This window comes from Nicotiana tabacum, chromosome 17 (assembly GCF_000715075.1).
Source record: "Nicotiana tabacum cultivar K326 chromosome 17, ASM71507v2, whole genome shotgun sequence".
NCBI classification, from domain to species: Eukaryota; Viridiplantae; Streptophyta; class Magnoliopsida; order Solanales; family Solanaceae; genus Nicotiana; species Nicotiana tabacum.
In genome coordinates, this window is record NC_134096.1 from 66,211,101 (window position 1) to 66,283,189 (window position 72,089).

A 72,089-nucleotide genomic window follows, 5' to 3' on the forward strand; every position below is an offset into this window, starting at 1 on the left:
TACTAAATAAACTCATATTGTAAAGTTAAAATGATAAAATCTATAGTAAAATACTCCAAAATATAGAAACCTTCCAAAATAGGCAAAGAAAAACGGCTACAGGACTTGCTGATATCAAAAGTTAACCTAATTTTTTGAAACCCGTCTATTTATACAAGGCTGGAAATTTTGGACAAAAATACCCTTCAGGAGGTTCTGCGGCCGCACAATTCCATATACGATCCGTTGAATTCTTCATCTTGCAGAAGTTGGAGATTCTACGGCCGCACAATTCTTAACTGCGGCCGCGAGGCAATGTTTCTGCGGTCCGCAGATTTATCACTGCGGCCACAATATGGTCTTCTGCGGCCGCAAGGTACTTCTTCTGCGGTCGCATAATTCTTGTGCGATCTGCAAGTTTTGAGGGACTTGGACTTTGGAAATTTGCACATCCTCTGAAGTTGATCTCCGGCTCGTCATTTGCGGCCGCACAATTCCTGTGCGGTCCGCAGTTTGCTAGAAAGCCTGCTGGAATTTTCTTCATTGTTTGCGGCCGCAGATGGAATTCTACGGTCCGCACTTTGTGAGCTTCTGTGCCTTTTATTGCCTTGTGTTTAGATCACTCCTTTTTGAGTCGGATTCCATCTCGGGAGTCCAACTTCCAATATTCTTATAATTTTGCACATTTTATCAGTTTCGAAAACACCATTCAATGCTTTTAGACTAAAACAAAAGTTAAAAGGTGCCAATAAGTAGTCAAAATCTCCACTTATCAAGCTTGCTTTCCAAGAAACGAGGGGACTATCTGTATACGGGTAAAAAAGCCGAGCTCATGATACACTCCGGACTCCAACAGGATAAAACGAGCTCGAGATATGATTGCGAAGGATCGGAATCGAAGCAAGGGTCTCATCAAGTCAGAGTTCGGGGGACGATCGTTTGCCCTCGAGAATATCGGGGTCATAATTCGAGATCGATCCAAATACTGAGAGACTTCGGAGAAGATTGTGTGACAATCAAGCACGACCAACAGAAGGTTGTAATATCCGCGACCGACCGGATATCATGGCGCAGTTCTCGGCACGTATCGATTTAGAACCATCAATCAGTTAAACAGAAGATTTTTTACTTTTTATAGAGTTGTACTTAGAGTAGGATTCCCCTACTATATAAAGGGGAGGGGGTCTGATAATTCTTTAAACACTTGATAACACGCATTCCAAGGCAATATACTATTATTTTCACTGTTATTCTAAATTTTTTCTTTCATTCATCAATATTGCCCACTGTGAGCATGGATCGAGGGTGAATATTTCAATAAAGCTGGAATCATCCTCCTTGCGTGGTTTAAATTTACTGTATTTCTATTTGTTCATTCTAACCCAATTTATCGTTTTGTATAAAATTAATCCGCGTATCTTTAAAACCACTTACAAATTTAAATGTTACCGATTTTGAGGGTAAACATATACTTTTAAAAAATAATAGTTGTAAAAAAATTATTTCATTCTCCGAACAATATAATGATCTTTTTCAAGCAGAGAGATTTTTTGGCAATTATTTTGATCTATTAACATGTACTCGTAAGAGAATATACGGAAAATCATTCACATGTTTATGTCTTGACCGAATAAATAATTCAACTTTAATACCGTAAAGTTAATGTCAATTCAAAGCGCCAAATTGGTGCTCGCTTCTGTTCACAATAAGTGATTTTTTTGTCTTTTTTTTGTGGTCCAAAATTAATAATTTTTTCAGATTTCAAGAATGAATTAATTAATTTTTTCCTAAACTGCCCTTGGAATAAATAGTGTTAGAGTATGTGTTAGGAGTGTTTATGTGAAAAGATAGTAAATGTTAATATGATCAATTTTATTGCTAATTAATGTTAAAAGGTAAATTTCTTAATCTGTGTGAAAACAACCAAAAAATCACTTATTGTGGACCGGAGGGAGTAGTGTCAGTAACTAATTAACTTTTAAATGATTTAAGGAAAAACATGGTGTTTTATTAGTTAACATCATACTATTATTTTTTCTTCCTTATCTCAAGGGCAGCTTGAGAGTAGATGAAGTTTTTTAAAAAATATTTAAAAAAAGAATTTTAAATATGAAATTTAAGGTACTTTGATCACGTCATTATAACTCTATGTAGACAAGGAAGTCATACAGCTTAACAATGATAGTGAATAAAGTAAATAATCAAACCAATTACGGTGCGTAGTTGATGTTTGGACTTTGAAAAGATCTAGAGAGATGTTCTTGACAAATATTATGAAAAGCAATTTATTTGTTTTTGGATGACCAATTTTGAAGAAGAGCTTCTAGAAAATACTTTCATGTGGATTAGTTATTCTTTTCAATTATGGAAAACTTAGCTCGAATCCTTACTTTACAGATATGTCAACATTCAGATTATTAATTTAATCTACGCTATCGTGAAAAATAAAACAAAGGTAATAATTGTGAGAAAGAATAGGTGAGAATCAAAAGGGAAAAGAAACTTGAAAATGGTATCAAAGTGCTTTTAAAAAAGAATTGATTTATTGGAGAAGCAAGTCTTGTTTGTTTTGAGTTAATTTGGAAAACTTCTGTTTGAACTCTATTCCTTAGTTGAGTATAGAACGGGTTACTTACAAGAGTTCAATTGCATAAAATATAAGAAAGTCTCAGGTTAAATAAAACAAACTAAGACTTTTAAACTCATATATATATATATATATATATATATATATAATTTCTAATAAAAACACATAAATAAACACCCATGATGTCCACAATGTCACATCTCCTTTTTGCCCACAAAAAATATATGTGTTATTGGATTGTTGTAGATGGTGGGTTAAAGAGTTTCTCCAATTAAAGTGACAAACTTGAATATGGATTATTTTATTTACAGAGTCGCCACTGGGAATTGATTTTTTGGGTGTTCCAAGTCACCTTTTATTTGAATCTTTAGTCAAAGAAAAGTTTGACTCTATTATTATTGGTCTGCTAAAACAAAGTCCGGATAAGGAATTCTGTTGACCGGGAAGAAGGTGTAAGGCATTCCCCGAGTCCCGTGGTTTTAGCACGGTCGCTTTATTGACTTAACTTGGCTTGAATATCTGAATTATTACATGTTTTAGAACCTTTTATATATTATCGCTTTTATACCGCTTTTATTATTTATGGAATTTGTTTGAACAAGTCGCGATGTCGCGCACTCGTTTGTTTTTGTGCACATTGCGAATTGCGTCATGTGAAACGTACCCGCGATTTAAAACATGTTTATTTTATTATTATTTTAAAGTTGGGGTCAAGTCCCGTATATGTGCACTTGAAATTTGGGTTACGTATCATGACTATGCCACGAGAACCGTACCCATAGTCACGATAATTTATTGTTAATCGCGCCTATAAGCATACTAGCGATGTTTATTCATGAATATTTTCCTAAGCTACTTTAATATTGACCGTGAGGCTCTTGTTTCATGGATATAACATTGTGGAAATATATATAGAGTTTCAACGATATTTAATCCACAGAGTAGTTAAGGACATCTTATGTAGTTACAAAAATTGGACAAATCGGTTTAGGAAACGGGCCAGCATGGATCGACTTATTTGAGCCCATTATTGTTCTAAAGAAATCTGATTTTAAGCCCCCATCTATTCCAAATTAAAGGCAGTCCACTATCTAATAAGTTACCATAGGCCTAAAGTTCTATCAACTAAATATCTCAATAGCACATGGTCCAACGTTTCAAAATCAGAAGGGTTAGAAACAAATATTCTTAAGCTACTAGATAATCATGCTCATACTCATCAATTTAAACACATAAAATAATCATTCCAAACTCAAAACCAATCATGGTATCCACCAAACCAGCAAATTCAAACAATATAAAATTTATAAGAAAAGATATAATTAACAAAGTGAAGAGAGAGCCTTTATTGTTGAAAAGTATTCTCCAAAACTTGTACAAAGGCAACAAAAACTTCTAACTGATTGAACATGGTAAGACTCAACGTCGACTGCCAAAGCCTCAATGACGACCTCGAAACTGGTCGAACTCAACTAACTGAACCTTGGACAAACATTATCGTGTTTCAGTGATTTTGGAGTGAGCTTTATGGATTCTTTGAGCTGCTTTTCGACAGTGTTTCATTGGATTTTTCATGCTGGTTTTGGGACAGACTCGAGGTTGTTTGGTGGTGAATGTTTGGCTGCTTTTGGGTGGTATTTAAAGGTTCTTTTTTTGGGAGGTGAACTGCTGCATTTTTTACAACGCTTTGGGGTTGAAAATGAGGTGCTTTGCTGGTGGTTTTTGACAGTTTTTTCAGCTGATTCGCAGCTTATTTTGCTGCTCTCTTGGGCTGGATTTTGCAGCTCTATTCGGCTGGATTTTACAGCTAATTTGGGGCTGTTATGGGACAGAATTTTGATAGTGTTCAATCGGTTTTTGGTGCTGATTTTTCGGGACAGATTCGAGGTCGTTTTTGCAGCGGTTCGCAGCTGTTTTTGCTGCCCGTTTGGGGTGGGATTTGAGTTGGTTTTAGGGAGCAATTTTAGTTGTGTTTTGGCTGATTTTTTGGTCGGTTTGAGAGCTATTTTTGCTTCCTTTTTTTAGCAAAAAATAGGGGCTGGTTTTGTGGGTCCCTTTTTTTTTTTTTTTTGCTCCCCACAATAGAGGGAAGAAGATGGTATTTTATGGGTGATATTTTTGCCCCCTCACGTGAAGAAAGAAAATGGAAATATGTGGGGTGTTGTGTATGGGGGACAAAGCATGTGGGACAAGTATGGTGGAGTGGGGACAAAGAGTAGGGACACGCGTGGGAAGTTGGGAGTCGGAAATATTCAAGCACGGTAAAAAATTAGGTGCTCACAACATGCCCCTCTTTGCTTGAAAATATTAAAAAATTTCAGGCAAAGATAAAGTGAGCCGTGTGACTGAGTTTTTGACCATATCGTTATTCAAAAGAGGAAGAAAATAAAAGAAAAAGGTGCAACCGAGTCCTGGTTTCGGACAGCCTACATATCTCGGGTTATAAGGGAATCAGATCGCGTGTAGTTCAAGAAGAATGATGGAGTGATGAGTTTGAAAGTCGAGCTAGGTTCCGTCGTGGCTCCGGTCTGTGGCCCTGTTATTACATCAAAATCTAAAGGAACTAAACAAGCCTATCAGCTATAAGTTACAAGATTCCTATTTATAAGTCTTCTGAACCTTGATCTTGAGTCTTGACTGGTTATTCATGCAAACTCTGATCTGAACCTTGATGCTTGCTAGCTACAGGTGCTAGTTCATTCTTCTTCAGCTTTTCAAATCAAGAGGGGACATGCAGAGCTTGTGACTTCAGCCACGTCTTGAGCAGTTCACATCTTTCATCTGCATTTTGGATTCACTTCTTTTTTCAGCAGTTCACATCTTTCATCTGCAATTTGGATTCCCTTCTTTTTTCTTTTCTTTTCTTTATTCTGGATTGAGACTCCTTCTTTTAATCATCTCGAACCCTGTGCCTCGAGGTAAAACCTGCTCAGACACCAAAATAAAATAAACGAACTAAATTTATCTGCCCCAGTTTTTACTAGGAAAATTTTGTGAGTTATTGTTACAAAATTCTAAACTACTTCTTTATTGAAAACAAATAAAAAAAATAGTAATGTTGTACCATGAAAAGGTCATGATGATTTTTTTTTCTTATTGTCCTAAAAGAATGTCTCAACTAAGGATTTGTATACCTTATGTTGGGAAAATGTGGTCAGAGAATGGGATACCCTATATTGGCAATGATACCAGGGAGTGATGTATCCTGCATTTAAAATGAAATCAACTAGGGAGTGGTGTACCCTATATTGGAGAACACAGCTAGGGATTGGTGTACCCTATACTGGTAAGGAGATTATGGATTGGTGTACCCTATGCTGGTAAGGAAATATAATCAGGGGATTGGTGTACCCTGTATTACTGAGAAGAAAATATAAACAGAGGTTGGTACCCTATATTACTGAAAAGAAAATGTAACCAGGGATTAGTGTCCTGTATTACTGAAAAGGAAATGTAACCAGGGGGTTGGCGCCCTGTATTACTGAAAAGGAAATGTAACCAGGGGTTAGCGCCCTGTATTACTGAAAAGGAAATGTAACCAGGGGTTGGCACCCTGTATTACTGGAAAAGGAAATATAACCAGGGGTTGGCGCCCTGTATTACTGAAAAAATGCTGAATCTCCGGGGTGAAAAGGGTCTACCTGGGTTAAACCACGAAAAGCAAACCTGGGCGAAGTGTACTTCTACTCGGAATATGAGCTGTATCCCCCTAGGCGAAAAGTTTCTACCCGGGTTAAACTACGTAAAACAACCTGAGCGAAGAGTACTTCTACCCGGAATTATGAGCTGGATCCCCCTAGGTGAAAATAATCTACCTGGGTTAAGCTACATAAAATAGCCTGGGCGAAGAGTACTTCTACCCGAAAATATGAGTTGGATCCCCCTAGGCGACAATGTTCTACCTGGGTTAAGCTACGAAAGACAGCTTGGGCGAAAAGTACTTCTATCCGAAACTATGAGCTGGATCCCCCTAGGCAAAAATGTTCTACCTAGGTTAAGCTACGAAAGACAGCCTGGGAAAAAAGTACTTCTACCCGAAACTATGAGCTGGATCCCCCTAGGCTAAAAGGTTCTACCTGGGTTAAGCTGCGTGAAATAACCTGAGCGAAGAGTACTTCTACCCGGAACTATGAGCTAGATCCCCCTAGGCAAAAATGTTCTACCTGGGTTAAGCTACCTAAAACAGCATGGGCGAAGAGTACTTCTACTCGGAACTATGAGCTGGATCCCTCTAGGCGAAAATGTTCTACCAGGGTTAAGCTACATAAAACATCATGAGTGAAAAGTACTTCTACCCGGAACTATGAGCTGGATCCCCCTAAGCGAAAATGCTCTACCTGGGTTAAGCTACGTAAAATATCCAGAGTGAAAAGTACTTCTACCCAGAACTATGAGCTGGATCCCCCTAGGCGAAAAGGCTCTACCTGGGTTAAGCTACGTAAAATACCCTGAGCGAAGAGTACTTCTACCCGAAACTATGAGTTGTATCCCCCTAGGCGAAAAAGATTCTACCTGGGTTAAGCTACCTAAAACAGCCTGGGCGAAAAGTACTTCTACCCGGAACTATAAGCTGGATCCCCCTAGGCGAAAAGGTTCTACCTGGGTTAAGCTACAAAAACCAATCCTGGGCGAATAGTATATCTACCCGGAACTATGAGTTGCATCCCCCTAGGCGAAAAAGGTTCTACCTGGGTTAAGCTATAAAAACCAATCCTGGGCGAATAGTATTTCTACCCGGAACTATGAGTTGCATCCTCCTAGGCGAAAAAGGTTCTACCTGGGTTAAGCTACCTAAAACAGCCTGGGAGAAAAGTACTTCTACCCGGAACTATGAGCTGGATCCCCCTAGGCGAAAAGGTTCTACCTGGGTTAAGCTACAAAAACCAATCCTAGGCGAATAGTATTTCTACCCGAAAACTATAAGCTGGATCCCCCTAGGCGAAAAGGTTCTACCTGGGTTAAGCTATGAAAAACAGCTTGGGCGAAGAGCACTTCTACCTGGAACTATGAGCTGCATCCCCCTAGGCGAAAAAGGTTCTACCTGGGTAAAGCTACGAAAAACAGCATGGGCAAATAGTACTTCTACCCGGAACTATGAGCTGGATCCCCCTAGGTGAAAAGGTTCTACTTGAGTTAAGCTACTGTAAAATAATTTGGGCGAAGAGTACTTCTACCCGGACCTATGAGCTGGATCCCCCTAGGTGAAAAGGTTTTGCCTGGGTTAAGCTATGAAAATGAGAGGTATGGACAGTAGTGATGCATGCTGAAGATTTTAAGGAGCTTACATTTGGTGACATTCGTCCTTTGAGAGCCTCCATTCTGCACTGCTTTGTTCCTGCTTCAAACAAAGAAAATTTGTGAGTTTTTAAAGTGGTGATCGGTTTGTGGCCTTGATGCACTGAGTTTGAGTTCACGGACACCCCGTTGTCGAAGAACTGATTCTATCAGAGTGGTACCGAGATGCTCGGATACTTTGTATCGTTTTCTGGAGACTTTGTCTTTCTAACGTCTCCCCTGGCTGTTTCATACCCGGATGTCCATGGTACCGTTGACCCTTGTATCTAAGGCAAAGCAATTTTTCTTTAAAATCAAACTTAGTTGTCTTGCACTCAGAACCAGTTTGTGTCTGTAGTGCTTATCAACTTTTCCCATGAAGCAAGTCTTGCTTAGGCGACCTTTTCAGTTTCTTTGAGACACTTTGTCTGCCTTATCAAAAGAGATCACAGATGGATTCCTGCCTTCGTCAATGCCTTATATGCTCCAAATTGTGCTCGGTATTACGGGAAAACTGAAGACAGTTTTGCAGCCACTTTTGCTTTGCTTTTGATGCAAGATTAGACCGAAAGAGAATCTAAGAAAAATTATGGAAAAGAATAGAAGAGCAATTGAAAGTGAAAAAGGAATTGTGTCTAAATTAAAGGTGTCCCTTTTGGGGAGAGAAATAAGGAGATTTATCTGGAGATATGTGCCGACTTCAATGAATTATAACGTGCATTTTGGACTGGACACCTGATATGTCTGAGCTATCTAATTCTCAAAATACATCGCAAATATTCATCTTGAAACTGTTTTGGTTGTGCTCATGTCGGAGCATCGAAGACATCGAAGACCCTCATTCGGCTAGTAACGCCCTTTGTGGGTTTTCGCTAACTGACCTCTCTCATTTCTCTAATCACTGTTGCCTTATGGTGCCCATCTGGTTTTCACCAATAAGATTCTTGCATTTCTCTGCTCACTATTACCTTACAGTGCTCATACGGGTTTTCACCGATAAGACTCTCTCATTTCTTCTTTTCTTTTCTTTTCTTTTCTTTTTATTTTATTTTATGCGGAAGGTTGACCAATGCCCCTAGCATGGGGACTTCAAGTATTCTCAAAGATCGATCAGAAATTCTTAACAGGAAAAGGTGAAAAGAACCTTGAACTGAATTACAACTTTTGGAACTGTTTCTACGGGAAAACCGTAAGATAAAAACAAACTTCTGCCCCAGTTTTGGAGTATTGAGAATATGGATTTTTGTTGCGATGAGACCGAACCCAGGGTAAGGCTGCCTACGTATCCTTTTGGAATCAGTTCGGACGTAGTTCAATGACTCAAAAAATTTATTGTTTGACTTTATTGTTTGACTCAAAAACTTATCCTTGGAAAACAAGGAAGAAAAATACAGCTTAAAAAGGGGTAACAAAAGGGTGACACTTGCTTGAAATAGCGAGAAATGGTAGCCTTCGTCATCTCGATCTAAGAAAATCATGCGTGAAAGTTCCACAGTGGGTATATATCAGACATAATATCTTATGACTGCATCTACATTAATAGTCATGTCTGGTACCCGTCCATCTTTATCTACCAAGTGCAAGGCCCTTTTTGGTAACACTTTCTTGATGATGTAGGGTCCTTTCCATTTTGGGGCAAACATTCCTTTAGCTTCTACTTGGTGTGGAAGAACGCATTTCATAACGAGTTGGCCTACCTCGAAATGCCTTGGACGCACTTTCTTATTGTAAGCGCGCGCCATTCTTTGCTGGTATAACTGGCCATAACACACTGTTGCTAGCCGTTTTTCATCAATCAGCATTAGTTGTTCTAATTGGGTATTTACCCATTCTGTATCTTCAATCTCCGACTCCACAATAATTCGAAGAGAGGGAATTTCAACTTCAGCCGGTATTACAGCTTTCGTCCCATATACCAATAGATAAGGAGTTGCACCAACAGATGTGCGAGTAGTCATGCGGTATCCCAAAAGAGCAAAAGGCAACTTTTTATGCCATTGTCTCGAACCTTGGATCATTTTCCTAAGAATCTTCTTGATGTTCTTGTTCGCCGCTTCAACGGCTCCATTGGCTTTTGGCCGGTAAGGGGTAGAATGGCGATGCATAATTTTAAATTGCTCGCATACCTCCTTCATCAAATGACTATTGAGATTGGCTGCATTGTCAGTGATAATGGTATTTGGGATACCAAAGCGGCAGATGATGTTGGAATGAACAAAGTCTACCACTGCTTTCTTGGTGACTGCTTTGAAAGTGACGGCCTCCACCCACTTGGTGAAGTAATCAATTGCAACCAAAATGAATCTATGCCCATTTGAAGCCTTTGGCTCAATTGGCCCAATAACATCCATTCCCCAAGCAACGGAAGGCGAAGGAGAGGACATGGGATGCAACTCTGAAGGTGGCGAGTGAATCAGGTCACCATGAATCTGGCATTGGTGACACTTGCGAACAAAACTGAAGCAATCTCGCTCCATTGTAAGCCAATAATACCCTGCCCGCAGAATCTTCTTCGCCAAAACATATCCATTCATGTGAGGTCCGCATACCCCCGAATGCACTTCACTCATGATCCGCTCAGCTTCTGTGGCATCTACGCATCTCAACAAGTTCAAATCTGGGGTCCTTTTGCACAAAATTTCCCCATTCAGGAAGAAACTGTTGGCGAGCCTCCTTATAGTTCTTTTTCTATCTCCCTTGGCATGCTCTAGGTATTCTCTCATTTTCAGGAATCGTTTTATATCATGATAACATGGTTCACCATCTGGTTCTGTCTCAATTGTATTGCAATAACCGTGTTGATTCCGAACTTGGATTTCTAGTGGATCGATATGGGTGTTTCCCGGATAAGGGAGCATCGAGGCTAAAGTAGCCAAAGCATCGGCTAGCTCGTTGTGAAACCTGGGAATGTACCTGAACTCGATGGATTTGAATCTTTTGCTCAAATCTTGTACACATTGTCTGTATGGAATAAGCTTGATGTCTCGAGTCTCCCATTCGCCTTGGGCTTGCCGGATAAGCAAGTCAGAATCTCCCATAACCAATAGTTCATGCACATCCAAATCGAGGTCCATTTTCAAACCCATGGTACAGGCTTCGTATTCTACCGTATTATTGGTACAGAAGAACCGAAGCCGGGCTGTTGCAGGGTAATACTGTCTAATAGGTGAGATGAGGATTGCCCCGATCCCAACTCCTTTGATATTGACAGCTCCATCAAAATACATTTTCCATAGAGGGTTGTCGTCTGGAACTACTTCCTCTATTGAGTTGACCTCTTCGTCTGGGAAGTATGTGGTAAGTGGCTTGTACTCATCATCAACTGGATTCTCTGCCAAATGATCAGCCAAAGTCTGTGCTTTCATTGCAGTGCGAGTGATATAGACGATGTCGAACTCTGTGAGCAGGATTTACCATTTTGGGAGCCTGCCGGTGGGCATTGGCTTTTGGAAGATATACTTCAGAGGATCCATTCTGGATATGAGGTAAGTAGTATAGGCCAAAAGATAATGTCTCAACTTCTGAGCAACCCAAGTCAAGGTACAACATGTCCTTTCTAAAAGGGTGTACTTAACCTCATAATTGGTGAACTTCTTGCTCAAATAATATACTGCTTGTTCCCTTTTGCCTGTCGCATCATGTTGCCCCAGAACGCATCTAAAGGAATTATCCATCACCGATAGATATAAAAACAAAGGCCTACCAGGTTCAGGTGGGACCTGTACAAGGGGTTTTGATAGATAATCTTTGATCCTGTCAAAAGCATTTTGGCAATCGTCCGTCCACTTGATTGCAGCATCCTTTTTCAGCAACTTAAAGATGGGCTCGCACGTGGTTGTGAGCTGAGCAATGAACCTACTGATGTAGTTCAACCTTCCGAGCAAACTCATGACCTCCTTTTTGTTCTTCGGGGGTGGCAGATCTCGAATGGACTTTATCTTAGATGGATCCAATTCGATGCCTCTCCGACTGACTATAAAACCGAGGAGTTTCCCAGATGGAACCCCAAACGCACATTTGGCTGGATTGAGCTTAAGGTCATACCTTCGAAGCCGTTTGAAGAACTTTTCCAAATCATTCACGTGGTCAGCCTGTGTCTTTGATTTTATGATGACATCATCGACATATACTTCAATCTCTTTGTGCATCATGTCGTGAAAAATGGTGGTCATGGCCCTCATGTAAGTTGCCCCTGCATTCTTTAAACCGAATGGCATGACCCTGTAACAATAGGTACCCCACGGAGTGGTGAAAGTGGTCTTTTCTGCATCACCCTCATCCATTAGAATCTGGTGGTACCCAGCATAGCAATACACGAACGACTGTATCTCATGCTTTGCATAATTATCTACAAGAATATGGATGTTTGGCAAAGGAAAATTATCCTTCGGACTTGCTTTGTTCAGGTCTCTGTAGTCAACACAGACTCTAGTTTTTCCATCTTTCTTTGGCACGGGCACAACATTTTCCACCCAGATGGTGTATCGTACGACTCTGACAACATTGGTGCTCAATTGCTTTATTATTTCCTCTTTGATTTTATCACTCATGTCCGTTTTAAATTTTTGTTGTTTCTGTTAGACTGGTGGAAAATCAGGATACATGGGAAGCTTATGAACCACTAAATCGGCGCTTAAACCAGGCATATCATCGTAAGACCAGGCAAACACATCTCTATACTGAAATAAAAGTTAAATTAAGGCATCTCTGATTTTTTGTTCAGTGTGAATGCTTATCTTTGTTTCTCTAACTTCTTCATGACCTCCGATATTAATTGGCTCAGTTTCATTGAGGTTGGGCCTAGACTTGTTTTCAAATTGTTCCAACTCTCTTTTTATTTCATCAAAAACCTTATCTTCATCATATTCGACCTCTTGATGCATTATTTTGAAATTAGACAGCTTTTTGAGATCTGGGCGTGAATTCCGCATGCATGTCATGTTATTAAAGCCGGCATTAACAAAACTGAAATGGAAATAAAATGGCAGGAATTAGGAAAAGGAAAAGATACAAAATTTAATACGAAACTGAACTGCATTTCATTGAATTTGAAAGGATAGAAGGGTTAACGTCAAAATAAAACAATCATACTAAGATATTTGGATTACAACCCTGAAAGTAACCCAAAGTACAAAAGAAAGAAGCTGCAAAAGTCAACTACCAAGGCTCCTTCCTTGTGGGGAGAGGAGTTGCTTCCCAGTTATTGAGCATGGTGTCTGGGCCAATTAGTTGTATTTCGGCACGACTAGGGCCTTCACCAGCCTGGATCATATTCACTTCAGAAAATATCTGGCTGAGGCCATGGCAAATTTCATCAATGTTTGCATGCGCCGAGGAATTTTGACCATGTTTGAATCGTGGTTTGACAAAGGTACAGAAAATGTAAGGGATAGGTTGCTGCAAGACCCACCCGTACTTTTTGTGGTGTTTGGCTTTGTCTTCATCCGCTTGTGTTGGCCTAAAGCCTAAACCAAAAGTACCCCTGTTACTGAACGGATAAATAGGTTCTGAAATTCCTTGCAATGATGCCCCCAAGCCTTTTTCCTGGCTCATAACCTTGTTTCATCATAAGTGCAACCACCATTACAGATGTGGCGGAGAGACGAGGATGCAGAATGGGCTTTCCTTCCTCAACATAGTCCACAACAACCACTTCGAAAGCCTGATAGACAATAGACTCGCATCCTTCCTTGGCCTCAATACATGGGATTAACAGGTCTTTATAAATAGATGACTCATCTTCTCCGTGAACAATAATTTCTTGCCTGTCGTGCTCAAATTTGAGCATCTGATGCAAGGTGGATGGCACCGCTCGGGCCGTATGGATCCATGGCCTTCCAAGAAGAAAGTTATAAGAATTTTCCATGTCCACTACTTGGAAGACAATTTCAAAATCAACATGCCCAATCGTCATGGTGAGGTTGATCTCTCCAACGGTATCTCTCGCTGAGCCATCAAAAGCTCGGATGTGAATATTGCTGGGTAAGATCCTGTCTTTATTGATCTTCATGCTTTGCAAGGTAGAGAAAGGTGCAAAGCCTCCATCAACCATGACTCGCTTCACATAATGCCCCTCACATTTTACAATCAAGTGCAAAGCCTTATTGTGACCGGCTCCCTCCTCAGGAAGTTCATCATCAGTAAAGGAAATTTTGTTCACCTCAAAAAATCTATTGGCCATCTTCTCTAATTGATTCATGGTGGTATTCTCTGAGACATGTGCCTCGTTCAGGATTTTGATTAGTACACGGGCATGCTCTCCTGAGTGTATGAGCAAAGATAACAGAGAGATTTGGGCAGGAGTCTTTCTCAGCTGGTCAATGATTGAGTAATCCTGAACTTTCATCTTTTTCAAAAACTCCTCCGCCTCTTCTTCAGTGACCGGTTTCTTTATTGGCATTTGGCCTTCTCTGATTTGCTTAGCCTTCCTCAACTTTTATGGAGAGTAACACCTCCCTGATCGAGTCAAACCTCCAGTTTCCCCCACTTCTTCTATGATTTCCTTGCCTTTGTAGGTTACTATAGTTTTGTTGTAGTTCCAAGGGATGGTTTTCATATTTGTTACACGGGGTTGTGTGGCAGGCTTGATTATGATCGGTTCTATTATACCCGTCGCATCACCTTTATTCTGCTTTGTGATGGGGTGACCTCTAAGGACGTATAACTTTGGGTTTGGAACATTGGAGCGAACTTCCAACCTCGAGATTTTGGAACAAATAAAGTTGCCCTCTCTGAGCTCTGGGCGCCTTTCACAATCAACGGTGCATCTAGGCTTGGACTTACTTCTAGTTTGGTTCCCTCTTGAATCGTTATCACTGTCATTTCTGCTCGACCAACCGGCTTGTATTCATGATCTCGGCCATACATTCCCATAAAATGAACATCATTGTGTTCTAGCAACGGGTTATTGGTCACATTAGGAGGGTCCTCGCCATTCGTGACTACAATCAATTTTTCAACAATGAGTCTTTTTAAGGCTCTTTTCAGGGTCCAACAGTCATCAGTGCTATGCCCCGGAGCACCTGAATGATATTCACATCTAGCATTTGCTTGAAATCCGTGTGAATCAGGATGCATATGGTGGGGAGCGATGGGTCCAATCACACCCATCTGCTTCAACTTCTGGAACAGACTAGAGTATGATTCAGCCAATGGAGTAAATTTTTCCACCGGCCTCTACTCTCGACCATAATCCTGCCTAGGACGAGCATTGTAGGGTGCTCAAAAATTTTGCTGCTGAGGTCGGGGGAATCTTGGAGCTGGTGCCCATACCTGTTGATTGGGAGGACGAGCATATGATTGAGCATTAAACACTGTATATTGTGGCGGTCCCACAGAGTACTGAGGAATTGGCGGGGGATAGTAAAGTTGAGGGTAGCTAGATTGCCCCTGCTGAACTTGCACATAAGGGTGCGATGCCCCTCTTTGAACTTCCCTGGATCCCGAAGTCATCATGGACCCTTCATCTCTCTTCTTTCTATTTGCCAAACTTCCCGACCCATTTTGGATAGCTTGGGTGGTGGCTTTGAGACAGCTTGACTTACAATTCTGCCAGTCTTGAGGCCATTTTCGACCATTTCTCCTATTTTGATCGCCTCCGCAAAAGGTATACCCATTGCGGACATCATGTTCTGAAAGTAATCAGGCTCTTGGGCCTCCAGAAAAACAGTGATCAACTCGTGGTTATCCATGGGTGGCTTAACTCTAGCTGCTTGCTCCCTCCACTTGATTGCATACTCCCTAAAGCTTTCAGTCAGTTTTTTCTTCATATTGGTCAGGGAATTGCGATCCGGCGCAATATCTATATTGTATTGAAATTGTTTGACGAAGGCTTGGGCCATGTCGTCCCAGACATGCCAGTGAGAGATATCTTGGTCAATGAACCATTCGGAGGCTACCCCCACAAGACTTTCCCCAAAATAAGCCATCAGTAATTCTTCTTTTCCACCTGCACCCTTCAGCTGGTTGCAGTACCTTTTCAAATGGGAGATAGGGTCGCCGTGTCCATCATACTTCTCGAATTTTGGGGTCTTGAACCCTGGTGGCAAATGGATGTGAGGGAACATGCATAGATCACTGAACGAAATACTTTTGTGACCCCCTAGTCCCTGTATGTTCTTTATGTTCTGTTCAAGACTTTTTATTTTCCTGGCCATCTTATCCGGCTCAACCGTCTTGGCAGGCTTTTCATTTTTCACTGGTGACTCGTACTGAGGAGTCTGATTATATGGAGCCGAGACCCCGAAAGCCATGTTTGGAGAGTAGTATTGTCCATCATAAGCATGAGATGGTGGCTCGTTTATTGGCCTCGTCATAGGATGTGGAGGCGAGATTGTGTATGCCGGTGCGCTAGACATGACTAGAGGAGTGTTCCTGACTAGTGCGATTGGAGGTCGCACATTAGAGGTACCGAGAGCAACGTGGAGGCTGTAGTTTGGCACATACCTTGGTGGTAGGATGTGGTCGCTCGTTGCATGGGGCGGTGGTTGAGTAGCCAGGGGTATGGTGGAAGTTCCCTTTGAGGGACCATGGGGTGGAGGCTGACCAGACACCCAAGCTTGATACACATCAGACAATTGTTGTCTCAATTTTCTTATTTCCTCCGACTCTTGTTCAACTGATTGACCTTGGGGGTCGTCACTGATCAACTCGATCTCATCATCGTTGGCCATTACTACTGCTCCCTTAGATCTAGTGAAGTAATGGTGTGTTGCCAGTTTTACCACAAACCAACCACCTTAAGCTTACTACGTAAGAGACAGCAAACGTGTTAGGGTTAAGCATTTTATAGATATGAATCACACATAATGTGCCATGCTCCTATCATTGCCACTATTTCTAACATGCTTTTGGAGGCTTCATGTTTCATTCCGGCTTATGAGGTAGCTTCTTATTGATGCTCTTTTTTTTTCACTCATGCCTCATTTTGATCCCTCATCTTAGAATCATTGAAAAAATATTTTGATCGAACCTTTTGTGGGTTGCCTACGTATCATGTCGCCGCATGAATCAGATCATTACGTAGTTCAGGAGGATTGGGAATAGACAGACCCATTTTTCATTTTCTTTTCTTTTTTTATATATAAAGACCTTTAAATATATTTTTTGAGTTTTTTTTTTTTATGAAATTTTGAATTGTTTTTTTTTAAAAAGAAGGAATTCTAAAGAAGGAAGAAAATATTTTGGATTTTGATTTGAAGATTGTTTTTGTTCTTTTTTTTTCGAATGAAAGGCTTCGAAAAAGAAGGAAAATATTTTTGGATTTAATTTCTTTTTGGATTTTCTAAGGAAAGAATTCTAGAGAGAGAATCAAGGAAAGGGAAACTATTTTTGAATTTTTTTTTTTTTTTGAAAATTGGGCCCGGAACCGATGAGGTTTGCCTACGTATCTCATATCCGGTGAGAATCAGACCCACATAGTTCTGTGGATGAGAAATAAAATAGATAAACTAACTCTTTTTTTTTCATATACAATTAATCCGACAAAATCTCCTAGCAAAGAAAATATTTTCAATTTTTGTTTTCGATCTTTTTTTATTTTTTTTATTTTTTGGAATTGGTGAACGAAAAACTTCTAAAAAAGAAAAAAGAATTTTTTTGAATTTTGATTTTTTTTTTAAATTTCAAAAGAAAGAAAATATTTTTTGGATTTTTGGTCTAAAAAGAAATTTCTAAAGAAGCAATTAAAGGAAAATATCTTTTTGGATTTTTGAAAATTGGGGGCCGGAACCGATGAGGTTTGCCTACGTATCTCACATCCGGTGAGAATCAGACTCGCGTAGTTCGGTAAGATCGACTATGTTCTTTTTTTTAATTGTTTTTTAATGAAAATTAATCTTTAACAACCATATGCACTAAACCATATCATTTTTTCTCTTCGTTCAACTGATATATGCTAAAATCAGTCGACATGCAAGCCTCCCAAATAATGCAACAAGTAGCACATAACATGACATAATGATCTCAACAAAGCTTGTCCTAAAACACAACTCGACCTCTGTGTCGAGCGCTTCTAAGTCAAATGCACATGATACAAATAAAGCGTAGCCTACTAGGGATATTCATTGCTTGTGGCTTGTTCTTCTAAGTTTGTAAATCCTAAAGGAGATGGTACCTAGACCTGGCTTACCTGAGCGGACAACCCGAGCCGAGGAGCGTCAAGCGTCACCAGTAGTAGAACAGCACTGGCTAGCTAACGGCTCTCCCGCCTAAACACGTGTGACTAAATCCTTCACCAGAAGCTGGTAGGCTAACTGGTTTTATCTCAAGACAGAAATTTTGTGATGCTGGTAGGCAAACACAACATAACTAATTATCAAAAGACTCAGAGGGATGTGATTTTTTGGGTGTTCCAAGTCACCTTTTATTTGAATCCCTAGTCAAAGGAAAGTTTGACTCTATTATTATTGGTCTGCTAAAACAAAGTCCGGATAAAGAATTCTGTTGATCGGGGAGAAGGTGTAAGGCATTCTCCGAATCCTGTGGTTCTAGCACGGTCGCTTTATTGACTTAACTTGGCTTGAATATCTGAATTATTACATGTTTTAGAACCTTTTATACATTACCGCTTTTATACCGCTTTTATTATTTATGGAATTTGTTTGAACAAGTCGCGATGTCGCGCACTCGTTTGTTTTTGTGCACATTGTGAATCGCGTCATGTGAAACGTACCCGCGATTTAAAACATATTTATTTTATTATTATTTTGAAGTTGGGGTCAAGTTCCGTATATGTGCACTTGAAATTTGATTTACGTATCATGACTATGCCACTAGAACCGTACCCATAGTCACGATAATTTATTGTTAATCGCGCCTATAAGCATACTAGCAATGTTTATTCATAAATATTTTCCTAAGCTATTTTAATATTGACCGTGAGGCTCTTGTTTCATGGATATAACATTGTAAAAATATATATAGAGTTTCAACGATATTTAATCCACAGAGTAGTTAAGGACATCTTATGTAGTTACAAAAATTGGACAAATCGGTTTAGGAAACGGGCCAGCATGGATCGACTTATTTGAGCCTATTATTGTTCTAAAGAAATCTGATTTTAAGCCCCCATCTATTCCAAATTAAAGGCAGTCCACTATCTATTAAGTTACCATAGGCCTAAAGTTCTATCAACTAAATATCTCAATAGCACATGGTCCAATGTTGCAACATCAGAAGGGTTAGAAAACAAATATTCTTAAGCTACTAGATAATCATGCTCATACTCATCAATTTAAACACATAAAATAATTATTCCAAACTCAAAACCAATCATGGTATCCAGCAAAGACTTGACCAGCAAATTCAAACAATATAAAATTTATAAGAAAAGATATAATCAACAAAGTGAAGAGAGAACCTTTATTATTGAAAAGTATTCTCCAAAACTTGTACAAAGGCAACAAAAACTTCTAACTGATTGAACATGGTAAGACTCAACGTCGACTCCCAAAGCCTCAACGACGACCTCGAAACTGGTCGAACTCAACTAACTAAACCTTGGACAAACATTATCGTATTTCAGTGATTTTGGAGTGAGCTTTATGGATGCTTTGAGCTGCTTTTCGACAGCGTTTTATTGGATTTTTCATGCTAGTTTTGGGACAAACTCGAAGTTGTTTGGTGGTGAATGTTTAGCTGCTTTTGGATGGTATTTAAAGGTTCTTTTTTTGGGAGGTGAACTGCTGTATTTTTTACAGCGCTTTGGGGTTGAAAATGAGATGCTTTGCTGGTGGTTTTTGACAGTTTTTTCAGCCGATTCGCAGCTTATTTTGCTGCTCTCTTGGGCTGGATTTTGCAACTCTCTTCGGCTGGATTTTACAGCTGATTTGGGGCTGTTATGGGACCGAATTTTGATAGTGTTCAATCGGTTTTTGGTGCTGATTTTTTGGGACAGATTCGAGGTCGTTTTTGCAGCTGTTTTTGCTACCCGTTTGGGGTGAGATTTGAGTTGGTTTTAAGGAGCAATTTTAGTTGTGTTTTGGCTGATTTTTTGGTCGGTTTGAGAGCTATTTTTGCTTCCTTTTTTGAGCAGAAAATAGGGGCTGGTTTTGTGGGTCCCCCCTTTTTTTTTTTTTGCTCCCCACAATAGAGGGAAGAAGATGGTATTTTATGGGTGATATTTTTGCCCCCTCACGTGAAGAAAGAAAATGGGGATATGTGGAGGGTTGTGTATGGGGGACAAGCATGAGGGACAAAGCATGTGGAACAAGTTTGGTGGAGTGGGAACAAAGTGTGGGGGACAAAGAGTAGGGACATGCGTGGGAAGATGGGAGCCGAAAATATTCAAACACGATAAAAAATTAGATGTTCACACACAATCAGGCACATTTGCTCTCTACAATCTTGGATTTTTGGCTAGCTATTGAGCACTGAACATGGAAAAGTCAGTTCACCATTCTCGTTCTTGGTTCTCTTCTCAAGAAGGCTTTGGATATTGATAGTTTTTACCCTCGTCGAACTGCTATTTTACACCCACAATAATATTATTTCATTGTTAATTAATACTCTCTCCGTTTACTTTTAATTGTTCATTTTTGATTTTGTACTCCCTTTAACAAAAAATAAATGAAGTTTGTATTTTACTATTTTACCCATAATAATAATAGCATTTTCAAAAGTCTTGAGAAATGATTGGAGAATGAGTAGTTGATGATAAGGATAAAATAGGGAAAAAAATTATTTTGATAATGGAGCAAACATCACTGGAGCTAATCCCAACCGTTGATAGTTTTTACCCTCGAACTACTATTTTATGCCCAATAATATTCTTTCATCTGCTAATTAATTCTACTATTTATGTCCTAAAATTAATTTTCGCAAAGTCAACACCAAAAAATGATTACAAAGTCGATTCCTGTTTGAGATTGCAAAGCTAATTTAGTGGATAAAATGTTCTACGGTGTTTACCCTTAAATTATAAAAGCTAGTTAAGTTCTTAATAGTTAAGAATCAATATTATCAAAAATTGTAAAATATAGAAGTTACCATAAATTGAGAAAGAAATATTTTTTGGTTTTTCATCCGATATTCCATATTTGTATTGGAGCTTGACTAATCTAGATTCGCATCGAAAAAATCTTACAGTGGAAGTAAAGTGCTCCCTAACAAAACAACTTCATATCCAAAGCTTGTATTCGAAACCTCTGGCTGCATCACAATCTTTGTCGCTGAGACATAAGGGGTCGCTTGGTATGATGATGGGATATCCCATGAGATTAATTATCTTACCTTATATATAGGATAACCAATCCCACCATTTTAGTGTTAAAGTTATCCCCAAGGTTAGGTAATGGTGTGTCACTGGGTCGGTGGGGGAACTACTCAAACTAAATGTGGAATAAAGTTAATCGCAATCTTTATTCCTAAATTATTATTATTATCTCAGGTACCAAACGGCCCTAAGAGTACATGTTATGATATGGAGCGTAATAGTTTTATTCCGTGAGATGTGATTTGAACCCAAAAATGAAGAGAATGAAGAGAAACAAAAGAGCAAAATGGAAGACTTTGTTTTCACATATTTTAGTGGAAACTATATATTCTGCCACTTGCCGAGTCGGTCGGGACGAAGATAGGTTAGTTATATACTTATATTTGTTATCAGGTTTAACTAAATTTATATCAAGAGATTCATTTATACTCGGCTGATAAAAGACCTAATTGTAAATAAATTATACATCATTGATGTAAAAATTTAATTTCAAACAAAAAAATATTTAAATTCAGCAGTGTTGGTCCTGTAATTGCTTAGATAAACTCGTGATATTATGATTTAAATTGAATTACATTTATAGGTGCATTAAAAAATTAATTTAATTTTAAAAGGATCATTAATCCCCTAATTAGTTTATATACATACTCCATCCGATCCATAGTACTTGCATGTTTTGTCTTTTTCTACACCCTTTAAGAAATATCAAGTACAAGGATAATTTGATTAAATTGTTCTTATTTATTCTTTGATGTTAATTTAATGCTACTCTTAATTTTAATATATTAATTAATCTCCCTCCACACTTATAAAGTAAGACATGTCTTGAAAAATAAAATTAGTTTGGATCAATTATTTTTAGTAACAGCAACAAGTAAAATGGACCAGAGGGATTACATTAAGTGCGGAAAAAATTACACATTAAGTTTTAAGGCTATTTATGTTACCATCTACTTTTCATAGTTTGCATATCCTACTGTATTTGAAGCTAGAATTTTATTTTGTAAAATTAACGTATTAATGCAACCATTGAGAAGGATGGATTTATATTATAAATACACGTCACGAACTTTGTACCCAACTTATGTGTTTGATTTCTTGCAATGCTACATTGAGGACTGAGGTTAAAATTAATAAATCTTTAGTAGCGAATATTCAAAGGGATGGTTTAAGTCGACATCATAGTCACTCGAGCTTAAAGACCTGATGATGAAGATATTGCGTGGAGAGTACTAATTGAATTTAAGAAGAATATACTGTGTAATTAATTTTATTTATTATTAAAAATATATAACATGTTATAATAAGTTATTTATCATTTGGAGTATTTTAGATTTGCAACTGAAAAAACAAAACTGAATTGGAAATGCTGAAGATTTGGAAAAGCTAGGAGATATGGAAATATCTGGGGAAATGGGACAGTCTAGCAACAACGTAGAAGTAGTAATGGCAAGTCTAACTCAAGTTGAAAGCCTATCGGAAGCTTTTCGAGGATGTGGTAGCGTCTTTCACACCGCTGCCTTTGTCGATCCTGCTGGCTGTGGTTAGTAGACGGCTGTACAAGAGCTGTCATTTAGTTAATAGAGAAGCTCTGTAGAGCATTGTATTGAACGATGACTTAACAAATAAAAGGAATACAATTTCGATTTATCATCTTCTTCTTCTTCATTTCTCGATCTTCTTCTTCCTCATAATTTATCATGGTATTAGAGCAGGAATCGTTAGAACTGTAATTCCGATCTATTTCCGACGAGATTCAAACTTTTCGTCAAAATATAAAGGCAAAATACAGAGCTGAGAAATTCCTCAATTTCGAGCTCAAATTCAAGCGGCCATGGCAGACAGCGAAGTCAGTTCACTCGATCATAATCATTCGTTGTTTTTGCAAGCTTCAGATGCTCCAGGACTCGTATTAATTCCGCTCAAGCTCACAGGCCTAGAAAACTACCCACCGTGGAGCATGGTGATAAAATTGGCACTCCGAGAAAAGAGCAAGCTTGGATTTGTGGATGGATCTTGTGTACAAGGTATGTATAGAGGTGAATTAGCAAAGCAATGGGAGAAATGTAACGCAATTGTTCTATCGTGAATTGGTAGTACTGTTTCGAATGAATTAATGCCTAGCATCGTATATGCATCGAATGCAAAAAAGGTATGAGCCGATTTCCAGGAGAGATTCGATAGGTCAAATCTGACAATCTACTGGAAAATGGGCCTATCGCGACAGACCTTTTGGCAACAATTATGAAATCGTTGCTATAGACATGATTTAGCAACGGTTATAACCGTTACAATAATGTCTGGGTGCTATCAATACACTTTGGTTATTAAACCGTTGTAATTGTGTGGAGACCGTTGCCATAGGTTCTGTTATATAACCGTCCCAATAGAGTTATCTGGGAAAACGAATCTTGTGAAAAAAGTTTTATTGGGACGGTTTTTAATTCTCTCCATATTTCCCACCTCAATTTTTTTGCTAAAACCGCCAAAACCTCTTTTTTTTTTCTTTTTTTTTCTTTTTTTTTTTTTTCTAATTTTGATAATACTCTAAACATAGCTTCTTCTTTTTTCTTTACCCAAAACTCTAGAAACAAAATCAGAAGGCAGAACCCCATCCTCATAGCTTCCTCTCCAATTTTCTATGGTTTTCTCAACTGCGCCCGTCTGTCTTGGCTCTGTTGGGCGTCGGCTGCAAAATTATCAAGTTCACACAGACCTAACTCACTAGTAGAACTATCAATCACAGAGCCCATTGCTGTAAGTCTTTGTATATATTTACTTTTATTTCTATAGTATAGAACCCCTTCCGTATAGCAACTTTTATTTCTAATAAATATTTGGTGCCAAAGTTGCCTCTTTTGAGAGGGTTTCAATTTTTGGAGAGGATAGCCAAAAAAATTGACATATAAGGGTTTTCAATTTTTGGATTTATTACTGCTGGGTTCAATTTTTGGATTTTGGTTTTATTTTTTTGGCTATTATTTTCTATGTCAAGTTTTGATTTTGATGTTAGGAGGTATCATATATCAAAACATGCTCAATTAGGATGAACTGGTTATCATTTCTTCTGTTATAATGTAGGAGCTGTGTTTTTAGATAAAAGAAAATATCTAAAAGGGCTAGCTTAGATTTTATTAACGGGGTTCTTCTTTACTTTCCCTTGGCTTGGTTCTACTTAAATGGTCTTTTCTGTTTGAATAATTTGTGCCTTTAGTTGGAGATTAGCATGAGTAAATTGTAAATTTCTCTCTGTTTGATTTGAAATTTCCTACAATTTTTGTGCACAACTGTTTGACTAAAGTCATGTGAAAGAGAATATGAAGTATATTTTGTTTGACAAACTAAAATAAGGCTCGGTTGCATTTAGTTTGTGTATATGAGTTCTAAATATGAGTAGTAGCTACTAATTCATTTCATAAACAACCCCTAATTCAATCTGTTTCATAAACAATATCCAACTAAACAGAAAGTAGAATAAGAACTCAAAAAATCCAGCATTCAATATTCAATATCCAGCTACCATCCAAGACAAACTAATAAAAGAAATTAACCCTTAGTTATCAAGATGCTGTAAAACGGGACACGGAAAATGCACCTGATGCTAAGAGGGAGTTTATCTGAGATTTGAGACTTTTAACATCACTAGTGACAAGTATTCCTTATTTATCATCAATCGACTGATTTTGAATGAATTCCTCCAAGAATCGTTTGAGAGTATCCTGTAAAAAAAAATACAATTATTATAAAAGTAAATTTTATTAAAGAAAATTTATGCAAGTATCTTTATTTTTCAAACTTTAAATTAAAACATACGGAAAGATAAAAAGCTAAGCAGTCTGGCTGGACTTAATCATTTTAATACTATGTTTCAAAAATATCTAATGTATGAAACTTATTCGCATATAGATAATGTATCGGTACTTCTAATGGGAAGAAATTACTATACCATCTTTTTTGTAAAAATTAATACTCATAAGCCAACTAATAGGCACCACTAGCATCTGCTTTCAATTAGATTCTATCACCTTCAATTTCTTTTTTTTAATAAGGTAAAGAGTACAAAGTAAATCACCTTCAATTTCTAAAGAACCAAACACCTATAAACAAAAAAAATTAAATGAAAATGTTAAGCTAGGACTGTAGCACCTCCCTAGGGAGGTTGCCGCTAACTAAAAAATAACTAAGCTAACCTATAAGCAATTATTATTTGAAACTAATTTAAACATATTATTATCATAATCTATTAGCGAAAATAGGCCCATGTGAATAAGGTTCAAAATATGACATTTCAACATAGTAAAATCTCATAAAATTCTTAAAAGTACGAGAATATTACTTTTAAAAATAGTGAGCAGAATCTATTGAATTAAATCAATACCTTAAGTTGTATCAGATAATTATCTGTAATTCAAGAAAAAAGAAACAAGCTCGTTTATAATGTTTTCCTCAATAACTAATACACTTGTTTGTAAATTATATTTATTATTTAAAACCCTCAATTCAAGATAGAACTCATGGTCAATAGGGCACACCTCTTAGTGCCTTGCCTACACTGAAGCATATCTTAAGCGAGGTAAAGCTCCCTTCCGGAGCTGTTCTGAGCTTTGAATCCTAAGCGTGCCTTAAATGAGCCCTTGACAATATTGATAACTAGTAGAGGAATATTTTTTAAAATACTACAACATTCAACATTCTAAGCATGGAATTTAATTCTTAATCTCAAATACAAACAAGTTAAGTCTCTAAGTTTAATGCAAGTACCATATTAAACATATCACAAGATTTGGACAAATACTATGCCAATATAGTCGAATCATTCACAAATCAATTACCAATTCTAATATCTCTTTAACTCAACTACAAAACTTAACCCTCAATGGTAGACAAATAATCTGGGCAGCAGCTCTGCCCTGTATTGCAGCAGATTTTTGAGGCAGTAAATCACAGAACTGGACATCTTGGTCTTTATAATAATTGTAGATATATCTCTTATCTTTTTACAGCCTTTTAAATCACCCCAATCCGATTTTTAGAGAAAGAGTTATGCCCAAAAGAGTAACTGCTGTACAATTTAAAAACGGGATTAAATTTCTGATTTTAAATGACTAAAATTCACCATGCAAAAGATATACTAATTCACATATAGATAGAGTAAGAAACTTACTGCAAGTTTGAGAGAGTTTCTCCACAAAATCCAAAACCTAGGGTTTCCAAAATAAGCTCATTCCATCTTGATTCTTGAAGGTAAAATCCAGATCTTCCTTCAATAGGTAAGTAAATAGGTTTTAATATTTTAAAACTTAAATTTTAATGATGGAAAAAGAATTGCATGTATATCTGTTGTGCTCTTCAATGGTGTTTGATAGATGAAGAAGGAGGAGAAGACTTTGAGAGATAAGGGGTTTGCCAAACGAATTTCACAAAAGTGTCACTTTATGAAACGACAGATTTGGTGTGGTGACGTCGTTATATTTTACAAATTTACACTATAACCCCATTTTACCTAGAATGGGTAAAGAATAGTCATTACTCTCTTAAAATATATATACTAGACCCATACCTTCTTTTTTTTTCTATTTGTCTTATTGGCCCTTAGAAAATCTCTACATCTCCTTAAAGGTCTGTCACTGATATAAATTATTTTTTCATAAGTTAACTAAGCAATACATTCTAAAGTATCTAATGAACTAAATACAAATACATATTTGAATTAAGTAAAAGAAAATTAATTCTATTAACAAAATAACTTTTAAATAACATGAAAACTTAAATTAAAAGAAAGGGTGAAAATATTTTAAACAACATATACATGATTAAAAAAAATAGTCAATTAATGTATGTAATATTTTATAAAAATTAGGGCGCTACAAAGACAAGAACTCAAATGATAAAATCATTCTCAAATAGACACATTCAAGCCACTAATGAAATAAGCCATGAACCCATTAATTTCTTCTATTTAATTCTGCAAAATATTAGTAACTACTCTTTTTTTTTTCTTTTTTTTAATTCAATTAAAACCTATATTTCACCGTCATTCATGTACTTTTAAGAGAATCTAAAAAACATTTCAAAAAGATATTATTCCAATATAAACTTAGACATTACTTTATTAACTATATCATAAAAATGTGGCATAATTCAAGAAAACTCTAGCTTTAGATGATGTTTGTTTGCGGTCCTAGCAAGATTATGCTTGTATTGTTAAATCTATAACTACTTTTAAATAAAAAGAACATTATTTTACAGTTCTTAAGGAAGGAAATATTCCTCATTTTTAACATGGGCAACTTAGAAATCTTTCTAATTTCTCCATGTTTGTGAAGAAAGCCTGTAAATATATAGCAACAATCCATATGTAAAAAAAACAAATCTGAAACATAGACCAAGCTAACAAGAATAAACCAACTCAATATTATATTTTAACAAATTCATTGTTTCTAAGACAAAACAAATAAAGACTTAGGTTTAATTAGACTATACATGTATTTTGCAGTCCGCGGAATTAGGTGTGCGGCCACAAGTTTTGTTGCAGACCGCCGAATTTGAGTTGCGGCCGCAGATTGGCCATTTCTCTGACGGACCAATTTTAGAGAGTTGACATTTTCCACCTTCAACTTGTGAGGTCCGCAATGCAATTATGCGGCCGCAGAGTACCTTTTGCTGTAGCAACCAAAATCGTGCGGTCCGCATAATACAATTGCGGTTCGCAATTCGTTCCACACTTAACCAGATTTCTGGGCACTCTTCCTGTAAAACACACTCATTCCTGCAACACACTGCAAATCCAGTTAGCACAAAAATAACACCTATCTACAAAAGACGAAAAGAAAAGAAAGAGAAACATGGATTGCCTCCCAAGAAGCGCCTGATTTAACATCGCGGCACGACGCAAAATACCATCATTTGAAATGCATCACTACCACAATGTGGCCATCACCAACCTTTCCCAAATAGTGCTTCACCCGGTGACCATTGACTCGGAATACCTCATTATTTTTGTTCTTCAACTCCAATGCACCAAAAGGCGTCACACCCCCAATTCCAAAGGGACCACTCCATTTAGATTTCAGCCTTCCGGGAAACATCCTCAACCGTGAGTTGAACAACAAAACAAGATCACACACCTTGAACTATTTGTTCCAAATGTATTTGTCATGAAGGTACTTCATCTTCTCTTTGTACAAGGACGAACTTTCATAAGCATGGCATCAGAACTCGTCCAATTCATTCAAATGTGCAACCCTCAAGTTAGCGGTTGCATCCCGATCAAGATTCAACTTCTTTAGAGCCCACAGGGCTTTGTGCTCATGTTTCACCGGAAGATGACAAGCTTTGACGAATACCAACCGGTATGGAGACATTCCGATAGGAGTTTTGAAAGTAGTCCGATAAGCCCATAATGCACTATCAAGATTCTTTGACTAATCCGTCCGTTTAGCATTCACTGTTTTGGACAAGATATTCTTTATCTCCCAGTTGGAGACTTTCACTTGACCGCTAGCTTGTGGATGATAGGGAGTCATAACTTTCTGAGTGATACCATACTTGCTAAGCAAAGTATCAAAAGCCTTGTTGCTAAAATGCGACCCCCCATCACTTATGATAGCCTACAGAGTACCAAACCTTGTAAAAATATTCTTCTTCAAGAACGCCACCACACTTCTCGCTTCATTGTTGGGTAGAGCAATGGCCTCAACCCATTTAGACACATAATCAACCGCGACCAAGATATAGGTGTTTCCACAAGAACTCACAAAAGGACCCATGAAGTCAATACCCCACACATCAAATATATCAATCTCCAAAATGGTATTGAGAGGCATTTCATTTTTCTTTGAGATTCCACCGGCCCGTTGACATTCATCACATCTTTTCACCACATCACTTGCATCTTTATAAAGAGTGGGCCAATAGAAACATCAACTTAGCACTTTGGCTACCATTCTTGCTCCGCCATGGTGACCACCATAAGGCGAAGAATGGCAAGCCCCAAGAATTTTACTTTGCTCTTTTTCCGGTACACATCTTCTAATTACCCCATCCGTGCAGATCCGGAAAAGGAATGGCTCATACCAATAAAAATTATGACAATCCCGTTTGAGCTTCTTTATTTGATTTGAAGAGAACTCATCCGAGATGATTCCACACACAAGGAAGTTTGCTAGATCCGCGAACCATGGTACCTCCTTCATTGAAATAGCCAAGAGTTGCTCATCGAGGAAGGAGTCATTGATCTCAAGGCCATCATGCGGCCTCCCCTCCTCCTCCAAACGATACAAGTGGCCCGCCATTGAACTAATCTTTTATGTAGCTAAATATTTGAAAATTAGTTCAGGTTTTTTTTTTTTTTTTTTTTTAGTTTTGATAATCAAAAGTGTTCTTTTTCAATCAAACACCAAGGGAAAAATGTGTTCGATATGGTTGAGACTCTTCTTTAAAACCAGTCGTAGGCATGAAAATTTTATTGAATATAAATTCAATAAAATTATTTGGACCATTTTAAATATATTAGTCCAAATAAATATTATGGACTAATATAATTGAATTAATTATTTAAGTTCAATAAACTTGACAAGGTGGGTTGCTCTGATGGTAAGCACCCTCCACTTCCAACCAAGAGGTTGTGAGTTCGAGTCACCCCAAGAGCAAGGTGGGAGTTCTTGGAGGGAAGGATGTCGAGGGTCTATTGGAAACAGCCTCTTTACCCCAGGGTAGGGGTAAGGTCTGCGTACACATTACCCTCCCCAGACCCCACTAGTGGGATTATACTGGGTTGTTGTTGTTGTATTTAAGTTCAATAAATATTGACTAAGCTAGCCCACTTAATCGTGCTACAAATGATGAGCCCATTTCATTAGGCCCAAGATATCATCTTCAAAGAGGCCCAGTTTGGTGCCACACGCAAAATGACATGGCACGCCAAGTCAAATGGAAGAGCCAATAGCATCATGCCACGTGTCAAAATGACAAGGCATACCATGTCACATTAAAAGACCAATGAAACAGCGCCACGTGTGCAAGTGACATGTTATGGCCAATCAAACGCGACCATGTCACACTACAATTTGATTGGTCGGAAAGAGTTTGTTCTTATCACAACTCCTCCCTTCCACAGTTATAAATAGGGGTCTTCATAACCCAGAAAAGACACCAGAAATTATAACAAGAATCGAAAGAGAGCTCGTGGATCAAACGCCGCAAATTTCTCTACAAGTTTCAAGATTCAAGCAATCAAGTTCAAGTTCAAGAAATCAAGTTCAAGCTCAAGAACGAAGAACAAATCAAGATTCAAGGAGTGCGAGTTCAAATCAAAGTTCGTGCTAGTTGAATTCAAGATCATCGTTCGTAGAAATAAATATGGATTCAAGATCAAGCTCAAAGGCCCTTGAATTTATTTACTATTGGAAAGAAGAATCAGAGGATTCATAGAGATTGTACACTCAAATTATTTGAAATAAAATATTACGATTGTTGCGATATTTTTCGGTCTCGATTATTTTCTTGACACAAATTTATTGTCTACAAATTCTGGCACGCCCAGTGGGACAATCTCTACCTCTCATCTCAACATTTTAATCACCGAAGTTCAAGAACATTGAAATGGCTTCAAAGAAAATCAACTCCGGTTCAACTTCCATCAAGGTTGCTAATTCCAAGTTCTATGCTGATGTGGAAAGCATCCTCGGTGTTACCTTTGGAAGCTTTGGACCAGTTACGAGGAGCAAAGCAAGATCGTTAGGACAACAAGTACCCCAAGTGTCGTCCGCATCAACCCCTATTTTCGGATCTTCATCCTCAAAAGGATTAAGATCTTCCACAAACGCACCCGAAGGAGGAAGCGATGTTGCTGAAAAGATCAAGAAAACTCTTGCTCTGCTTGACCTCTCCGGATCCAAGCACTCTGATGTGATGGAAAATGATGATGCTTCAAGTGATGGATCCTCCCCACTTACACCACATAGCGTGAGCCAATCAAGGATCAATCTGTGTGAAAATTCATGCTACTCTCCATCGTCCACAACAATCATGCAAGCCATGGTGACAAACACTTCATCTGTGGAGGAGCAGTTGTCCAACTTGACGGAAGCAATCGCTGGATTGACCAAGTGCATACAAAATCAAGATGCTAGAATCGACAAGCTAACATATAGGGTGGGAATCTTGATGGAAGAAGAATCCACCCATGCACCTGGCAAACTCCCAGAAGTTCCAGAGAGTGATTCTCCACCAAGACAAGTAGCATCCGCTAAGGCTATCCCTGTCTCATCTGAAGGGATGATTCCAATCTATCAACTGAAGGAGTTTATTGAAGGAACCATTAAGAATAAGTATAAAGTTACTGTCAAGTCCTCCCTTACATACGCAAAGTCGTACACTGCAAGGATCGATATGTTGAAGATGCCTGCTGGCTATCAACCTCCAAAGTTTCAACAATTTGATGGTAAAGGCAATCCAAAGCAACATGTGGCGCACTTCGTTGAGACATGCAACAACGCTGGGACTTATGGAGATTACCTTGTCAAATAGTTTGTTCGCTCGCTAAAAGGAAATGCTTTTGATTGGTATACAGACCTCGAGGCAGGATCTATTGATAGCTGGGATCAACTAGAGCAAGAGTTCCTCAATCGCTTTTATAGCACAAGGCGCACTGTAAGCATGGTGGAACTCACAAATACTCGCCAACGGAAAGGTGAATCAGTCATTGACTTTATTAATCGTTGGAGGAATGCAAGCCTCAACTGTAAAGACAGTCTTAGTGAAGCTTCTGGTATAGAGATGTGCATCCAAGGCATGCATTGGGGATTGCGCTACATCTTGCAAGGTATCAAGCCTAGCATGTTTGAAGAACTTGCAACTCGAGCCCATAACATAGAATTGAACATGGCCTCCGCTGGAAATGAAAGGTTGCCCATCTATGAACCTCGCAAAGGGAACGATGAGCAAGAAGTCAGAAAATGGAGCAAGTTTGTACCAAGATCTGAAAACAAAGAAGCTATGAATGTCAACACATCACCTGTGAAGTTCACGACAAAGGTGAGCAAGAAGCAAAGTATGAAATCCACTTCGTTTCAAGATAAGCCAAGTGGAAAGTTGACTCTAAAAGAAATGCAAGAGAAAGAGTACCCATTTCTGGATTCTGATGTGCCAGCCATTTTCGAAGAACTCCTCGAGTTAAATCTCATTGAGCTTCGGGAGATGAAGCGGGCAAATGAAGCTGGGAAAACAAATGACCCAAATTACTGCAAATACCATCGACTTGTAAGCCACCCTCTGGAGAAGTTCTTTGTCTTCAAGGACAAAGTTATGGACTTGGCTCGCGAAAAGAAGATCGTGCTTGAAGATGAGAAAGCAAGCGCAAACCAAGTATCTATCACCTTTGGCTCATTCAGTCCGGATGAATTATGTGGTTTTAAAGAAAGTAAAGATGAAGAATTACTAGAGAATGACAAAGCTGAAGTCAATCAACTTGATGATGATGAAGGTTGGACGTTGGTGACTCGTCGTAGGCACCACAGAAGGAGCCCACGAAAAGAATCAGTAGAACAACCAACAAGGAAAATGATGGTAAAAATATCAAGGAGATGGAATCCGGTTAAGCACTTAAAGAAAGCAAACGTGGAGGTGCACCACTCTCAAAAGCCACGAAATCCAGTGGCCTTGGAGGAGTTTTTACCAAGTTGGTTCTGCATGAAGATTTCCTATGGCGGTATCGATGCCTCTTGTTGCCATGCTGACGAAGGGAAAGAAAAGAGTGATGACCTACCGTTGGCAACATCTTCGGAAAATCTCATCGAGTCCACTCCTCAAGAAGTTAATGCTTGTGAGGAAAAAGTCACGTTCTCAAATGACAATCTTCTGCTAGGTGACACTTTTTATAATCGCTCATTGTACCTGGTTGGCTATATGCGTGATGAAAGGGTAAATCGAATTTTGGTTGATGGAGGATCCTCAGTGAACATTTTGCCAATTCTCACTGTGAAAGAACTTAGTATTCCTATGAACGAACTCTCAGAAAGTCGCATGATGATCCAAGGATTCAACCAATGGGGGCAAAGAGCCATAGGTGCGATCAGGTTGGGAATCACCATTGAAGATATGTAATCAAGTGCATGGCTGCATGTGATCGATGCAAAGACTTCATACAACGTCTTGCTCGGAAGGCCTTGGATACATGAGAATAAAGTGGTTCCATCTACCTACCATCAATGTTTGAAGTACTATGAGGGTGAAGTCGAGAAGAAGATAATTCCTGATGATGAGCCATTCCCCGAGGCTGAGTCACACTTTACCGATGCAAAGTTTTACTTGAAGAACCGCATTGTGAAGGAGCTAAAAGCTGATGATGGCATGAAAAGCAAGAATGACGAGCCCACAACTAAAAGAGCTGAGGTGATTGCTGGTAGAGCTAAAGCTGTTAGTGAGGAGGTACAACCCAATGCGAATAAATCTCATAGAGGGGATACTGCGTCTTATGGAAAGAAAGTAAGTCATGCACTCCAATATGTCCCTAAAAGAAAGAAAGATGAAGGCGAATTATCTAATATCCAAACTAACATGCTAAATGAGTTAACTCTTCCGGTAAAACGAATTAAGGCAGTAAGGTTGTCCTCAAAGCCACTTGGAGGGTTTGTAGCCCAAAATCGTTTGCAGAATGTGGCACTCCATACAAAGCGAACAGATGAAGTTTTTGATCCTAATGCTTACAGGCTATTTGCAAAAGTTGGATACAATCCCAATGAGCCGTCAAAGTTAGGGAAGCTCCCATCAGAAGATGCGACGAGGCAACCACGTGAAGGTTTGGGATACAAGCAACCGTCACCAGTGCACATCTCCATAAGAAGGTCGAAGAGCAATTATATCACTGTAGAAGACGAATCTGCCGCTTCTAACAGGCCTTCTGTCTTTGATCGACTTGGAAAATCAACTATGAGAATTTCTGTATTTGAGATATTAGGTCCATTAAAGAAGGGGAATAAGTTCAAGAAAAAATTATCGAAATACAAAAACAGACGCTTTGCCCAAAATTCAGAAGATCTCTAAAGATTTCCAAAGTTTGGTTCCTTCTAAAATGAAGCGACAAACAAAAGTCATGGTTTCGTGTGATGAGGTACTGAAGGTGAAGCCATACACTGTGGTCTACACTAAAGAACGTGATGAAGACGAAGAAAGTGTGGGTTCTTCGTATCATGTTACTACACAAGGCGAGCATGGTGTTTTATCTATAATGGAGGATGGCGAGAAATTGGACGATGTTTCACCATGTTATCACATATCCTTCAATGATGGGGACCCTAAAAAAGATGAAGATGTGAAAGATGCTCCACCTGAACTTGAAAAAAGGAGTGAAGACTATAGTTGATGCCTTAAAAGAAGTTAACCTTGGCACTGATGAAGAACCAAGATCCACCTACCTAAGTGCTTTACTAGAAGTTGATGAAGAAAGTACTTATATTGAGTTACTCAAGAAGTTTAGGGATGTCTTTGCTTGGAGTTACAAAGAAATGCCTGGCTTGGACCCTAAAGTAGCAGTCCATCACCTTGCGGTCAAGAATGGCGCTCGTCCTATTAAGCAAGCTCAAAGGCGCTTTAGGCCGAACTTGGTTCCTCTGATTGAAACCGAAGTTAACAAACTCATTGAAGCTGGATTTATTCGGGAAGTTAAATACCCAACGTGGGTTTCAAGTATTGTCCCTGTAAGGAAGAAGAATGGCCAGATTCGAGTGTGCGTCGACTTCAGGGATCTCAACAATGCGTGTCCCAAAGATGAATTCCCGTTTCTTATCCTAGAGTTGATGATCGATGCTACGACTGGGTATGGGCTAATATCATTTATGGATGGTTCGTTAGGCTATAACTAAATTCGCATGGCACCAAAAGATGAAGAGCTTACTGCATTCCGCACCCCCAAGGGCATCTATTGCTACAAGGTAATGCCTTTTGGCTTGAAAAATTCTGGTGCTACTTACCAAAGGGCTATGCATAATATTTTTGATGATTATCTCCACAAGAATGTCGAATGCTATGTTGAAGACTTGGTGGTAAAATCAAGAGAGAAGAGCGACCATTTGAAAGACTTGAGAATGGTGTTTGAGTTGCTCCGGAGGTACCAACTTAGGATGAATCCATTGAAATGCGCCTTTGGAGTTACTTCCAGAAAGTTCCTTGGTTTTATTTTCCGACATCGAGGGATTGAAATTGATCAAGCCAAAGTAGATGCAATCGTGAAATGCCCAAGTGTCGGAATATTCACGAATTGAAAAGTCTGCAAGGAAAGTTAGCGTACCTTAGGAGATTCATCTAAAACCTAGCTGGGAGGTGCAAAATATTCAGTCGCCTTATAAAGAAAGGTGTCCCTTTCAAATGGGACCAAGCGTGTAGCAATGCCTTTGAGAGCATTAAATCCTACTTGATAAAGCCTCCAGTTTTGGCAGCCCCTATACTTGGAAAGCCGCTGATACTATACATTTTAACACAAGAAAGGTCTGTTGGAGCACTGTTGGCCCAAGAAAATAGTGAAGGGAAGGAAAACTCCCTTTACTACTTGAGCAGGATGATGACACCAAATGAGCTGAATTATTCGCCAATTAAAAAGTTATGTTTGGCGCTAGTCTTCTCAATCCAAAAGTTGAAGCACTACTTTCAAGCTCATGTCGTTCATTTGGTTTCTAGAGCAAATCCCATCAAGTTCCGTAATGTCAAAACCTGTCCTTAGTGATCGACTAGCAAGGTGATACCTCTAGTTTCAACAATTTGAAATCGTGTACATCCCTAAAAAGGCTATAAAAGGACAAACATTAGCAGACTTCTTGGCAGATCACCCTATACCTGATGATTGGGAGCTAACTGACAAACTACCTGATGAGGACACAATTGTTATTGAAGTTCAGCCTCCATGGAAGATGTACTTTGATGGTGCTGCACATCGCGGAGGAGCTGGTGCTGGTGTAGTATTTGTGACTTCTCAAGGTGAAGTTATGCACTACTCTTTTACGTTGACACAACTCTATTCTAACAACGTTGCTGAGTATCAAGCACTAATACTTGGGCTTGAAATGGCTGTCGAAATGAAGCGGTTGCAACTGCAAGTCTTTGGTGACTCCCAGTTAGTGGCCAATCAACTTTTAGGTAGTTACGAGGTCAAGAAGCCTGAACTACGCCCATATCATGATTACGCAAAAATATTAATGGGGTGGCTCGATGATGTGATTATTCAGCATGTGCTAAGGAAAGAAAATAAGAAAGCTGATGTTTTAGCTGCCCTAGCTTCATCATTAACCCTGGCTGATCAAATTCAAGTTACTATCTGCCAAAAATGGGTAGTACCACCGCCAAATAAGGCTGAAGGTGAAGAAAATGAACTCAAGCATCTTGTCACTATTTCTGAAGTTGAGAAAGAAGAATGGCGACAACCCATTATCAACTACTTATGTTATGGGATACTTCCAAAAAATCTGAGGAGAAGGACTGAAATCTGTGGTCGTGCATCTCGCTTCCTTTACAACAAATATACTCTATACAGAAGGTCATTCGAGGGAGTACTCTTGCGATGCTTAGGGGAAGAAGAAGCACTCCAAGATTTGCAAGAGGCACATTCTAGGGTATGTGGGTCACACCAGTCTGGACCAAAGCTCCACTTTCATATAAAAAGGATGGGATATTATTTGCCAATGATGGTAAAAGATTGCTTGGACTACGCTCAAAGATGCAAGGCTTGTCAATTCCATGCGAATTTTATTCGTCAACCTCCTGAAGTGTTGCGCCCCGACTATGGCATCCTGGCCGTTTGACGCTTGGGGATTGGATGTTATTGGACCACTGCCAATGTCCTCTGGTGGGCACCTATACATCATGGCTGCAACTGACTACTTCTCAAAATGGGCTGAAGTTCTTGCTCTTAAGGAGGTAAAGAAGGAAAATATTGCAAGTTTCATCCGAGTAAACATAATCTATCGCTTTGGCATTCCTCGTTACATAATAACGGATAATAGAAATCCATTCGATAATAGGTTGATGAACAAGATTTGTGATCTCTTTGGCTTCAAGCAACGTAACTCTTCTATGTACAATGTTGCCGCCAATGGTCTAGCTGAGGCATTCAACAAGACTCTATGCAACTTGTTAAAGAAAGTCGTCTCCAAATCCAAACGGGATTAGCATGACCGTATGGAGGAAACTCTGTGGGCATATTGGACAACTCACCGCACGCCAACACAAGGGACCCCTTATGCACTCGTTTATGGAGTTGAAGTCATCTTGCCACTGAGCGTCAAATACCTTCATTACGATTAGCTATTCAAGAAGGCATCACTGATGAAGAAAATGCTCGAATTCGATTAGCAGAGTTGGAGGCTCTTGATGAGAAAAGGTTGGAAGCTCAATAGAGTCTTGAATGTTATCAAGCTCGATTGTATCGCGCCTTCAATAAAAGAGTTCGCCCAAGATCCTTTCAAGTAGGAGATAAAGTACTTGCCATAAGAAGACCCATTATTACTTCCCATAAACCTGTAGGGATGTTCACTTAAAAATGGGATGGGCCATATGTCGTGCAAGAAGCTTATTCAAGTGGGGCTTACAAGCTGGTTGATGTAGATGGAATGAGAATCGGCCCTATCAATGGCAAGTTTTTGAAGAAGTATTATCCTTTAAGTTGCAACGCTCCTTGATACATGAGCTTAAACTGCATGTTCGAACGCTCTTTGAGCCTAAACTGCATGTTCGAATGCTCCTTGACGCATGAGCCTAAACTGCATGTTCCTATACTCCTGGCCCGCATGAGTCTAAACTATGTACGGCCCACCCAAAAAAATGGCCCGCTAGGTTGAAAACCTCGAAAGGGACAGCCTAGGAAAAAGTTAGGACATAAAAAAAATAAGAAAATAAAAAACAAATCACCCATTCTGAACTAAGGTATGACTTGATCCTCTTCACCGAGGTACGTAGGCAGCTTACAGTTTCATTCTGAGTTCAGTCGCATAAGTTCAAAAGATACATATTGTCCTAGTCGTTGTCCAAATGAAATATGATTGAAGTAATTCATTCAAACAACACTTGAAAATCAGGCTGGAATTTCATTCTTCTTTTGAACTTTGGATCTCATATGACTTAGAGGGGGCAAGCCTTCATGATAAACCAGTGTCTGCAATAGGGCGATTATAGTCTTTTAAGAGGCTACCAAGTATTTGCACTGAAGTTCAGGAATTTACTATGTCTTCATGTTCACCAAATCTTTAAGTCCTCCGGTCTTCAAGTTTGTTGCTCTTCAAGTTAAAATGTTTAAACCCTCCAAGTCTCCAAGTTGAAGTCTTCAAGTCCGTCGGCCTTCAAGTTGAAATCTTCAAGTCTGTCGGTCTTCAAGTTGAAGTCTTCACGTTCACCACTCTTCAAGTTGAAGTTTTCACATTCGCCACTCTTCAAGTTGAAGTCTGCAAATTCCGTCAAATCTTCAAAGTTTCCAAATATTCAAGTCAATGTCGTCAAGTCCACGAAGTCTTCGAGTTGAAGCTTTATAATTTTTCAATCTTAAGGTAGACATATAAGTCCCTTTGCACCTTAAGTTGGCCTCTTCGTGGGTTTGTCCTTAAAAGAAACTATATTTTTCAAACTTAAGGTGGACATATAAGTCCCTTTGCACCTTAAGTTGGCCTCTTCGTTGGTTTGTCCTTAAAAGAAAACCATAACTTTTCAATCTTAAGTTGGACATATAAGTCCCTTTGCACCTTAAGTTGACCTCTTCATGGATTTTTCCTTAAAAGGAAACTATAACTTTCCAATCTTAAGGTGGACATATAAGTCCCTTTGTACCTTAAGTTAGCCTCTTCGTGGATTTGTCCTTAAAAGGAAACTATATTTTCCAATCTTAAGGTGGACATGTAAGTCAATTAAGAGTAATCTCTCCGATAGTCGGGGTACATTGAGAGTAATCTCTCCGATAGTCGAGGCACATTGAGAGTAATCTTTCCGATAGTCAAGGCACATTGAGAGTAATCTCTGCGATAGGCGAGCCATATTGAGAGTAATCTCTCCGGTAGTCGAGCCACATTGAGAGTAATCTCTCCGATAGTCGGGTCATTTTGAGAGTAATCTCTCTAGTAATCTGGCCACATTGAGAGTAATCTCTCCGGTAGTCGGGCCACATTGAAAGTAATCTCTCCGATAGTCGGGTCATTTTGAGAGTAATCTCTCCGGTAGTCAAGCCATATTGAAAGTAATTTCTCCGGTAGTCGGGTCATTTTGAGAGTAATCTCTCCGGTAGTCGAGCCACATTGAGAGTAATCTCTCCGATAGTCGGGTCACCTTGAGAGTAATCTCTCTGATAATTATACCATGAAAGTAATCTCTCCGATATTCGGGCAAGGATGAGTACCCATCCATCACACCCCGTGATTGTCTTCTTCATGCATGGATCATCTTGTTAAGCAAGAACATATCCTCCTCGTTGACCTTAAAAAAAAAAAAAAAAAGGAAGACGGTAAATACATAGAAAAAAAAACTACCTTCGGATTGCCTTCTTGTGAAAACACAAAGCCAAGATAGCTTGTAGATGCTACAATTCAATGCTCAATAAAAATATGAGCATGGGGTTTATATAAATCTCCTATTAAGCTGATTGGGAAGTGAGATTTCGATGTGGGAATAGCTGAAATCAGTTATTGAAAAGAACTGGGGTTGCTAAGGCGGCAGTACAACTGTGTACGGGATCTACTTGGTTAACTCCAATTTTAATATTACTTAGCTCTTCTTCAAGTTCAAGTAGGAATTGAACTTGTCGACGCAAATTCAAGTTCAAGTACGAGACAAATTTATTGTCGACGCAAATTACTTAGCTGTTCGTTTGGTTTCAAGTAGGAATCATAAATTTCACAAGATTCAAAGTTATAGAGTTCACGGTTTCCTAGTCATATGGGAATATGTGGTATGATGATGTCTTCTACGTGGATTTTCATGCAAGTTTGTGAACATGAATTAGGGTGTTTAATATATGGTGCTAATGTTAAGTAAAGTTTCAAATAATGTAAAAGATCTTGACCTACATGCTTATATTTGTCATTTCATAGATATTGTGAAATGCAAATATATCACTTTAATAAGTTTTAGGGAATATTCATAACAAAATAAATACTATGTTAATACTTCAAGCCTCGCTTTTTGGAGTTGGATACGTCTAAACCCGTCGAGTCTTGAAGTAGGGGGCATTTGTAAGCATGAAAATTTTATTGAATATAAATTCAATAAAATTATTTGGACCATTTTAAATATATTAGTCCAAATAAATATTATGGGTTAATATAATTAGATTAATTATTTAAGTTCAATAAATATTGACTAGGCTAGCCCGCTTAATCGGGCTACAAATGATGAGCCAATTTTATTAGGCCCAAGATATCATCTTCAAAGAGACCCAGTTAGGTGCCACACGTGAAATGACGTGGCACGCCAAGTCAAACGGAAGAGCCAATAGGATCATGCCACGTATCAAAATAACAAGGCATGCCAAGTCACATTAAAAGGCCAATGAAACAGCACCACGTGTGCAAATGACATGTTATAGCCAATCAAACGCGGCCATGTCACACTTCAATTTGATTGGTCGAAAAGAGTTTGTTCTTATCACAACTCCTCCCTTCCACAGTTATAAATAGGGGTCTTCATAACCCAGAAAAGACACCAGAAGTTATAACAAGAAGCAAAAGAGAGCTCGTGGATCAAACGCCTCAAATTTCTCTATAAGTTTCAAGCTTCAAGCAATCAAGTTCAAGTTCAAGAAATCAAGTTCAAGCTCAAGAACGAAGAACAAATCAAGATTCAAGGAGTACGAGTTCAAATCAGATTTCGTGCTAGTTGAATTCAAGATCATCATTTGTGGAAATAAATATAGATTCAAGATCAAGCTCAAAGGCCCTTGAATTTATTTACTATTGGAAAGAAGAATCAGAGTATTCATAAAGATTGTACACTCAAATTATTTAAAATCAAATACTACGATTGTTACGATATTTTTCAGTCTCGATTATTTTCTTGACGCAAATTTATTGTCTACACAAGTGTTTTAAAAGGCGTGGGCGTAAGGCGAGGCGTTTTACATATGCCTCAGCGAGGCGTAAGCCTCAAGGCACGATGCGTAAGTCCCATAGGTATTTAATTTTTAATATTTTATAAAATAATATAATGACAGTAAATATTTATAAACAGGTAAAATTGCATAAAAATTGAAGAAAACTATAAATCACGTATAACGTCTTTAACTTTCAAATAATTAAAAACTTACAATTTCTTTAAAAAACATTATCAAACTCCACATTTTAGCTTCCTAAAAGTAAATAATTAATAAAATCTTATTAGTACGATAATTAAAATATTACTCCTTCATGAATAAATACAAACTAGTTTAAGATATCAAATTAATAAAAGTGTATAACTAGGAGGGACAAATGAATTAAGACACGACCAATAACAAGTGAAGATATAAATTCGGAATACTATGTCTCATTATTAGAGTTATGCTCAATCTTTATATTTCTATCGATGAATAGAACTTTTATCATTAATTTGTTAAAGAATTTTGAAAGTCAACGATATTAATTAGGAAATTTGACACGTGATTTGCGTTAGAACTGTTAGGCTCGCCCCGAGCGTTAGGCGTGTTTAGGGCGCATGGTTGGGCGCTTGGGACTTAAGTCTTACAGAACTAAGCCACATACATGATCCCCAGGGCGTTTTGCAAGTGCCCCGCCCAGGGACGAGCCTCAGGCGAGTTCCAAAAATGCCTTTTAAAATATTGTTTAAAACTATGAATCAACCATCACCTTAAAGTTTCGTAACTTCTGCATGTTAATTTATTTTCTAATATAATCACCAAATACTTGTTGTATTTATGAGCATGAGTCGAGTAGTATAATGTACTTATTAGGTGAAGTAATGTGATTCCAATATGTTGTTCATTTGCAACATATTATTGCAGGGAAATAACACGAACCAAATTGGTTGTTCAATTGCAAAATATTGTTGATCTTATTCTATTTTTTTTATCTTAGTATTAATGTTAATTTTTGCAAAAAGTGCACTAATCGCTATTAGCATTACAGAAGTATTGTGGAGGATCATTTAATTGTTAATGGGTTTGTTGATGATTATACCAAATGGGTTTTTCACGGGGAAGGGTTTTCTTCAATAAATAAATCTCATCTAAGCAATGAAGATAAAAATTCTAACATGCACGATGATATTGATGGACTACTTCATGATACATTTAGAAATGCAGAGGGTAAGCCAGAGCATGAAGGAGTGCGAGAGGGACTCTCTGTAAGAAAAATTTTGGGTTACCAAGACTGTCTTAAAAGGTAAAGTGAGAGATTTTGGACCCTCTTTAAATGATACTAATGAGATGATGCAGCAAAAAATGGAGAAAATGGAAGTGAGAATGCAGCAGAAAATGCAAGAAAAATTCAATGCACAAAAGGATGCTATGAAACAGAAATTACAATCAACGTTGTTGTACAACTTCAAAGTCTGAACCCAGAATTATTTCTTGATCCTAATATGTTCATATTTTATGCTCGTTCAGCTGGAGAAGGTTCCTCTGCACAACAAGCTGCTATTTAACTCATAAATCGTCTATTTGCCGGCGGCAACAATCAAGGTCAGTGCAAATTCAAATATGTTAACATTGCGTCTTGTATTTTTGCCGAACAATCAGTCTCTCTCGTTTTCTTCTGAACTGATCGGGAAGTGGAGAAAGTGACATAAGTCTCACTCGTTTTTCTTCTACTGTTTATGTGACTTTTTACAGAATGATTGACGACATTATTGAAACTGTTTGGTATTTAGATTAGCTTTTTAAAATCTCAAAATGTTCAGAGAAGTCTATCTCTGTAGAAACCGCTGCTATATAGAGTTGGAGACCAAGATTTCAAGAAGATTCCGACTTTTTAAATCATTTAAAAGCTATAGCAAAGGGAAAAGGAATCAACTAATTACTTGTACTACCTCTGTTTTAGCGAGAGCTATATCACGTAACAGTTTAAAGTTTTGTTTGTATATGCAAAAAGGATGGTTCTAAAGGTGGGATAGAATGAATTAACTGTATCTCTCTAATGGATTAGACTTTTATACGCAAAATGAGTTTTTATGCTTCTTCTTTAGTTACTAGCTATGACATCAAGGAAGAATATTTAGCTAAACAGAAACCAATGAGTTAAGTGAGACTTTTTCTGGAAAAATTAAGCTACTAGATACAATAAATTGGTAAGATGAATTGATACTACTTTGTTTGAAGCGTCTAAATTTTCATTGCCTCCTAACTGAAATAACAACTTTGTTGCATCTATCTGTAATTGCAGAAAAAATATCTGTGATTTAGCCCATGGGATCAGTTAAAACAGAAGCTGACCTAGGGACTAGTAATTCTAATTGAATTGCTTGTGTCTCTATGTGTATGGTTTGATCAGTTGGATTACTTGAATATATTTGAAATTTTAAGGTTTTACAAAAAGTTCATTAAGCGTGCCTCCTATGTGCACAAAGCTCCTGGATATATTAGCTAAATCTAAGTAATGCACGTCATGACTATATTCTGAATTGAGAGTAGAAATAGAAGATACAAAACACTACATATTGAATATTTGATTGAAAAAGGAGGGATGAGCCCTCATAAGCTCCATCTTTCATCCTTGAGTGAATATGACTAATATCAAAAATTTTATCAACCTTTACTTGTCGTAATTTTCAGATAGCACATATGTTCGGAACATCTATTAGACACTGCTTTTGTTCCATTTTGAGATACAAATTATAATGGCAGAGAACATTTGTTCCCCATTTTGACAACTTATTCTTAATGTACTTGACAATTCTCAAGGCAACTTCCACATGTGATTTTTTGGGTTGTTGAAAAAATTGACTAAGTGTTTGAACTCCAAAAGCTATGTCAGGTCTACTTATAGTTAGATATAAGAGTTTTCCTATTAGTCTCTCATAGGAAGTTTGTTCAACCAATGGATTAATGTCTTCTGAGTCTTCTGTTTGTCCAACATGATCAACATATTGTTTTGAGGTTAGTTTGACATTATTGTCAATAGGAGTTACTATTGGTTTTGATGCAGCAAGTCCAACCTCTGAAATTAGCTCCAGGGCATATTTTCTTTGATGCATAGTGATTCCTTTATGTGATCTAGCAAATTCAATATCTAGGAAATATTTTAGTTCCCCCAGGTCTTTCATTTTTGAAAAGTACACAACACTAAAATTGTACCTTGAAATAGAGTAGTTATTTCCTTATGTAGATTGAAAGTTCTTGAGCCATCCACTTTGTTAAACCTTTCTGCTAGATCTTCCCAGACTACTTGTGCACTAGATGCATACATGATTCCTCCAAGAAGACATTTTGCCATAGAATTCATGATCCAAGAAAGCACAATCGCATTCACTCTTTCCCAATGGTTCCACATAATTTCTGAAAATCTTTCTTTCTTGCATGTGCTATCAACCATACCAAGCTTGTTTCTCCTTAACAAGTCAACTCGCATAGACCTAAACTAGATAGAGTAGTTTTCAATCTCAGTCAATTGAAACGATATGATCTGAATTTCACTAACATCTGCATGAGATAGAAATTGGGGATGATTTTAATCAATCCCATTAGCTTGATTCCCCGTAGATTGAGTTGCATGTTCAGTAGAGAACTGAGTTCCTGGATTTTGACCCAATGAATCATCAGTTATCGCCATTTTCTTGCTAATTCAAGACTTGAACATATATGATACTAATTTTAGTAGAGAAAGAACAGAGATAGGAACAAGTAGTTAGAATCGATATACAATGTCATGGGTCCCGTTCCCTACGCTCGCCAGCGGCACCGATTCGCCCGTGCGGCACTTGCAGTTTCCCTCACTGCAGGCCAGCCTATTTCCTTTCCCAGGTTTCCAAGCATGATCTTATGCCTGTTGGTGGGACTCGCTCATGGGGCTCGCCCTAACTTGTGCCGCCCGTAGGATGTCTAGGCCCTTGGACCTAGATATGTCGTGGCGCTTCATCCTTAGGATCATAATCCATGCGTGCCCTGGGGGATTGTCTTAGGACATATCTTGTCCCTAGCCCAAGACTGAGCATCGCTCCCGCGTGCACAGCTCAATCCTCAAGCTTACACTCACCTAGTTCATTCTCAACTAGCTCATGCCTCGCCCGAGTAAGGCAACCTTTAGACCTTGGCCATTGTCATGTGTGTCTTTTATGCCATGCCCATACATAGCCCTCGCGACACGCTTCCATCCTGTCTAGTGTAGTGTCGCCCCACAACTGTACATTTAGGCCAACGAACCCTTGCTTGGACGGTTGAACCCAAGCCATGCTCAAAAGTTGACACATGATGCCCCTAAGATAGGTGCGTCAAGAATCCAATCGACACGAAGGTCTCCTTCCAATATTCGGCAGCCCGCGGGGCTGGCCGTCCCACATATCGAGCCTCCAGCACCACTTTGCTGCCCAACGCTAGCCCGAAGGTGTTGCATCGTCCATAGAGTTCCCAAACTCGTATGGATACCTTTGACACTCCTTTAAGTGATCTAGGCAGGCCCTTGAGGTTGCCCCCAAGGTAGCTCATTCGATACGGCTTGGTGGCAGCACGTATGGGGGAGGAAGGTCAGAACTTTCATCACCTATACCCCCCTTATATATGCTTACAATTAAAAAGCCCAAGTTACCCGAGTAGACAGTTCTACGTCAGACAATCAGAAGAGCCTTTTCTCACCAGTTCTTGGCCGAAATCACAACCCTAAAGTGCGAGTTGTGACATCCTCCCACTCTCATAATGTCATCAACCCCGATGACACATCATGGCCTATGACATCCCGGAGTCTGCCCCCTCAGGTATGCCCATTTCAGCTCCCTTTGTCCTGTGGGTTGGACTTCCTTGAAGTCCCGTCTCAAAAAGAGGCGTGCCCCATGTACTTCTCCCCCAAGCAAGCATGCTTCTACACTTCACCTCGATTCGGTGTTCGCTTGGAAAGTGGCTCCGCACTTACACCCTTTGGTGTCTCACTTTGTAGTTGACCCACACTAGTGAACTACACCATGACCCTCACGGCCTTCATGTCCGTCTGAAGCCTTTCCTTCAATGGTAAGCGACTCAATGTGCTTTCTGGAGCCGCTCCCGTACCCTTAAGATGCCCTCTGGCATGGCTCCCGTAGCCTTTTGCTCCTGTAGCATTAAAACGCCCTCTAGCATAGCTCTCGTATCCTTCCGCTCCCGTAGCTTTTATTTGCCCTCACTACCTTTGAAGATGTATTTGCTTCTAGACCCACGAATTCGTCCATATGCCTCTTGCATAGGCGGGATCCTCCCACACTCAATGTGGAGGATACATCTTAGCGTTGTCGTCCCACTCGGCATTCGGTCAGCTCTTGGGAAGACTCTTGGTGAGTACTACATTCTCAAAGTCATAGCATCGCCGCATTCCCGAACAAAGGTCTTTATTTTCCATTTGTCACTTCCTCAGCAAGTAGCCAATGCTCCCGGTAGTCCTTCAATGCTCACCCTATAGACAGGTACTCTCTTGGTCCTACTAGCACGGCTTCCCGATTCGGTGTGCCTCGCACTTGGACTCTCAACGGTCCCCGATCATTCGGTGTACCCCTTTCCAGAATGATGACACCTTCTAACTTGGAAATTCGCCCAATTCTGAAGCTTAGCTATACCCTCGAACTCGTTTCTTCACCTTGGCAATGCCCTCAGGTAGTTCACAAGTCTATCCCGAAGGAAAGACACTCAATTGATGCGTCGCACGCATCCTTGGCAAGATCTCCGCTATGATCATGCCCAAAGTTTATAGTCCACGGCTCCCACTCTTTTGCAATATGGTTGCACGACCTGGAAAACATGGCCTTCTTTTGACCATCCGACTTATCGGCATATTACCACATTCAGTAGCACCCTAGACTTTCGAAAGCAAATGGAATCACCTATTTCTTTCTTTGACCAGCAGTATCGGGTTCTCGATCTCTAGTGGCATATGAATATCAATCTCTGCTTTGACGCGATCTCCGCACTAACATCTAAAATGCACTCACCATATCCACCCTTGCCTTGACATTATGTCATGGTATAGTATGGCCTTAATCAGCTCTAATACCATGTGTCATGGGCCTCTTTCCCTATGCTCGCCAGCGCCATCGATTCGTCTGTGCTGCACTTGTAGTTCCCCTCGCTGCAGGCCAGCCTATTTCCTTTCCCAGGTTTCCAAGCACGATCCTGTGCCTGTTGGTGGGACTCACCCATGAGGCTCGCCCCAACTTGTACCGCCCGTAGGATGTCTAGGCCCTTAGCCCTAGACATGTCGTGGTGCTTCATCTTAGGATCACAATCCATGCGCGCCCTAGGGGATTGGCTTAGGGCATCTCTTGTCCCTATCCCAAGACTGAGCAGCGCTCCCGCGTGCATAGCCCAATCCTCAAGCTTACACTCGCCTAATGCATCCGCAACTAGCCTGTGCCTCGCCCGAGTAAGGCAACCTTTATCCCTTGGCCATTGTCATGTGCGTCTTTCGTGTCATGCCCATACATAAACCTCGCGACACACTTCCATCCCATCTAGTGCAGTGTCTCCCCACAACTGCACATTTAGGCCAACGGATCCTTGCTTGCATGTTTGAACCCAAGCCATGCTCACAAGTCAACATATGATGCCCCTAAGATAGGTGCGTCAAGTATCCAATAGGCACGGAGGTCTCCTTCCAACATTCGGCAGCCCACGGGGCTGGCCATCCCACACATCGAGCCTCCAGCACCACTTTGATGCCCAACGCTAGCCTGAAGGCGTTGCGTCGTCCATAGAGTTCCCAAACTCGTATCGATACCTTTGACACTCCTTTGAGTCATCAAGGCAGGCCCTTGAGGTTTCCCCCAAGGTAGCTCGTTCGATACGGCTTGGTGGCAGCACGTATGGGGGAGGCAGGTCGGATCTTTCATCACTTATACCCCCCTTATATATGCTTAAAATTAAAAAGCCCAAGTTGCCCGAGTAGACAGTTCTATGTCAGAGAATCAGAAGAGCTTTTTCTCACCAGTTCTTGGCCGAAATCACAACCCTAAAGTGCGAGTTGTGACATACAAGCTATATGAATTTTATCTTGAAAACTTTGATACCATGATGTAATTCACATAGTAGTGATTAAAGATTCAGAAAGATGAAGGAATAGGAGAAGGGAAGAAGAAGAAGAAGAGGCAGTTGATAGAGAGAACAGAGATAAGACAATGAAAGAGATTATTTCATTATCAAAAAGTGTATTGAAAATACAGTTCATTGTTTTCTTTATACACGTTCCATTAACAGTGTATTTAGGCTTCTTAACTAACTCTCTAATAGTAATTAACGCCTCTCTAACTATTTCAATATACAATGACAGTTATACCCTTTACATTATTTAATACATATACATTAAGGTGACAAGATAATTTTGAATATTGGTATTGTTTCTAAATTTAGACCAAATTCAAAAGTTTAGTTCAGCAGTTTTGGATCTTAGATGAGGCAAGTCCCATTTATTTATGAGTTGTTCAGTCTATCCGGATAAGTACAGGAGGAGTACCTTTTTATTTTCTATTTCTCAGTAGTAGTGTCATAGGCAGCTTTACAACCATGCCCCATGACCCTTTGGACGCGCCCCGTGGCGTCCTGGCCAACTTCCCAACGCCCGTCGCCACGGTCGGCCCCATGGTCTCGGCAGCTCCAAGTGACAAGCGCGCATATGCCTCTGTCGCCCCACCGATAGCCATCGCCAGCGCCCAACCACAGGCAGATGCCAACAGCGCCGCGCGTGCAGACAATGCCGTGTGCGCATACCTTGATGCTAAAGACAAAGTTGCTTCCAACGGACTTGTTTCTGCTTTGTAGAAGACTAAGTCCTTTTCATTGTAAATATAGAGTAGTTTTACTGCATTTTCTTTAAGTGTGATTTTCCAGCTTTCATAGGCCTAGTGATGTAACTTTGGTTTATTTTTTTTAAGCATTATTAAGGGGGACCAAGCAATCAAACTTTCAAGCAAGCAAACAATTCTCTCTACTGGTGTCTCTCCCCCCGACACCATGTTGTTTTTCTGTAAAAGGTTATATTCAATGCAATCAATCTTTCTTTTATTCTCAATTCTCTTTTCTACTCTCTCTTTCAATTGATCACAACATTGGTTTTCCCGTACGGCACTGACAATCTAGTCTAGCATACGGAGGGGACCTCAGTTGGTGGACAGCAATTGCACTAACGTCGGTTGCTTAGCCTTACGTCGCCCTTCCAAGGAACATCAGGAAGACGCCTCAACAGCCTGTCCGAGGAGGATACAAAGGAGGCCAGCCGAACACTGGTGGCCCTTGCAGAAGTGGAGGAGACAGGAGTGCAACCAAATCTAAGGCTCCCTCCTCAAGCAGTACTAGTGCTGCATCTAACAACAATGATCGGGGGAGGAAACCCCCCTCAGGATGCCGTCATTGCGGCGGACCATATAAGAATAATGAATTCCCACATGCACAGATGAACGCCCATCAATCTTTGGAGGATGGGACGGATGACGACGTCGATGATGCAGACCAGACCGAACTAGTTGGTGCATTCAATGCCATTGCTGGCTCTATTTCTGAGCCCCTAGCGGGAACCAATGCTGGTATCCGTAAGAAGAAGGACCCCTGTCCAATCGCCAAGAAAGGGAAAAAGAAGGCGAACGAAAGGACTCCTCCTCATCAAGAGAGGACCTTAATATTCGTTGACATGAAGGTAAATGGCAAGCCCATTCGGGCGATGATAGACACGGGTGCTACCCACAACTACTTAGCCTCGACTCTGGTGGAGTGCCTTGGCCTAGTTGTAGGTAAGGGCAAAGGTCGTGTTAAGGCTATCAACTCACCACCTCAGCTAGTGGGTGGAATAGCCAAAGAAGTACCGGTGAAACTTGGCCCTTATGAAGGAAAGTTCAACCTGCGCGTGGTGATTATAGATGACTTCGAGTTGATAGTGGGGTTGGAATTCCTGAGACAGACCAATACCATGCCCGCACCGTATGCAGACTTGCTACTAATGATGGGAGAAAACGGAGCTAAGCCCTGCATTATTCCGTGCATTCCCATGAAGATGGCCACCGAGAACATCTCGGCCTTGCAGTTGAAGAAGGGGGTAAAAAGACATGAACCCACATTCTTGGCTACCCTCTGCATGGAAGATATAGAACTCTCCTTGGGTCCCATTCCTGCACCCGTAAAGGAGTTGCTTCTGGAATTTGAAGACATCATGCCACAAGACATTCCAAAGCATCTTCCGCCTAGGCGAACTGTGGACCATGAGATTGAGTTGGTGCCGGGTGCGAAGCCACCTGCCCGGGCGCCGTACAGAATGTCACAACCCAAACTATCCAAGCTTCGGAGACAACTGACGGAAATGCTAGACACAGGGATCATCGTGCCCTCCAAGTCCCCATACGGTTCCCCTGTGCTATTCCAAAAGAAACATGATGGTAGTTTACGACTCTGCATGGATTACCGGGCTCTAAACAAAATCACCGTGAAAAACAAGTACCCTATTCCGCTAATGGCAGACTTGTTTGATAGACTGGGTGGTGCGACGGTATTCACCAAAATAGACCTGAGGACAGGTTATTGGCAAGTTCGGATTGCAGAGGGTGATGAGCACAAGATGACCTGTGTGACAAGATATGGGTCGTACGACTTCCTGGTTATGCCCTTTGGCTTGACCAATGCGCCAGCCACATTTTGCACCTTGATGAACCAAGTCTTCCGAGAATACATTGATGAATTTGTCGTGGTTTATTTGGATGACATTGTGGTATATAGCCAGACACTAGAAGAACACCTGGAGCATTTGCGGAAGGTCCTAGCCCGATTGCGGGAGCACGAATTATATGCAAAGCTATCCAAGTGCTCCTTTGCTCAGAAACAAATTGACTTCCTCGGACATGTCATCGAGAAAGTGAGGATCAAGATGGACCAGCAGAAGATTCAGGCCATCACAGAATGGCCGCCTCCTAAGGATATCCACGCCTTGAGGTCGTTCCTTGGCCTATGCAACTTCTATCGGCGTTTTGTGAAAAGTTACTCACTCATTGCAGTGCCGCTAACAGAACTTCTCAAGAAGGTCACACCGTGGGATTGGGGCCCCAAGAGGGCAGAGGCCTTCTACGCATTGAAGATGGCTATGTCTAGCAGCCCAGTCTTGGCCCTCCTTGACTTGGCCAAGCCATTCGAAGTGCAAACGGATGCCTCCGACTATGCACTTTGTGGAGTATTGCTACAAGAAGGGCATCCAGTAACATACGGGAGCCGGAAGCTGAAGGATGCAGAGCGGTGCTATGCCGCCCATGAGAAAGAATTATTGGTTGTCCTTCATTGCTTACACCTTTGGAGGCATTATCTACTGGGAGCCCCATTCATGGTCAAGACAGACAACACAGCCGTTAGCCATTTCATGACCCAGCCAAAGCTGAATGGTCGATAGGCTAGGTGGCAGGAACTCCTAGCGGAATTTCACTTCAACCTGGAGTACCGAAGTGGGAAGACCAATCATGTTGCTGATGCGCTCAGTCGGAGAGCTGATCTAGCATCGGTGTGTGTACTCGCCTCCCTAAAGGGAAGCGAAGTAACCACCACCATAAAAGACCAGATACATGATCTACTCATCAAGGATCCTGCTGCACAGTATTTGGTTGATTTGGTAGGACAGGGCAAGACTCGTCAGTTCTACACCGAAGATGGTTTCTTGAAAGTGAAAGGAAACCGACATTATATTCCTAAAGGAGGATATTTGTGAAGGGCTCTTCTAGCAGAATACCACGATACTTTGTGGGCCGGTCATCCCGGTGAGGAACACACCATGGCATTGCTTTGCCGTGCATATTATTAGCCTCAAATGGTCGATGATGTCGCTCAGTATGTGAAGACTTGTCTAGTATGCCAGAAGGATAAGTCAGACCGCTTGACACAGGCAGGGCTCTTGGAACCACTAGCTATCCCAAAAAGTCCTTGGGAAAGCGTTTCCCTGGACTTCATCACTGGATTGCCCAAGGTCGGATATCTCACAACTATCTTGGTTGTGGTGGATCGGGTTTCCAAGTATGCTACCTTTATAGCAGCCCCACAATATATATCATCAAAAAATACAGCTCGACTATTCTTCTCTTATGTCGTCAACTATTGGGGCCTACCTAAAGACATTGTTAGTGATCGCGACTCACGCTTCACTAGCAATTTTTGGACCCAACTCTTTAAGTGTCTCGGGTCAAAATTGAGTCATAGCTCAAGTTTTCATCCGCAATCTGATGGCCAGACGGAGCGATTCAATGGCATGCTAGAGGAATATCTCCGGCACTTTGTGACCGGATCGCAGAAGAACTGGGTGAAGCTTCTGGATGCTGCTCAATTGTGTTTCAATTCACAAAAGAGCTCAAGTACCAACAAAAGCACTTTTGAAATTGTTATCGGACAATAACCGCTACTCCCACACATAGTGAACGCATCAAACTTGTCAAAATCTCCTCGAGCTGCTAGCTTCTCAAAAGAATGAAAGCAAAATTTGGAGATAGTGCGGAGCTATCTTGTCAAAGCCCAAAAGTGGATGAAGAGGCATGCTGATCAGAATCGCCGCTTTGTTGAATATCAAGTGGGAGACAAAGTGATGGTCAAAATCTCAAAGCGGTACTTGTTTGCAAGGGTCCATGACCCTCGCCTATTGCAAAAATATATTGGACCCTTGTCCATTGAAAGGCGCATTGGGAAAGTTGCATACCGGGTGGATACCCCAGCTTGGTGGAAAATCCATCATGTTTTCCATGTCAGTCTCCTGAAATCTTTTCGGGAAGATATGGAGGATCCTTCACGAAGCCAACTCACAATACCAAGTATTCGAGGTCCCAATTCAACCGGAAAAAGGCGTGCTGAAGCTATTCTTGATGATCGAGTGATTCACGCCTCAAGAAAAGATCACCAGGAGTTCTTGGTGAAATGGCAGGGATGTGATGCAGAGGAGAATACTTGGGAGTGGGGAACAAACCTCAAAGCCTACAAGAGCCTGATTGATGATTACCTTGCAAGGAAGGCGCCGAGGACGTCGCCAACTCAGGTGGGGGAGAATATCATGGGCGATTTTCCAACCATGTCCCATGACCCCTTGGACGCGCCCCGTGGCATCCTGGTCAGCTTCCCAACGCCCGTCGCCACGGTCGGCACCGTAGTCTCGGCAGCTCCAAGTGACAAGCGCGCATGTGCCTTTGTCTCCCCACCGATAGCCATCACCAGCGCTCAGCCACAGGCAGATGCGAACAGCGCCGCGCGCGTAGACCCTGATGCTAAAGACAAAGTTGCTGCCAACGGACTTGTTTCTGCTTTGTAGAAGACTAAGTCCTTTTCATTGTAAATATAGAGTAGTTTTACTGCATTTTCTTTAAGTGTGATTTTCCAGCTTTCATAGGCCTAGTGATGTAACTTTGGTTTATTTTTTTTAAGCATTATTAAGGGCGACCAAGCAATCAAACTTTCAAGCAAGCAAACAATTCTCTCTACTGGTGTCTCTCCCCCCGACACCGTGTTGTTTTTCTGTAATAGCTTTCAGTTAATGCAATCAAGCTTTCTTTCATTCTCAATTCTCTTTTCTGCTATCTCTTTCAATTGATCACGACATTGGTTTTCCCGTACGGCACTGACAATCTAGTCTAGCGTACGGAGAGGACCTCATTTGGCGGACAACAATCGCACTGACATCGATTGCTTAGCCTTACGTTGCCCTTCCAAGGAACATCGGGAAGGCGCCGCGTAACAGTAGTTGTGTACTGGTTAGATCATTATAGTTTCTTTTTTCATATTATAACGTTCTTATTTTTGTTATGATGACTAATTGAGGTGTTGGTCACAGTTCCAATCTTTTAGTGGTCTCTAATTAAGTCAAGCACAAGTGGGCCCCTTTGATAAGTGTTTTTTTTCAAATAAGTATTTTAATGTATTGACGTTGGAATTGAAAATGAATGGTAATAATTGAAGTCCTATATGTATTGACTTCGGCAAGTGTTTTTTTTCAAAACCAAGTAGCATGTAATTGATGACTTCCTTCTTGTTTGAGCAGATAGATTCATGACTCCAACAATCATGATCAATTGCGCGTAAATTAGAAGCAAAATCTGCCCATATACAAGCTACAAGTGAGGATATCACTGAAGATGTTGCTGCACATGCCTCTATTACATTCTTGCTTACTGTAACTTCTACTTCCGCCATTGATTTCTACCAAAAAAGGGACAAAATAATTGAAGAATTTGCCCAGCAAAATAACGGACTATACGAAAAAGTCAGGAAAGGTTCAGCATGTACTATAGAATAATTATAACCAATATTGATATAGCACGACACAATGAGCCGTCTGAAATGGGTCTTTAACAAGATTATATAAATGATTAAGCTTGCACATGACATAGTGGGAGACACCCTTTACATTATACAATGTACATTATAAACTACCGATAATAATTACTTGAAAATAAAATAATTTTGGGTTCAGAAGTAAAATTAAAACTCTCACAATCTAATCACAAAATCTGTATCTACCGGACAAATTGTGATAAGGAGTTCTAATAATTTACTCCTAGTAAATGGAAACAACTTGGTGTATATTTGTATTTGGTAAACCAACGCGCGTTTCGGCACTCAATCCACCAAGGAGTATTTAGAGAGTGACGTGCATTCTAGAAAGAAGCGTATCATATTGTTAATGCCTGGGGCCTATGCCATAGATTAAACATCGTTATCCTATATGTAGATAAACAACTCACTTTTCGTTCATATGGTTTTTCAAACAAAGGAGAAAGGGGGCATAATATGTACCAACGAGCTAGCCTTTTGCTTCACACACTTGTTCAGAAGCAAGTTTTACTTTAAAGAGCTAAAATGAAAATTGCATGTAAATATTCATAAAAGCTTAATTAGTAACTGAAAAAATAAGGTAGAAAACTTATTATAACAAGTTAAAATATATTGATAAATAATTTTCTTTTATCCTTTTACATTATTCATGTATATAAGTTAGTAAATCTTACTATTATATACTTGAATAATTTAACTATTTTGCACAAACAGTGCAGGGTATTACATTATTAAGTCACTTAAAAACTTATAAGTAACTAAATTACTGTGGCAAACATTGATTAATAACTTGGAAAAAAATGATTAGTGACCTATTACTAGCGGTAAAAATACATTGACGACGGTGCACATGAGTTAAATCCTGAACAGATACACAAGTTTTTACTTGCACATGCTGATTCAGAATTTTAGTTACCATAAGTAGGAACATTTTTCTAATAAATGATTAGAATGTTATCTTTCATACTTGTAGTGGGCGTTTGGACATAAGCATTGTAAGATTTCATTTTTTGGTTAATAAATTTTTTATCACTAAATCACGTATTTTGCCCTACTCGTGCACTGAAATATCTTCTCTCGACGCACGTTAAGTGTGCTTTGCTAACAAGCGCTGATCGAAAATGGGGAGGGGAAGACCAAAATGGACTGCGACAAAGGTTCAATTAGCGAAATTCATTGCATTAGGAAGCCGGAATGAAAGTTTGGGAAGAAATTCTCCACAAACAGGAACCCTAGGATGCGAAAAGGAGAAGACATCGATAGTGTCTAATTCTGAAGGAGCTAGTGCCATGAAGATGAATTTACCACACAATTTAGGGAATTTGAGCCCTAGTATGGTGAATTTCACACCTAAATCTGTTGGTGTGGTGATTGGTATAGAAAGCCCAGTAGCAACCACTGTTTTATTTAATGCTACTGTTCCATTAGCGAAAACAGTGAGTATCCAAAATGAGAAGAGTATGACGGTGCAAGGAGTATTAAATCAAGAGGTTACTGGCACTACAAGCAAAACAATCCAAGTGAAAGAACAAAAAGGAAAGGAAAAAAGTACTACTAATGCACCAGTCCAGGAGAGAACAAAGCCAGATACTGGGAAGGGTGAAAAAACTTGGGCAAATTTGTTTACGAGTAACAGGATGGCTGCAAGGGGAATGGATCTAATATCCATACCTCCTATGATTCAAGATGGAGTCAGGAAAGTGCAATTACAGCAGGAGGAGATGGAAATTGAAAGTGCGAAGTGGCAGAAGGCTATTATACTGTATGTTATTGGGGATTCACCATCAATAGGAGCCATGGAGCGGTTTATAGCCTCGCAGTGGAACTTTGCTGCTAAGCCAAAATTTTATTACCATAATAAAGGGTATTTTGTTATCCTGTTCAATAAGATGGAAGATAAAAATGAGGTATTGTACTCAGAGCCACACACTATGGGAACAAAGTCGGTAATACTGAAGTCATGGTCAGCTGATTTTAATTTCTATGATGAAGTCCTAAAGACTATACCATTGTGGGTTAGTTTCCCAAATTTGCCTTTGAATTATTGGGGGAGGTTGACCCTTAGTCGAATTGCAAGTGATTTGGGTTGTCCTATATATGCTGATGAATGCACAACTAGTACAGAAAAGATCTCTTATGCTAGAGTCCTCATTGAAATTGATATAACTATAGACCTACCAAAGAGCATCATTGTGCAAGACCCATTGGGGAAGAAATTTGAGCAGATGGTGGAATATGACTGGGTGCCACAATATTGCAAGAAATGTCTTATGATTGGGCATGATTGTGAAAGAGAACAAGACATAGCTAGAACACATAGAAAATTTCAAAAGGGAGAGCAGCAACAGCAAAGGGCAGAAGTAACAAAACAACAGGACAAAAGTCAGAAGGTAGGTACAAATATACAGCAGGTAAGGAACATAAAGCCAACAGTTCAATGGGTTGCAATAGGACTAATTAAATAAGCTGCAAAGGACACAGGTCAGCAGATAAGTCAAGTGCAGCAGAGTGAATTACATATATCATATGGTGATCAACAAGCCTGGCAAAAAGCAAAAGGAAGGGGAGGACAAGCAAGCCCAGCTCAACAAATTATCACCACTACTAATGGATTCTCTCCGTTAAGAGTGAAAATACAGGAGGAAAGCACAATATGGGCTGATGATGATGATCCTCAAGGTAGCACAGGAGCAGATGTAGAAAGAGACTCAACCCATCCTTACTCTACATGAAAATAGCTACATGGAATGTGAGGGGTTTCAACAAGGTATATAAGCAATAGGAGATGAAAATATTTTTGCAGATTAATAGGATTAGTCTTATAGCAATAGTAGAATATAGAGTTCAAGACAATAAGGCAAAGAAAGTTATTAATAAATGTGCACTTGGGTGGAGCTGGTGCTCTAATGATACTTCTAATGGCCGAGGAAGGATATGGATCATTTGGGATCCAAATAGCATTCAGTTTAATATGCTGTAGAATCATACTCAATACATTCATGTGATAGTTCATAGTGTTAATTCTAGCAGTCAATTTGCTTTTACTGCTATCTATGGACTTTATACAATTGCTCATAGATGTGCTCTGTGGGATGCATTAAGGGATTTAGATTCACAAACAACTAGCCCATGGCTAATCATGGGTGATTTTAATGCAATATTGGATATAGAGGACAGGGTAAATGGTACAACAGTGCAAGAAAATGAAATGAAGGATTTCAGGGATCTAATGGAAGACTACAAATTGAATGAACTTGCAATTGTGGAAAGGACATGTACATAGACAAATAGTGATGTATACAGTAGAATAGACAGGGCAGTTGTTAATGCGCCGTGGATGTTGAATATGCCACTAGTACAAGTTAATGTGATGGATCCTTATTTTTCTGATCATTTTTCATTATGTATAGAACTGGAAACAGCAATGGATAATAGGGGAAAACCTTTCAAATTCTTCAACTGTTTAGTTGATCATCTTGAATTTGAAAATATAGTACTAGAAGGCTGGGATAACAAGGAAGGAAGTATGAGAAGCATTTGGCAAAACGTAAAAAATGTGAAGGCTGCTCTTAAAAAGCTCAACAGGAAGAAGTTTACAAACACAACCAATAATGTTCAGCATCTAAGGGAAACACTAGCTTGCATACAAGTTTAGATGAAAAACAGTACAACACCTGCTGATATGTTTGAGACAGAGAAAATCACTAAACAACAGTTGGAAAAGTGGAGCATGGTAGAGGAAAGCATATACAAACAAAGATCAAGAGTGCATTGGCTTAAGTTGGGTGATTCTAATACAACATTTTTCTTTGCCAGTATGAAAGGAAGAATATCACATAACCAGATTAAAATGCTTACAGCTGATGATGGAAGCTTGATCAATACAGCTGAAGGCATTGAGTAGGAAGTAGTGGGCTTCTACAGAAATTTGCTGGGAAAGTCAGCTAATAGCATGCCTGCTATTAATCCTAGTATAATGTGGAAAGGTCCATGTCTTACAAGATCCCAACAATAACAACTCATCTCCCCTTTCACTAAAGATGATATGGTCCAAGCATTACAAGGAATAGGAAATTCTAAGGCTCCAGGAGGGGATGGTTTTAATGCATACTTCAACAAAAAGGCATGGCACTTAATTGGAGAGGATGTTACAAAGGCTGTACATAAATTCTTTAATGAGGGTTCCATGTACAGGCTAATAAATAGTACCTCTATCACACTGATTCCCAAAGTGAAGAACCATTCTTCTATTAAGTAGTATCGACCAATCTCATGTTGCACTATTACTTACAAATTAATCTCAAAGATGATCACACACAGGTTGCAACTAGTGATGGACTCCTTAATAGACATGAGTCAAGCAGCATTTGTACCAGGAAGAGTGCTGAATGATAATATTCTACTAGGGCATGAACTTGTAAAAGGATATGGAAGGAAAGGAATTTCACCCAGGTGTATGGTCAAGATTGATATGCAGAAGGCGTATGATTCTTTAGAGTGGGGATTTCTTGAGCAGGTTCTCATAGAACTGAACATCCAAGAGAAATTCCTATCATGGATCATGACATGTATCACTACAGTGTCCTATTCTATTGTTATAAATGGCAAACCAACAGCTCCCTTCGATGCCAAAAGAGGAGTCAGACAAGGGGATCCACTGTCGCCATATCTTTTTGTCCTGGCCATGTAATACTTAACCAGAATCTTTAAGATTCTGAAGGACAGGCCTGACTTTAACTATCATCCCCGATGTAAGAAGCTGAACATAGTGCAACTCAGTTTTGCAGATGATTTGTTGCTATTTTGCAGAGGTGTGGTGTCCATTCAACTGTTCTATGAGTGTTTTCAACACTTTTTCAGCTCTTCAGGACTGATTGCAAACCAAGACAAGAGTTGTATCTATTTTGGAGGGGTACCAGTAGATGTTCAGCAGCAGATTAACCAGTGCCTAGGCTTCTCCACAGGCACGCTACCATTTAGATACTTGGGGGTTCCATTAAGCACTAAAAGACTATTGGTAGCTCAGTGTCAGCCCCTACTGGATAAGATGCTTACCGGAGTTAAGCATTGGACAACAAAGTTTCTATCTTATGCAGGAAGGTTACAATTGATCAAAAGTGTTCTGATTTCCATCCAATCTTTTTGGTCACAAATCTTTCCTCTACTAAAGAAAATTATTCTAAAAATTGAGACCATTTGTAAGAGGTTTCTCTGGACAGGTGAAACAGAAGGGAGCAACAAAGCATTAGCGGCCTGGAAACAATTGTGCTGGCCAAAATGTGCAAGTGGTTTGAACATCACTGACATCCTCACGTGGAATAGAGCTACAATACTTAAGCAACTATGGAACTTGTGTAAGAAGAAAGATCGTATATGGATACAGTGGATGCATACATACTATATAAAACATCAGGTGATATGGAATGTAAATGTGAAATAAGCTTCTTGGATCATTCGGAAAATATTAGGAGCTGCAAAGTAACTGAATGAAGCAAATATAGAAGTGGAGGAGGTGATGAATGCGAGGAGTTACTCCATCAGAGACATATATAATAAGCTTAGAGGAGAGTTTCCTAAAGCCGAATGGAGGAGATTATTATGCAACAACACTAGTAGTCCTAAATGGATCTTTATCTTTTATATAGCACTCCTGGGCAGATTATACACACGAGACATGTTTATCACTTGGGGAATATTAGCCAATCCATCATGTTCGTTGTCTGAAGGAGGTACAGAGGACCATGATCATCTTTTCTTCAGATGCACCTATTCAGCAACAGTTTGGAGGAAAGTATTATACTGGATTGGTGTCAAAAGAAATGTAGCTGGGTGGAATGAAGAGGTAAAATGGGCTACAAAACATGCAGCAGGTAAACAACCATCGGCATTAATATACAGAATGCTTCTAACTTGCATTGTATTCCATATATGGCAAGAAAGAAATTGGAGAACTTTTCGCAGGCAGCAGATGAGAAGTGAGGAGTTGATATTATCCAAGAGGTCCATTGTCGAGGAAGCTTGAGTCCTAGTCTAACTAGAAGATTTTAAGATTTGAATTTTTATCCTTAACTAGTCTATACTTAGAAGTGGTTCTACTTAGTTTTGATGTTCCTAAGTTTGGGGCTGCATGTCCAGAGTTAGTTTTGTTATACTTGTACATATTTTCCCTGGTAATAAAAATTAATTACCAAAAACAATTGTAAAATTCCAAAATAGGGAGAAATGTTTTTCAAGTTAAAATGGTATTTAAAATTTAGAGTTGTGTTTGGACATGAATATAATTTTGGTTTTTTTTTAAGTTTTGTGAGTGATTTGAGTGAATTTTGAAAAATAATATTTTGGAGTTTTTCAAATTTTTAAAAATTTTCAAAATGCATCTTCAAGTGAAAATTGAAAATTTTATGAACAAATGCTGATATAGGAAAAAAGTAAAAAATTTTGAAAAAAAGAGAAAAATTTCTTATGTCCAAACGGGCCTGTAATATACTTGATGCACACGAAAACATGTCAAAAATTTCTTGTGCCAATACTTCTTTATTTTTAACCAGACATTCAAACTCTGGATATACAGTTGCTTTTGTTAGAGAGTGTTTTATCCCTCAATGTGAGACTTTTCGATACCAATCCAAATTTAATTAAGCCTCAATATAAATATCGAACACGAGGTGAGAAATAAAACAAATTAAATACACGGGCAGTGAGAAAGGAAAGCAACAGTAACACTCACAGTATAACCAGAAAGTGCTAAATTATGAGGAAGAAGAAGATCGAGAAATAAAGAAGAAGAGAAATCGAAATTGTATTCCTTTTTTTTGTTAAGACATCGTTCAATACAATGCTATATAGGGCTTCTCCACTAACTAAATGACAGCTCTTGTACAGCTATCTACTAACCATTTTAACTAACCTCCTTTTAAATAACTCTAAACAAACCCTATAGTTTTACTATGTACACTTTGGCCATATATCTCAAGACTCCCCCTCAAGCTGGAGGGTGAAAAACATTGAACACTCTAATCTTGGAAAGAAGGAAAGAGTTCTGAGCAACACCAAGTCCTTTTATCATAAGATCAACCAACTGAAGCTTGGTTGAAATGTGATGAGGAGCGAGCAGACCATTCTTAATCTTCTCTCGAACAAAATGGCAATCTATCTCGATGTGCTTTGTGCTATCATGAAAAATGGGATTTGCCGCTATTTGAATAGCAGCTTTGGTATCACAATATAGATCAACAGGTTGATGTATCTCAATGTTCAACTCTTGCAACAATCCAACTAGCCAAGTAACCTCAGTTGCTACTGCTGCGAGGCTTCTATATTCAGCTTCAACTGAACTTCGACTCACTGTCTACTGCTTTTTGGACTTCCAGGACAATAAGGAATCCCCCAGTTTGACAACATATCCAGTGATCGACCTTCATGTGTTTGGTCATGTTGCCCAATCAGAATTACAGAAGGCAGAAAGGTGAGTAATAGGGCCTCTTTTGAGAAAGACACCAAGACCAGGTGAACCTTTAATGTACCTGACCACTCTAAGTACAGCAGTTAAGTGTGACTACCTAGGATGATGCATGAACTGACTCAAAACTTGCACTGCAAAGCAAATATCAGGTCGTGTGATGGTCAAGTAGAGTAACTGACCTACCAACCTTTGATAACTACACACATCCCGCAGCTCTTCATCACCATTTTGCCCTACATGTTTGTCATACTCTGTGATGGTGAGTTTCTGATTAAGTTTAATAGGAATGGATGCTAGTTTATCAGCAGCTAGTCCTGTGGTGGATATTAACTCCAGTGCATATTTTCTCTGGTTTAATAACAGCCCCTTATCTGATCTTAGCACTTCAATGCCTAAGAAATATCTGAGCTCACCCAAATCTTTGACTTTAAAACTGTTATGTAATGTACTCTTGGCCTCTTACACAAGGGAAACATTGCTACCAGTGATCAAGAAATCATCAACATACACCAATATAACCACAGTGTCATGTGTTGTCTTCTTAGTGAATAGAGAATGATCGTATGCACTCTGATGATATCATGCTCCCACTAAAGCATCTGTGACCTTAATGTTCCACTGTCTTGAAGCCTGTTTCAGGCCATAGAGTGATTTCAATAGTCTGCAAGCTTTATTCTCCCCCTGTCGTTGGAAACCCTGTGGCAAGACCATGTATAATTCTTCATAAAGATCCCCTTGTAAGTGTCACGCCCCAAACTCGGGGAGCGCGACCGGCACTCAACCGAGTGAACCCGACCGAGCAAGCCTGTTAGATTTTCTTCTACCCAAACTCATCCATGAATAAAGAGGAGATGCACACCATTAATCAAATACTGAAAAGGTTTCATTAACCACTCCCGTTTCATTTCCATTAGTAGCTTCATTCATAATTTCTAAAATATTACAAGTTTATAGATATAATGAAAAATATGTTTGCCAAATACCAACATTTCTAGTTTAATTTCTCACATCAAACACCACCTACAACCTGTCTACGGAGCCTCTAAGTTCAATAGAAGAGTAGTATAGAAGTGCCGGCAACAAGGTGTTGATACCCAATATATATATATATATATATATACACACACACACACACACAGTACATATGCATCATCATTTAGTTTATAAGCATATAGAAGTATTTTTCATAATTTTTAAAGGTTTTAAATCGATTTATTTTCGCATTTTTATACCAGTAATTATCCTTCAAATTATTTTTATGATGATTTAATCATCTAAACTTATCATTTACACCAACATGATGTTTTAAATATTTTCAATGCATTTTTTAATTATATTTGTATTTCTAGGGCTAATTGCACATTTTTGCAATAATAGCCCATATTCATGTATACATTATTTATGCGAAAATGACTCTTTATGTTTTTATAATGTTAAGTAATTATTTTTAATTATTTTATTCCACAAATAATATTTTGTTATTTATTAATTACTTTTATAAAAAAAATATTATTAAATATTGGGTATTTAAAAACTAGCCTAAACTCCTACCTATTTTCGGACCAATTACTGGCCCAAAATCTAACACCCTAGCCCAAATAACCCCCAGCCCAAATCAATTAACCCAAACCCACAACCCGATCGCGACCCGTTTTAACCACCCGATCCAGTTCCTCTCTAATTGTGGCCGTTGATCTCTGAGATCAACGGCCCATATTAAACCTTCCCTTTTAATTACCACCCTCATCCCTAAGCCTAATCATTTCCCACCGTCCGCCTCCATCATATCCCACCTCCCATCTCCCTCCTAAGAACCCTAGCCGCCGCCCCCCTAAAATCTCTCTTAATCCCACGCGATATGGGATTCTATGGCTACCCTTTGTCATATACGGCATCTCTTTGGTACTGGTTCTTCTTCTATACCGCTTGCCTAAACATGGCAAGCATATCTCATAAGGATCGAACCAAAATCATTTCAAATCCTTGACTTTTTTGATATTCTGTCTACATTCATCATCTTGCTCTTTGTAAGTAGGAATATTTGTGTATCTCTTATGGATTCTAACTTACCCTAAAATTTGGGTTTTCAGATCTTATTTAATCGAACCAAACTAAATTCGATTCTCTGAATTTAAGTATTATTATGTCCATATTCGTCCTATATTCTACTATGGCCTGTTTTTATTATATTTTTATCAATATTTGTCTTACCCTAAAATTAGGGTTTTCATATTTTCTTAAATCGGACCAAAATTAGTTTGACCCTCTGATTTTTAGTGCTATTTGGGTCTATATTCATCCTATGTTATTATTTTTGTATGTATTCTGGTAATATTTATTTTCATAAAAACTAAGGTTGCTTGACTTCTCCTAAATTGATTTTGAATCAATCTCGCATGTTATTCTTTCCTTTTCTTTTGAGGTTGATTGATTGTTTTCCTTGTCTGTGTGTTTAATTTTACCACTATATAAACCCATCTCCTTTCCCCCTTTTGGAAGAGACGAAAGTCACTAAAAAAACTCTCACTAAAAATTGAGGTTTCTACTCTGTATTTGTTTACTATTTTGATTTGTTTGGCTTTTGGCCAGCTGAAAGCCAAGGCCACCAGATTTCTACTTTTCTGGCCATCTCTTGGGTGTGAGCACTGCCCTGGGTTCTTAAAACCCTTGGGAACTTGACACATTTGAGACTCTAGGTCCTTACTGCTGTTCTTTTCTTGTTTATTGAACAATCATTGGTTAGTTTCTAAACCCTCACAATGTTTATTTTCTTATGTTAGCATGTTCTTTGAAACTACATGACTTAATGTATTCCCTTGACTCTCTTTATGTGTGATTCAACCTATAATTTCTAGCCTAATAATGTCTTTGCACCTAACTTAGTTAATTTAGACAGAATGAAGCCTTGATTATATGGTTTAATCTATGTTCTCTGCCAAATTCTGAACTTATAGTGATTAATTGATGTTATTAGCATGCGTGTGATTCAACCTATAATTTCTAGCCTAATAATGTCTTTGCACCTAACTTAGTTAATTTAGACAGAATGAAGCCTTGATTATATGGTTTAATCTATGTTCTCTGCCAAATTCTGAACTTATAGTGATTAATTGATGTTATTAGCATGCCTTAACTTGTTTAGGACCTTTACTCTAAGTGTAGTATGCTCCTATGACTATGGTTGCCACTCTATGTTTTCTTGCTATGTCCAATTCTGCACCTCTAACAACTTGTTATCCTTTAAACTAATCCTCCTTAGCTGACACCCTCTATTATATCTAATCATGTTTGTATTATACTGTGTAATCCTGAGTTTGGTATAATCTGATCCTTTAAGTTCTACACTGGTTGCATTACTTGGTTTTACTAGTCTAATGCCCTTTCCTGTTGACTTTGCAATCCCAGGCTCTTTGTTTCTTATCATATGACACCCTGCCCAATGTGTTAGTTTGCTTCTTGAGTTCATTATGTGATTATCTTATAGTGTTTGCAAATGTTTTTCCAAACCTATTACTATTTTTCATTGATTGTTTCTTGTTATGAGTCTAATTCTGGGCCAGCTGAAAGCCAAGGCCCCCCTCCCCTAAATCTTCTTTATCAACCTCCCTAGTGTGAGCACTGCTCGAGGTCCATTTTGAGACCCTTGTGAACTATGACACACTAGGGTCTAAGGTTCTTTAGGCCACTTTGTCCTAATTGTTCAACTCTGTCCCTCCTTTTTTACCTACTGAATAAACCAATTAGTTTGTTTAAATTGTTGTTGATCAGCTTTGGCTACTGATTTTTTCTATTTTGTGTAAATGAAGATTGTTTTTCTGGGTTTGATTGGCTATGACTTCTGGGCTGTGGTGAAGCCTGTTGGATATGTAATTGAAGGCATAGCTGGGCTGGGTATACTTTGGTCCTGTCTTAGGCCTACTATAGTTATTTTGTAACTTTATAATTTATTTCATTCATTTGGCCTGTAATAATGTTGTAATAATAATTGGGGTGTTAGTAAAATTGGGAAAATGGGTGTATTATAATGTTTGTTTCAAATGAGTAGAAATCTTCCCTATAGGTGTTTAATTTGCTCAAACATGTTCTGCTACCATGTGTTGTTAGATATCCTGCCTATAGGTGTTAATTTGCTCAAACATATTCTGCTCCTATATATCTCTAGAAATCCTGCCCATAGGGTAATACCACTCTCCTTAATGTGTTAATATTGAACTTTCAAACACGATTTCATTGTTTAACTCTGCCGCTATTAGAAAGCATGCCTATAGGATCAAACTGGGTAATTCTGAGTATTTTCAATAGTTATCACTGCCAACTACTGCGCAAATTACCTAGAAATCATGTTTATAGGTTTAACCACTTGTAATCTATAATTTCAACAATCAGCTCGCAATACCAGATTCCCTAAAATGTATAGTTGTTTTGAAATCACGTCTATAAAGGTAACATCTTGCATCTGAAACTACCTGCATGTTCGAATCCCAAGGTCACATAGAAACCGTGTCTATAGGGCCTAATGGCTTTAATTTGCCTCAATCCTGAAATTGTCTAACGTTTAATGTGAAAATTTGTTCGCATGCATTTATTGTCTAAGTATGGAGGCTAACTTGAGCCCCTAATCACTTTTACATGAAGTCCAACTAGTTTTGTATGTCGCCTAGTTTTATCATTTCTGAGCAGCCTAAGTTAAGTCTAGAAACCATCCAAAATAGAGGTCCAAACGCTTCCTGGGCCATAGGTATGGGACGGGTAGTGCACGTATAGGGCACGGTTTAGAATCAACTAGTGCGCTTTAGGTAAAAACTTAAAGATAGTAATCGGGTAGCAGGAGATGATAGTCTGTGCCCGCTAAATAATATGAGTAACACCCCACCTTGAGGGAGTTACGAAGTATTATTTATGTTGCACGGGGTGATCCTTTACGCTAAACAATTTAGGAACCCCCCCTATCTTGTCTTTAAACGAATTATCTGTGTTTACGCAAGGACTTTGTATTAATTATTTTTTTTCAAACTTCTTATTTTTCTCTCTGACTATTTGACTAATTCATTCAAGTTCGGCCGGGACCCACAATTGTGGACCTCGAAGAGTGCCTAACACCTTCTCTTCAAGGTAATTTGAGCCCTTACCCGATCTTTGGTGACGCAAACTGGTTAAACTAGAGTTATTTGCAAATAGGTGCCCTAACGCACCTCAAACCCATTAGGTGGCGACTCTCTCTTTTAACATCTTCCTTTAAAAGAGTTGTCACGTATCGAAATCCGATTTCACGAGAAAGAGGGACACGACAGCATGGCGACTATGTTGGGAATATTTTTAGGCTCTTACCATAGCGAACTTGGTCTATATGGATTATTCTTCTTGGATGAATGTGTTTCCTTGTTCTTTATCGTTACATGAACATCCCGCTTCTATTTTCCTTTTTTATGGCTACATGCACACCCTTTCCCCTATTTCCCTCTATTTTGAATTTGTATTAATATGCAAATCTTTGCTTAATTTGGTTACAATGTGCGTTTTCCTTTATTTTCTAGTTATGTTCACTTGCTCCGAATCATTTTTAAATTTTCTACATTATGTCTCTCCCTACCCCTACCCCCTTTCTTGCTTTATTGCAATTCTTTCACATTGCGCGAACTAACTTCTTCCTTGTTTTTCTTTCTTTTTATGTCTTTACGCTCTATTTAATACTGTGTTTATTATTTTCATCATGCAAAATACTTGACAATATTTTGTTTTATCTTTACATAAAGCATGTTCCACATCATATTCCACTCGTGCGTAATTAATACCATAGCGGCTCTTGATGAGTGCCCGCGCTCTTCCTAAATCACCCTTTTAAATTTGAAAAGGCTTATTTGCAGTAAAATTAGTCGATCAGCTGTGCAATTGACAGTTCCGTGCCTTCCCCTCTCAAGTTGTTCACTTGAGGGTACCGGTCTAGACTCTTCTAGAAAACCCCACTCTAATATTAACTGTGCATGCATCATGTCTAAACCTAGTATGGGTTAGAACGCTGTCCGCGAAATAACTCTCTAAGGCAAGCCTTGTCCAAAGCCCGCCGTGATTTCCTTAAATCCCAATGGGTACAATCATGATATGTGAATTATTTGGAGAAAACATGCTGATATGCTAATCATTAATGTGTAAATAGTCAAATCCGGAGGGGAAAAGGGCTAACTTCATTTGTTTTGCAGAAATGAGGCACGAAGTCCCCAGGTTCGGCATGGTTCGAAGTATCCCACCTTTGTTGCTAGATTGGTGGGAAACGCTCTCGCCAAGTGACCAAAACAATGTGAAAAGAGTTCTCGGGAATTTACCTTATTTGTTAGATATTCAGCTGAACAATGTGTTAATTGAGGCTGCCACCATGTTCTAGGATGAGAAGAGGGTCGTCTTCTGTTTTGATGATATAGAAATGACTCCCCTTCTAGAGGAAATAAGAGGCTTCGCTAGGCTCCCATGGGATAGCCCTGGCTTGTTGGTACCGAAAAACCGTACTTCTCGAGGTTTCCTAAAGATGATGAGTTTCAGGAAAAATGATGAGTTAGTCTATCTGAAGAAATCTTACATGCCATTCGACCTCCTTTACGAGCATTATGGTCACAGAAAGTCATATCGTCTTTACCATGATAAATTTGCCATCACTTCTTTGGGTTGGACTCACCGTCGGGTTTTTGTATTCATTGTCTATTTTCTGGGGATGCTGATATACCCGATACATAGAGAAAGGATCCACACTCGCCTAGCTATGGTCACTAAGACCCTAATGGAAGGAATTGAGGGGCAAACTTACACTATTGTCCCAATGATCGTGGCTGAGATGTACCGAGCCTTAGACCGTTGCAAAAAGGGATATAGGCATTTTGAGGGTTGCAATCTGTTGCTATAAATATGGTTGTTGGAACACCTTCAGATAGGACAATACCATCAAGAATTTCCGCGACTACCATGTAATGACCACATAGCTTATCACCATCCGAAGAGAATGACTCTTATCCCAGACAAGTTTGCACAACCGGGAAACGCTGTGAGCTGGGTATATTTCTTTAGCAATTTGACTGATGACAAGGTACATTGGATGTTCGAGTGGTTTCCTAGCAATGAATTCATCATCAGATCGAGAGATGTTCCTCATCTAGTGCTAATAGAATTAAGGGGAATTTATCCTTATGCTCATATCAGAGTCATGAGGCAAGCTGGGAGAAAACAGGTTCTACGACGAGTTTCCAAAATGGTTCATTACAAAGCAGACTTCCAAGGGAATGCCATTCCATTTGAGTTCAAGGCATAGCACATGTGGCATCAAAAGATTATTGTGGAGAAAGATACCATCGAGCCAAACAGGTATCATGTCGGCCATGTGTGCTTCTACCCATCATGGTTGGTCGATGACATAGCAGGAGAGGTCAATACAGGGGTTGATTTGAGAAATAGGGTCATAGACGACGCTGCTGAAGCACAAGTCAAATACAGGAGGTTTCGCAAAAGGGTCTTTGAATCTGAGGCCAGGCATTTGGAACAACATAAAGTGGACATGGAAGCAATCAATGAATAGAGGGGAATCGCTACTAAATCAACAGAAAGTTTGGAGTATTTGGAGCAAGGTTTGATAGAACTTGAGGGAAAGATGAGGAAAAGGGTCTCGGATTGTCAGAACGCAGAGGGCAATGAAGGAGGATATCTAGCAAGGGTGTATCTGATGTTGGACATGCGCGACCTGGGGAATCTGATTGACAGGGCTAAGAAGGCCAAACTTGGAGAAGGTCCCTCTGGGACCGAGTAGATTAGGAATGATATTTTCTAGATTCGTTTTAGAATTTGATTGTAATAAGGAAAATGCCACTAGTGACTCTTTATAATTATTGTCGGTTTAGTAGAGATTTGGTCTATTTATCATATTAATGAAATGACGTAGTTATCGGCATTGAGTTTTCTCCAAATCTATATGTCTCTAGGCCTACCTCGGGCAAGATGAGGTCCCCAAATTAGGACGCGAATTTATAATTCCGCAATACGTGTTTAAATATCGTAAATATCCTTTTAATACTCCTTACTGACTTGTTTACCTTTTGTTTTTCTTCTTTTCTTTGTTTATTCCCATCCTCTAAGGTTGGTTCATACATACTGGCATCATCAGCATATCATACCAGATCTAGAGATCCTCCTCCTCCTCCTTCTCCAAGTGATCCCAAGAACAAAGGAAAAGTTAAGATGGACGATATAAGTGGTATCAGGAAAGACAACGTTGCGCACACCGAGAATGTCAAAACTTCAGATGGTCGGAGTACTCTGGCGCAGAATGACTTGGTTTTACAGTTAGAGCAAAAGATACTGGAGTTACAAGGGGAACTTGTGCAGGTCTGTAACTTGGCAAACCTTTCTCTTACCCTGAATGTTCCCGACATCAACAAACAAAACGTCCAAAACCCAACACCTCCTCAAAACACACAAAACCAACACCCGCAAAATCCTCCCGCACCTCATCAATACGCCATGCCTCCCTAAAATCCTAATCCTTCACCAGTACCAACTCCTCCACAGCATCATCATCATCTGAACCAGTACCCACAAACTACCACCTACCACACTCCTCAAAATGCACCACAACCTACTCCTGATCCCCAAAACTCAACCAATGAACACCACTACACCCAAATCCCTAGAGTCTACCAAAGTAACCCCATATACGTGGAAACCTTACCCCACACTTCACAACAAACCCCGTATACACCGGAAATCGCCGAGAAGGACCTACTCATCAAGAACATGGCGGAAGAACTTAAGAAGCTTACAAGTCGAGTCCAAGGTGTTGAAGGTGGTAAAGGTATCGAAGGTTTGAACTATGAGGATTTATGTATTCAACTGGACGTAGAACTGCCCGAGGGTTACAAACCTCCTATGTTCGAAATGTTCGACGGGACAAGTGATCCAAAGGTACATCTAAGGACGTATTGCGACAAGCTCGTAGGGGTTGGTAAAGATGAAAGAATCTGCATGAAGTTGTTCATGAGGAGCCTCACTGGAGATGCCATATCCTGGTACATCAGTCAAAATCCAAAGAAGTGGATTAATTGGGTAAGCATGTTGTCAGATATTATGGATCAGTTCAGATTCAACACAGAGAATGCACCAGATGACTTCTATATCCATAATCTTAAGAAGAAGCTGACAGAAACTTTCCACGAGTATGCTACTCGGTGGAGATCAGAGGCTGCAAAAGTAAGGCTAGCATTTGAAGAAGAACAAATGAACAAATTCTTTGTCCGGGCCCAGGACCCATAATATTATGAGAGGTTGATAGTTATTGAAAATCATAAATTCTCTGACATCATCAAATTGGGAGAAAGAATAGAAGAGGGAATCAAAAGCGGGATGGTAACAAATTTCGAGGCACTCCAGGCTACGAACAAAGCCTTGCAGTCGGGGGGTATATCTAAAAAGAAGGAAGTAGGGACTGTGATGGTAGCCCAAGGTCCAAAGTCTCCTATCACATACCAAACACCTCCACCCACATATTAGCCTTCACTTTTTAGATATCAACAACCCGCTACCGCCTACCACACTTACAATACTCAGCCAGCATATTACCACTCACCACCAGCCCGCCAAAACTACCAAAAACCCAGGCCAAATTTTGACCATAGGCCGCCCAGACAATACACTCTTATTGCCGAACCTATTGACTAGTTGTATGAGAGATTGAAATCTGCCGGTTATGTCACTCCCATTCCCGCTGTCGCCATGGAAAATTCATCTCAATGGATCAATTCTAATAAGACATGTGCCTACCATTCGGGCATGAAGGTTCACACTATTGATGAATGTCGCACTCTGAAGGATAAGATCTAGATGATGATTGATACCAAAGTTATACAGGCAAAGGAGACTGCACCTAACGTCCGCAATAATCCCATCCCGGATCACATGGGCGAGGGGGTAAATGTGATAGAAACTGATGAAGAATGGGACCTGGAGGGGTTAATTAGGCTCATTCGAGAAGAGGATGATCCCAAAATGCCTCCAGTCACTCTCACACCTATTATGGTACAGATACAGTCACCAATTGAAGTTGAGGTAGCCGCACCAACTCCGTTCGAGGTTGAAGTAATGACGCCCTCAGCCACGCCAACTCCGTTCGAAGTAGAAGTGACCACACCATTCACCACAATGGTAG

The 72,089-nt window shown here is 39.4% G+C and overlaps 1 protein-coding gene and 1 long non-coding RNA gene across 4 annotated transcripts; both read left to right on the top strand.

The window, feature by feature from the left end:
* Nucleotides 1–22,428: 22,428 nt before the first annotated feature.
* LOC142171560 (uncharacterized) lies at nt 22,429–54,501 on the top strand. 3 transcript variants are annotated; one of them, XR_012701264.1, is made up of 4 exons: nt 22,435–23,810; nt 42,308–42,394; nt 42,619–42,693; nt 54,158–54,501. It is a non-coding gene; the product is annotated as an uncharacterized LOC142171560 (long non-coding RNA). The 3 variants fall into 3 exon arrangements; XR_012701263.1 differs by having other exon boundaries at nt 22,429–23,810; nt 42,308–42,693; XR_012701265.1 differs by lacking the exon at nt 42,308–42,394 and having other exon boundaries at nt 22,701–23,810.
* A 5,623-nt stretch (nt 54,502–60,124) lies between these two features.
* Nucleotides 60,125–60,472, top strand: LOC142171907 (uncharacterized). Its single transcript, XM_075235626.1, has one exon. The coding sequence runs from the start codon at nt 60,125–60,127 to the stop codon at nt 60,470–60,472; it is 348 nt and encodes a 115-aa protein (XP_075091727.1).
* The last annotated feature ends 11,617 nt before the right edge of the window (nt 60,473–72,089 follow it).

Excerpts from the sequence above, each read along its gene's own strand:
- LOC142171907 (XM_075235626.1), top strand. The coding sequence starts at position 60,125 with ATGTTTATCACTTGGGGAATATTAGCCAATCCATCATGTTCGTTGTCT.